The sequence below is a fragment of the Physella acuta genome, unplaced genomic scaffold (genome assembly GCF_028476545.2).
Source record: "Physella acuta isolate Inbredline_101_S28 unplaced genomic scaffold, ASM2847654v3 ptg000466l, whole genome shotgun sequence".
NCBI lineage: Eukaryota > Metazoa > Mollusca > Gastropoda > Physidae > Physella > Physella acuta.
In genome coordinates this window covers 479,875-550,566 of record NW_026731985.1, presented here as the reverse complement: position 1 = coordinate 550,566, position 70,692 = coordinate 479,875, and the positions used below count along the sequence as shown (strand labels likewise).

General features: G+C 43.7%; 1 protein-coding gene across 1 annotated transcript; it reads right to left on the bottom strand.

The window, feature by feature from the left end:
• Positions 1 to 10,519: 10,519 nt before the first annotated feature.
• Positions 10,520 to 48,367, bottom strand: LOC131943755 (acetylcholine receptor subunit beta-like 1). The gene is made up of 6 exons (XM_059304011.1): positions 48,162 to 48,367; positions 25,313 to 25,446; positions 22,663 to 22,707; positions 16,234 to 16,343; positions 12,938 to 13,967; positions 10,520 to 12,448 (listed from the first exon to the last, which is right to left on the bottom strand). Exons 1-6 carry the CDS (start codon positions 48,268 to 48,270, stop codon positions 12,257 to 12,259), a joined length of 1,620 nt encoding a protein of 539 aa, XP_059159994.1. The 5' UTR covers positions 48,271 to 48,367; the 3' UTR covers positions 10,520 to 12,256.
• Between the last annotated feature and the right edge of the window lie 22,325 nt (positions 48,368 to 70,692).

Here is a 70,692-nt window from a genome sequence, read left to right as displayed (position 1 = left end):
AAAACTGGGATTTAAAAACAAGCAGCGCGAAATAGCGAAACAAATCCGATAATAAGGACGTATTCGGATTGGGTTTTAGGTGAACTAAACACACACACACACACAAACACACACTCCCACTCTTACACACACACACATGCAAACTTAATTTTAGCCTTAAACCTGATAGCCAGATTGGATTGAGTTTTTTTTATCTCTAGGGTTGTGAGCAGTTGGATTGTGTTGCCAAACTATGGAATTTTTACAATCCTTAGCAACCAGTAAACAAACAATTATTTCAATCATTTATCAGCATAATGTAACCACATAATGTAACCAAACATGTAACCACATAATGTAACGATACAGTCTAACCACATATTATAACCACATGTAACTGTACAATACAAACCTTCAATGTAACCACAATGTAACCACACAATGTAACCACACAATATGACAAACACAATGTAACCACACAATATAACAAACACAATGTAATTACACAATGTAATTACACAATACAACCTCACAGCGTAGCCACACATGTAACCACATAATGTAACGAAAGAGTCTAACCACATATTATAACCACATGTAACTATACAATACAAACCTTCAATGTAACCACAATGTAACTACACAATGTAACCACACAATATAAAAAACACAATGTAATTACATAATACAACCACACAATGTAACCACAATTTAACCACACACATCTAACCAAACCAATGAAACCGCACAATGTAACAAACACAATGTAACAATACACGATACAACCAAACCAATGTAGCTACATTGTAACCACACTGTTACCACAATGTAACCACCCATGTAACCACAATCTAACCACAATGTAACCACCCATGTAACCACATGAAACCACACAATGTAACAAACACAATGTAATTACATAATACAACCACACAATGTAACCACAATTTAACCACACACATCTAACCACACAATGAAACCACACATGTAACCACACAATGTAACTAACACAATGTAATTACACAATACAACCAAACCAATGTAACGGCACATGTAACCAGATAATGTAATCACATAATGTAACCACATAACGTACCACAGGACACTGTAGAAACTGTTTATTTCCACGTCTTGCTAGAGTACAAGACCATGTCAGCCATGTTGAACTAACTTCGATCGGCCATTTTTTTTTTCGCCAGCAGTTGTTTTGGTCTGTTTCCCAGGCACATTTTTCTACCACACAGTTCCATTTATTTTTTCCTCCAAGAATGTGTCCTGTTTCCCTCCACAGGTAACGTAGTATTTTACAACTATTTTAACCACATTCCATCGACCCCCCCCCCCCCTTTGGTAGTTAGTCACCTTCTAAGCATGAAACCAGGATAGTGAATATATTGATCGAGTTTAAATTAATTGAATCCACATCAAATCTATCCATGCGATTAATTTGATTGTGTAAACTAATTATAATTTTTTTCAAAATATAAAATCAATACATTACCAACTTACCCAAAAACTTTTAAAATGGAACAAAAAACTAATTTAGCAAGAAATTTTGTAGCAATTTTTGTTGTTTTATTCCAGAATGGGAACATCGAGGTGGAGATAGGAACCTGGGCTGATTGTTGCAGTAGATACTGAACAAATTTTTCCTGACCCAAGTTCTCAACAAATGTTTCCTGACCCAAGTTCTCAACAAATGTTTCCTGACCCCAGTTCTCAACACATTTTTTCTGACCCAAGTTCTCAACACATTTTTTCTGACCCAAGTTCTCAACACATTTTTCCTGACCCAAGTTCTTGACCCAAGTTTTCACCAAATTTTTCCTGACCCAAGTTCTCACCAATTTATTCCTGATCTAATCATTTACACGATACATACCTGTTCCGCTAAACTCTTCCACCAAACAAATTTTTGATCCACTCTTCCAAGGCAATGGTGTCAGGTATTAATTAGTGTGACAATGAAATGGTGTCATTTGTCAATGTGTGCCTTTTGACATTGTGTGACAAGGGAATGGTGTCATGTGACGTTGTGTGACGAGTGAATTGCGTCATGTCACAGTGTATGACAACGGTGTCGGCTATGCTATAGAATATACATGATAACTGGACTGTCAGAATCAGACAGCAAGTTAAAAACTAACTTTATGATCGATTCTTTTTTGTAGAAATGAAGGATAATTTAGAATTTATTTCGTAACAAACTATAAAAGTCCTTATTAAAAATAAATATCTATTCTTTGACTTTCTCTCTCTCACTCTTTCCACACTCCACTCCTCATATTACCACTATTCACTCACTCACTCTCGTCATCCTCTCCTCACTCACTACATTCTCTCCCTCTCACCATAACTCCATCATCACACACCTACCATCCACACCATCCACTCCCCAAGCACACAACCATCCATTCCCCCCACCACCCACACCATCCACTCCTCACCCTCGCACCCTCGCACCATCCACTCCCCACCCACACAACCATCCACTCCTCACCCACACAATCATCCACTCCTCACCCACACAACCATCCATTCCTCCCACCACCCACACCATCCACTCCTCACCCACCCACACCATCCACTCCTCAACCACCCACCATCCACACCATCCACTCCTCACCAACCCACTATCCACATCTCACTATCCCACCACCCATACCATACACCATCTTCAATCTTAAATACCCCACACTTCTCTTTTCATCAGACACCCCCCACCCCACCCACCCCACCACAGCAGTTGTATCCCCCACATCGATCACGTGATCTAGTTCAATAGCTTCCAGCAACACCAGCTTTGAACGGATTTGGCGGTCAGGAAGGTTCAGAGGTCAAGTCGGATTACACGCTCCAGTGGTCAGGGTACGATTTCTGTTCCGGCACCGACCAGTCGCAGGATCCAACTGGCACCAGATCGATGGATCTCAATCTACTGACGAACATGATACCAGGCCCAACAGATATGTGACCATTAGGATTGTGCATAATATTTAGCCGGAATGTCGATTTTTACCAGTGTTAAAGGAGGGTGTGTGTAGGTTAGTGTGTAGGTAAGTGTGTAGGCTAGAGGATGTGTAGACAGTGTGTAAGCCCAAGAAGACTGGCTGGCTAGGTACATGTGAATTGACCGACTGGCCGCTAGGTACACGTGAATTGACTGGACGGCTAGGTACACGTGAATTGACTGGACGGCTAGGTACACGTGAATTGACCGACTGATTGGCTAGGTACACGTGAATTGACCGACTGGCCACTAGGTACACGTGAATTGACCAACTTGCCGGCTAGGTACACGTGAATTGACTGGCCGGCTAAGTACACGTGAATTGACCGCCGCTAGGTACACGTGAATTGACCGACTGGCCACTAGGTACACGTGAATTGACCGCCGCTAGGTACACGTGAATTGACCGCCGCTAGGTACACGTGAATTGACTGACTGTCCGGCTAGGTACACGTGAATTGACTGGACGGCTAGGTACACGTGAATTGACCAACAGCCGCTAGGTACACGTGAATTGACTGGACGGCTAGGTACACGTGAATTGACTGGCCACTAGGTACACGTGAATTGACCGACTGGCCGCTAGGTACACGTGAATTGACCGACTGTCCGGCTAGGTACACGTGAATTGACTGGCCGGCTAGGTACACGTGAATTGACCGACTGGCCGCTAGGTACACGTGAATTGACCGACTGGCCGGCTAGGTACACGTGAATTGACCGACTGGCCGCTAGGTACACGTGAATTGACCGACTGGCCGGCTAGGTACACGTGAATTGACCGACTGGCCGCTAGGTACACGTGAATTGACCAACTGGCCAGCTAGGTACACGTGAATTGACCGACTGGCCGCTAGGTACACGTGAATTGACCGACTGGCCGGCTAGGTACACGTGAATTGACCGACTGGCCGCTAGGTACACGTGAATTGACCAACTGGCCAGCTAGGTACACGTGAATTGACCGACTGGCCGCTAGGTACACGTGAATTGACCGACTGGCCGGTAGGTACACGTGAATTGACCGACTGGCTGCTAGGTACACGTGACCGACTGTCCGGCTAAGTACACGTGAATTGACCGACTGGCCGCTAGGTACACGTGAATTGAACGCCGCTAGGTACACGTGAATTGACCGACTGGCCGCTAGGTATACGTGAATTGACCGACTGGCCGCTAGGTACACGTGAATTGACCGACTGGCCGCTAGGTACACGTGAATTGAACGCCGCTAGGTACACGTGAATTGACCGACTGGCCGCTAGGTACACGTGAATTGACCGACTGGCCGCTAGGTACACGTGAATTGACCGACTGGCCGCTAGGTACACGTGAATTGGCCGACTGGCCGCTAGGTACACGTGAATTGACTGGCCGCTAGGTACACGTGAATTGACCGACTGGCCGCTAGGTACACGTGAATTGGCCGACTGGCCGCTAGGTACACGTGAATTGACTGGCCGCTAGGTACACGTGAATTGACCGACTGGCCGCTAGGTACACGTGAATTGACCGACTGGCCGCTAGGTACACGTGAATTGACCGACTGGCCGCTAGGTACACGTGAATTGACCGCCGCTAGGTACACGTGAATTGACCGACTGGCCGCTAGGTACACGTGAATTGACCGACTGGCCGCTAGGTACACGTGAATTGACTGGCCGCTAGGTACACGTGAATTGACCGACTGGCCGCTAGGTACACGTGAATTGACTGGCCGCTAGGTACACGTGAATTGACCGCCGCTAGGTACACGTGAATTGACCGACTGGCCGCTAGGTACACGTGAATTGACTGGCCGCTAGGTACACGTGAATTGACCGACTGGCCGCTAGGTACACGTGAATTGACTGGCCGCTAGGTACACGTGAATTGACTGGCCGCTAGGTACACGTGAATTGACCGACTGGCCGCTAGGTACACGTGAATTGACTGGCCGCTAGGTACACGTGAATTGACCGACTGGCCAGCTAGGTACACGTGAATTGACTGGCCGCTAGGTACACGTGAATTGACTGGCCGCTAGGTACACGTGAATTGACTGGCCGCTAGGTACACGTGAATTGACCGACTGGCCGCTAGGTACACGTGAATTGACCGCCGCTAGGTACACGTGAATTGACCGACTGGCCGCTAGGTACACGTGAATTGACCGACTGGCCGCTAGGTACACGTGAATTGACCGACTCTCCGGCTAGGTACACGTGAATTGACCGGCTGTCCAGCTAAGTACACGTGAATCGACCAAGAAGACCGCTAGAGTGTTCCACTGTTGTCTGTGTGCCGGTGTGAATCAGATCGTCTTGTTAAAACAAATTTACGAGTTGTCGAGGTGTCGGCTCGGATTTCTAGCGTTGGGAAGTCCAGTTGTAATCAAATTTTATGTAGGCCTACGGACCATACAGACCATACAGACGTACAGACACACACACACATAAACACACATACACACATACATACATATATATATATATATATATATATATATATATATATATATATATATATATATATATATATATATATATATATATATATATATATATACTCGTGAGCACACATCAATCTACTCACTCGTGAGAATGCATCAATCTACTCACTCGTGAGCACATATCAATCTACTCACTCGTGAGCATGCATCAATCTACTCACTCGTGAGCATGCATCAGTGCCATCATCGTACGTCCAAGATACCAATTGTCACGTGACTCTATAGAGAAATGCAGATACAGAGCAGGAACAATCTTCTTCCCCATCAATACCGATCAATACCAATTGAATGCTGAAACTTCGGTAAACAAATTCATCGGGCGTAATTAGACAGGAAATCTCACAAAAATTTACAAGAGAAAAAATTGATTTATTTAGATTAGAATTTGTTTAACTGTAAAATATTTGATTTAGAAAACGCGTTAAAAAAATTTCAGAAAATCCTCAGGCATATATCCTAGAGTGCACCTTCGACCAAACCAATTAGCCGTTATTCTGAAGGTGGAGCCCGCTTTTTGCAACACTTTCGTCCAGTCCATAATGACCCTCAATCATTGGCCCACCCTTTTCCCTAAACGATGCTCTTTCTCCCAATCTCTTGATGTAGATGTATTTTTTTGTTCAGATCTTGTAAACCATACACAGGGAATGTGAACGTTTTTTTGTCGCCAAAATTTCCCCCGGGATAATGAGGCTAGCGTCCTACGATTTTCATCTTTAAGTAATTTTAACATGCGAGATCATTTACTCACGTTCTGGAATAATTTCACATCTGGCGCGGGGGATTCACGTGCGTTGTCTACCGTGTCGCTAAATTATGGTTTGATATTAGCCAATTAACATGGCCGAGGATAGAACAGTCGAGTTTTTGAACGATCGAAATGTCACTTTAAAACAAGACATCCCTATATGTGTTAGATATGCTGTAAAAAGGGGATGTCACATTGAAAATGACATACATATGTTCGGGATGCTGTAGAGATTTGAAATGTGACATTGAAAAATTGACATATGAATGTTCTGGATCTGTAAGTAGCTGTTGCTGAGTTGAAAGATGAGCACTTAAATGTTAACCACGTGACAAGGTCTGGCATATTAGACCTGATGAAGATTGTGTCCAGAATGGTTTACTTGTCAATTTCACACATGCCATTGACTAGACAAGATGACAAGTGGTTGACACTTTGTTCAATGTATCACACCTTCTAAACAATTACCATCATTTGTTTTATCTAATAATGCTACTAAACACACTGTCAGAAATTTTATAAATAAAATCTTGTAAAGAAAGTGCAAGGTTTTGTTCTATTGAATGAATCTTTTAAACACAAATCTTTTTTAAAAAGTGCCAGATTTTTCTCCATCTTGAAGCCAAGCCTGATGTTGATTTTAAACATTTGAACTGAAAGCTGAAACTGGCCCGTGAATACCAACGAGATCTCGAGCAGCCCCGAGACTGCGGGCACGGCAGTTAACTTGACAAAAAGACCGGACCCGGTTGCTCAAAGAGCCGGAGAAGCCATTGATTTTTTTTTCTAGTTTCTGTTTTAAATTTTTTTATGTAAAACATTTCTTTGAACGTGATTTTGAGTCGAAGTGGAAAAAACTAAAAAAATATTTGAAGGTGTTAAATATTTAACTGTCGCAAATGACCTTTCATCTCAAAGGTTTAGGATTAATTTTAAAAGGTTTAGGATTAGCAAAACATCAAACAAACAAAAAAATCCAGTTCAAATATTAGTCTATCATTTTTAATCAAGAATGTATTTTCATAAAAAATATCATTTGGACCCAATATATGTACACAACACGTCAACTAATGAATTGGTGCACAAAACACGTTCTAGTTTAGAGAAATGGAACAAAATGTTCTATGAGCTAACGTGTCACATGACATAGCTAACACAACACGGGTCACCGTGACATTTCATTCAGGTGCAACAACAAAACACCTGACATTAGGATCACCTGATTTGTGTTTACCACAGGAGTAGACACCCTACCCCTACCTCATCATTTACCACCACCCTAAAACAAATACCTCACCCTACACCCCAGTATGTGCATCCCCTCAGCTACATTCCCAATCAGACGTCCTGACGTCTTCGTTGCCACCACATCCCACCCCACATATCTCCAGCCCCAAATCCCCACCCGACCCCTACAGCCCCCTACCCCAAAGCCCTACCTCTGGCTCACCCCGACCCCTACAACCCCCTACCCCTTAATCCCCACCTCTATCACATCACTTACATTCCCCCACCCCAAGTCTCACCCCTCCAACATCCCCCACCCCTAAATCCCCACCCCTACATCCTTGCCCCTTTATCACCTCTCCTACACCTACCCTGATACCCACCCCCTACATCCCAAACGTCCCTCACCCCAAACCCACTCTTACCCTGCTGTGAGTTGAATGTCAGAAATACATTTACATATTATTTATTGATCACAAATTTTACAAGCAATAAAGTTAATTCAACAAACAAAATAGAATCAACAATAATAATAAACACAAGGAATTCACTTTGTGGATCTCGTTTTATCTGTTCTTAATTTATAACTGTGGAGATTGGGGAAGGGGGGATTTCATAACCAAGGAAAAAAACAATACCAGTCCATCACCAGTACGCCAACATCATCCTAACATATAACACAAACATCAACCAACGCAATGAACCCCAACATCACCCTAACATAATAACACAAACATCAACCAACGTAATGAACCCCAACATCGTCCTAAATTAATAACACAAACATCAACCAACGTAATGAACCCCAACATCACCCTAACATAATAACACAAACATCAACCAACGCAATGAACCCCAACATCGTCCTAAATTAATAACACAAACATCAACCAACGTAATGAACCCCAACATCGTCCTAAATTAATAACACAAACATCAACCAACGCAATGAACCCCAACATCACCCTAACATAATAACACAAACATCAACCAACGTAATGAACCCCAACATCACCCTAACATAATAACACAAACATCAACCAACGTAATGAACCCCAACATCACCCTAACATAATAACACAAACATCAACCAACGCAATGAACCCCAACATCACCCTAACATAATAACACAAACATCAACCAACGCAATGAACCCCAACATCGTCCTAAATTAATAACACAAACATCAACCAACGCAATGAACCCCAACATCACCCTAACATAATAACACAAACATCAACCAACGCAATGAACCCCAACATCACCCTAACATAATAACACAAACATCAACCAACGTAATGAACCCCAACATCGTCCTAAATTAATAACACAAACATCAACCAACGCAATGAACCCCAACATCACCCTAACATAATAACACAAACATCAACCAACGTAATGAACCCCAACATCACCCTAACATAATAACACAAACATCAACCAACGCAATGAACCCCAACATCACCCTAACATAATAACACAAACATCAACCAACGCAATGAACCCCAACATCACCCTAACATAATAACACAAACATCAACCAACGTAATGAACCCCAACATCACCCTAACATAATAACACAAACATCAACCAACGCAATGAACCCCAACATCACCCTAACATAATAACACAAACATCAACCAACGCAATGAACCCCAACATCGTCCTAAATTAATAACACAAACATCAACCAACGCAATGAACCCCAACATCACCCTAACATAATAACACAAACATCAACCAACGCAATGAACCCCAACATCACCCTAACATAATAACACAAACATCAACCAACGCAATGAACCCCAACATCACCCTAACATAATAACACAAACATCAACCAACGCAATGAACCCCAACATCACCCTAACATAATAACACAAACATCAACCAACGCAATGAACCCCAACATCGTCCTAAATTAATAACACAAACATCAACCAACGCAATGAACCCCAACATCACCCTAACATAATAACACAAACATCAACCAACGCAATGAACCCCAACATCACCCTAACATAATAACACAAACATCAACCAACGCAATGAACCCCAACATCACCCTAACATAATAACACAAACATCAACCAACGCAATGAACCCCAACATCGTCCTAAATTAATAACACAAACATCAACCAACGCAATGAACCCCAACATCGTCCTAAATTAATAACACAAACATCAACCAACGCAATGAATCCCAACATCACCCTAACATAATAACACAAACATCAACCAACGTAATGAACCCAAACATCATCCTAGTATAAACCAACACCAGTTTTCATATACTGTGATGTCCCCACTTCTAAAACCAATATTTTGACCCTAGCAGTCTAAATTCACGTAACTGCCACACAACTTTACACACTATTTCAATCGTTTATGTAATCAAGTTAATGCCAAAGGTTTTCAAGCTCCAGGCTTAGCTGTTAAAAAAATAAATCACCAAAACACGAAACGAGTTTAAAAAAACTCCATCTCGTCCACGGCGAAGATTAAAGCTGCATTCAAATGTCAAAATCAGCCACCGATAAGAATTCAGCCTTTCTTTTTGGAAGTCGCAGGCACTTCGCTGGGGGCGAGCGAGAAATTGTTTAGATGTTAAATTTAAATACCGGGCTCCCAGCGACGTAGGAGGGTTGACAAAATGTCATTTGTTTAAAGCTGGGGTCAACAGGAGAAATAAATTCCTGGGTCACGTGAGGAGGTACGCGTGCTGTTTGATGGTGTGGCCGTCGCACCGAGGGGGGGGGGGGGGGGGAGTTGATGGTGTGGCCGTCACACACAGCACAGCAACACTGGGGGGGGGGGGGTTGTTGGTGTGGCCGTCACACACAGCACAAGAGCACTGGGGGGGGGGGGGGAGTGGTTTGTTGGTGTGGCCGTCACACACAGCACAACAACGCTAGGGGGGGGGTGGTTTGTTGGTGTGGCCGTCACACTCAGCACAACAACACTAGGGGGGTGGTTTGTTTGATGGTGTGGCCGTCACACACAGCACAACAACACTGGGGGGGGGGGTGGTTTGTTGGTGTGGCCGTCACTATCATCACTGGGTGTGGGTGTGGGGGTGGCTTGTTTGATTGTGTGGCAGTCACATCACAGCACCAGTGTTTGTGGGTGTGGGGGTGGCTTGTTTGATGGTGTGGCAGTCACATCACAGCACCACTGTGGGGGTGGCTTGAAACAACACCAGCAGACAGTCTTTATACTGTTGTCTTCATAGGCCCGGGGGGAGAGGGTAATTAGAGAGCCATTCATGAGCCATTTTATTCATCCAACAGCTATGTTATACTTGCAATGTGGTTTACTACATCCAGGGGAGTTTTGAGCATTCTATTTGCTAGGAGTTATTTTGTACCCATCATATTATAGGGTAAAAAGATATGTAATGGTGTAATATTATATCTCTGACTATCCAAAGCTAGAACTTTTAAAATATTTCACACAAAATGTTTTTAAAATAAATTTCCGTTTGTGTATTTAAGGTTATTCTAGTTATAATTAAAAGGTTTTGTAGTTCTCGTTAAATCTTCCGTGTACTTACAGTTAAATAAAATGTGTAGTTAAAGAGAAATATTTTGTGTAGTTGTTGTAAAACAGTTTTTCTAGTTTCATTTAAATAGTTTCAGTAGTTATTGTTAAATAATGTTGGGTCCCATTTAAATATTCTACGTGGCTGTACTTCTATTTGGGTTTTAACGCTGAGGTCTGTAAGGTACTCACAAACAAAAATTTAGCTCTATAGATCGATCTAGCTAGAGGCGAACGAATAATATGGCCCAGAATGCAGTTTCCCGACCCCCGGGGTAGAAGCTTCTCCAACCCATGCACTAAATACTGCTGTAATAATGTGGCCCGACTACCTTCGTTTTGTCATTCAGCACATCACATCAAAGACCAATCCCTACGTCACATTACATATCAGTCTATACATCACATTACATATCAGTCTATACATCACATTATATATCAGTCTATATATCACATTATATATCAGTCTATATATCACATTATAATCACACCACAGATCAAACTATAGATCACAGCAAACATTCAATACACAACTATTCCCATATTTGCTCAAGACAATCGATCTAGATCTAGCCACATATTTATCGTCTAGCCTCTCGCCCATAAAACCTGTGGCCTAGTGTAGCAATCTTTAAGCGTACACTGTACATGACTAGCCTTAATCGTACACCATACACAGCTAGCTTTAATCGTACACTATAAACGGCTAGCTTTAATCGTACACTGTACCCCACAAGGTACACACAACCCATCACACAATATGCGACCGCTAGTTGCCAACAACCCAATGTATTCATGGAAGGAAATAAAAGCAAAGTTCATCTGAATTTATGAGGGGAATAACACAGATTGTACTTACAAAATGTCTGCCTCGAGTTGTGTGACGTAACGATATGGTACTCAATTGTTTGGATCGCTGGACATTGTCTGGGGGCATTGTTTGGTTTACTGTCTTAAGGAGTCATTGCTGACTGCGTGACTGTTGGATGACTTGGCTAGATGACTTAGTTGCATGAATTAGATGATGACTGCTGGGTGACTTAGTTGGATGACAGTTGGATGATTTAGTTGCGTGGCTGCTGAATGACAGCTGGATGACTTTGCTAGACTTTGCTGGATGACTTAGTTGGATGACTTAGTTGCATGACTTATTTGGATAATTGTGCTGGATCACAGCTATATGACTTCCCTGTATGTCTTAGCTGTATGACTTAGCTGTATGACTTAGCTGTATGACTGCTGTATGACTGCTGTATGACTTAGAATGATGACTGTTTGGCCTTCTGTATGTAGTCTAAGACCCCCTGTATGATCTTGTCCTGGTCCACGTACTCCAGGATGTGGGGGGCGTTCAGCAAGATGCCAGCCGTGCCCACCAGAGTGACCAGCAGGAACACGATCAGCAGCAGTCTGTCCAGCACACGCGCCACATACTTCCAGTCCTCCAGAATCTGGAATCAGACGGAGAGGTGTTTAAAAACTGTGACCGGAAAATACGCAACGGAAAACTGCACAAAAAAATGCGCAAGGGAATCGAGCATTTATAGACATTAGTAAGAAATAACCACATGTTTATTGAAGCATTGGGACATATTTTTCCACGAAATATGACAACATTAAAGTGTATTATTATAAGCAATTTGTATATGCGCAGTTTTCAGTTTGCGCATTTTTCTCGCTTAAAACATGGGGATATGTAGTGGCATTACAAGGTGGTGGCGTGGAGAGTTAGCCCTTGTTAGTACATGGAGGTGGGGGGGGGGGAATGAGAAACATAATTATATTTTCATCTCAATTGGGTTCGCAAAGAAAAACAAAAAATAAACAACTTTTTTTTGCATTAATTATCTGATTACATTGTCATGTTAATGCTAAGATGTATCTAAAAGGAAGAAACCCATAAGGAAAATATTCCCGTGAGAGAAAAAGTCGCGACTCACGTTCTCGTACTCCTCCTCGTGCTTGAGGTGGAGGTAGATGAACTTGACCGCCTCCACGGTCTTGTAGAGCTCCGGCGTCATGTGGAACTCTGCAGTCTCGGTGCCATCGTGCTGGACACTGGCCGGACACGTGGACACGCAGCCGTGCTCACGCTTGTCCTGGCTGGAGCCCAGGGGGTGGAGCCTACAGTTGGGGTGGTGGACCTCGGTCAGCTCCAGGAGGTCGTTGTTGTGGCCGATGCTGACGTTGACCCTCCTGACTTCCGGCGTGGAGTGGAATGACGGGGGCGGGGAGAATGTCTTTCCCTGCCACCTGTTCATGTGGTCCGGTCTTTTGATGAACAGGTACCGAGGTAACTCCCTTAAGAACACGACCTTGACCCAGTGAGGCATATGGTGAGTCCTGGGGGTACGGTAATTCCGATTTATTATTATAACAGTCGATAGAATAGCGATGAGGTTCATGATGAAGGTGAACAGTAAGTATTTAGCGATGAGGGGGATGGTCAAGGAGGGTGGGAGGATCTTGGATACAAGCAGCAGAAAGACGACCAGCGCCAGCAGAACTGAGATACACAGAGTTATCTTCTCCCCGCCGTCTGCTGGGAGAGCGAACACGCAGATGCTGACGAAAGAGATGAGGACGCAGGGGATGATGAGGTTGACGGTGTAGAACAACGTCTTCCGCCTCAGGACGAACTCAAAGACAATCTGGTCCTTCTCTTCCCCAGTCACGTTGTCTTTGATGGTGACGATCTTCCCCGGGCAGTCGATGATGTCCCAGCTCCCGCTCTTCAGGTAGTCCGTCAGGTCAAGCTTGTTCATGTTTTGGTAGAACGTGTACTTCAGGGCGTTGCCCTTGTGGGTCCAGGACCCGAACTTCATCTCACAGACCTGCTGGTCGAAGGGGAAGTACATGACGTCGATGGAGCAGGAACTGTGGTAGATGGCGGGCGGGATCCAGTTGATGTCTGAGCTGCTGTAGAGGACACAGTTGGACTTGTAGGTCACCTCGTATTTACCGTCGGCGCTGAGGGCAAACGAAAGGTCATTGAATTTTAATTAATTAAAATATCATTAATTATCTTTCATTTTAACTTTATTACTACAAGAACGTGACGTGTTATAGATTTTATAGATACACACAAAAGGAACAAATAAAAAATTATAAGAAGTATTTACAGGTCAAACTATTATAAAAAAAACAAACAAAAAAACAACGTAAATGTCATGACCACTAGTATGCACGACATATGCATTTATTTTTCAGCATGACATAGGGTCACACATACATAGAAATTCTGCATTTAAAACCCGTGTACACTTGAATGTTAGCCTTTTGTTGTCCGCACTATTGAGCAATAAAAAATGAAGTCTTGCCGTAATGTAAATACACACAATCAGGAGTCAACTGTTATCCTAAGTGAGGTATTTTGTGAGGTCATAAAGTAAATGTTACCTCATGTGAGGTCAATATGGTACCATAGGTCACACAGATAAGGGAAGTAACTATCATAAAAAAAGTCTTTGTACTTTAATCTTTACTGGCATTTTGTGGCCCGGTTTGTGTTTTACAAAGAAAGTGGGCACCGTTTGGATTAAAAGATTAACTGTTGGATTATGTGAAGCTAACTGCGGGATCTTGATCTTTGATCTGAATTACGTTTGAATTAGTGCAGTTTAGTGTGTAAGGTCGAAACAAATAATGACACCCCACCCAATACCGGACCCCGCTGGTACAGGCTTTACCCCCCCCCCATCTATTATTATAAGTTTCAACCCACTGTGCTAATAAACGATTCAACCCCACTCCTCATGTGCTAATAAAGGCTTCACCCCACCCACTCTCCATGTGCTAATAAAGACCTCACCCCCACCCACTCCTCATGTGCTAATAAAGGCTTCACCCCCACCCACTCTCCATGTGCTAATAAAGACCTCACCCCCACCCACTCCTCATGTGCTAATAAAGGCTTCACCCCCACCCACTCCCCATGTGCTAATAAAGGTTTCACCCCCTCACTCCCTATGTACCAATAAAGGCTTCAACTCCCCCCCCCCTCCATCTGTTGTTACATTCTTCCCCACCTTTTACTGTACACGTTTCACACCCCCCCCCCCCCACGCCCCATCTGCTGGTACAGATTTCACAATTGGACAAGAGCATTAACTCGTATTAAAGGGAGAGAATGGCTCAGTTTAAAAGCTTTAATTCTTTAGAGGGATTCCGCTGTGTTATGAGGGCGTTCGCAAATAGGTGGGGGAGGGGGAGGAAATATCGAATGCGGCTTTCTTTAACTGGACATTTTTAAGTTGTTTTGTAGAAAATAATATAGACAAAGCTATTGAAGGGAGGAAAATATTTAAAAAAAAAAATGGTATACCATCTCACTGTGAGAAATCAATTAAACTGAGATTCAAGCATGTTTTGAAACTTGAATTCCTTAGAGATTAATCTCGACTGTCTAATGAAGAACGCTGTCCGATTTAAAAATCTACTATTAACATTGGCTCCAATTGTTACTGGTCTAACTTAACAGCTCTTGTCATATGAGCCAGTCGTAACATATCTTGAACTCTCTACACTGACCAAATGTAGCTTATCTTTATCTTGAACTCTCTACACTAACCTAATGTAACTATCTTGAACTCTCTACACTGACCAAATGTAGCTTATCTTTATCTTGAACTCTCTACACTAACCTAATGTAACTATCTTGAACTCTCTACATTGACCTAATGTAACTTATCTTTGTCTTGAACTCTCTATACTGACCCAATGTAACTTATCTTTATCTTGAACTCTCTACCTGACCCAATGTAATTCATCCTTATCATGAACTCTGTACAGCTTAATTATTTAACTGATCAAACCGGATATAGGAAAAATTTTCATATCAAGTGTCGGGGCATCTTCTACTTGTTGTAAAAGTAAATTAGATTTTATAAAGACGATTATAAATATCAGATTGTGACTCACTTGACTGTAGTAAATATCATATTGAGACTTACATTTTTGGTGCAAATATCAGATTATAACTCACTTGTTTAATGTAAATATCATGATTCACTTGTTTTGTGTAAATATTATTGCGACTCACTTGACTGTTGTAAATATCAGATTGTGACTCACTTGACTGTTGTAAATATCAGATTGTTACTCAGTTGTTTGGTGTAAATATCAAATTGTAACTCACCACTTGACTATTGTAAATATCAGATTGTGACTCACGTGACTGTTGTAAATATCAGATTGTGACTCACGTGACTGTTGTAAATATCAGATTGTGACTCACTTGTTAAAGAGCACAAAGTCTGGCACCCAGACCTTCTCTGGTTTAATCCTGATCGAGTCGATGTTGCCGTAGAGAGCTTTATCCCACTTGAGCTGATAATCCTTCCAGTACTGAGGAGTAGAGTTTACAGGTCAGGTGGGTGTGTGGGGTGTTCGTGTGGGGTGTTCATGTGGGGTGTGGGGTGTTCGTGTGGGGTGTTCATGTGGGGTGTTCATGTGGGGTGTTCATGTGGGGTGTTCATGTGGGGTGTTCATGTGGGGTGTTCATGTGGGGTGTGGGGTGATCGTGTGGGGTGTTCATGTGGGGTGTGGGGTGTGGGGTGTTCGTGTGGGGTGTGGGGTGTTCGTGTGGGGTGTGGGGTGTTCGTGTGGGGTGTGGGGTGTTCGTGTGGGGTGTTCATTTGGAGTGTGGGGTGTTCGTGTGGGGTGTGGAGGTGTTCGTGTGGGGTGTGGGGTGTTCGTGTGGGGTGTGGGGTGTTCATTTGGAGTGTGGGGTGTTCGTGTGGGGTGTGGAGGTGTTCGTGTGGGGTGTGGGGTGTTCATGTGGGGTGTGGGGTGTTCGTGTGGGGTGTCGTGTGGGGTGTGGAGGTGTTCGTGTGGGGTGTGGGGTGTTCATGTGGGGTGTGGGGGTGTTCGTGTGGGGTGTGGGGTGTTCATGTGGGGTGTGGGGGTGTTCGTGTGGGGTGTGGAGGTGTTCGTGTGGGGTGTGGGGTGTTCATGTGGGGTGTGGGGGTGTTCGTGTGGGGTGTTCGTGTGGGGTGTGGGGTGTGGGGGTGTTTGTGTGGGGTGTGGGGTGTTCGTGTGGGGTGTTCATGTGGGGTGTGGGGTGTTCGTGTGGGGTGTGGGGTGTTCATGTGGGGTGTGGGGTGTTCGTGTGGGGTGTTCATGTGGGGTTTTGGGTGTTCATGTGGGGTGTGGGGTGTTCATGTGGGGTGTTCATGTGGGGTGTGGGGTGTTCGTGTGGGGTGTGGGGTGTTCATGTGGGGTGTTCATGTGGGGTGTGGGGTGTTCGTGTGGGGTGTTCATGTGGGGTGTGGGGTGTTCATGTGGGGTGTTCATGTGGGGTGTTCATGTGGGGTTTTCATGTGGGGTGTTCATGTGGGGTGTTCATGTGGGGTGTGGGGTGTTCGTGTGGGGTGTTCATGTGGGGTGTGGGGTGTTCATGTGGGGTGTGGGGTGTTCATGTGGGGTGTTCATGTGGGGTGTGGGGTGTTCGTGTGGGGTGTGGGGTGTTCATGTGGGGTGTTCATGTGGGGTGTTCATGTGGGGGGTGGGGTGTTCATGTGGGGGGTGGGGTGTTCGTGTGGGGTGTGGGGTGTTCATGTGGGGTGTTCATGTGGGATGTGGGGTGTTCGTGTGGGGTGTTCATGTGGGGTGTTCATGTGGGGTGTGGGGTGTTCGTGTGGGGTGTGGGGTGTTCATGTGGGGTGTGGGGTGTTCATGTGGGGTGTTCATGTAGGGTGTGGGTTGTTCGTGTGGGGTTTTCATGTGGGGTGTGGGCTGTTCTTGTGGGTAGTTCATGTGGGGTGTGGGGTGTTTATGTGGGGTGTGGGGTGTTCATGTGGGGTGTGGGGTGTTCATGTGGGGTGTGGGGTGTTCGTGTGGGGTGTTCATGTGGGGTGTTCATGTGGGGTGTGGGCTGTTCTTGTGGGTAGTTCATGTGGGGTGTTCATGTGGGGTGTGGGGTGTTCATCTGGGGTGTGGGGTGTTCATGTGGGGTGTGGGGTGTTCATGTGGGGTGTGGGGTGTTCATGTGGGGTTTTCATTTGGGGAGGTTGGAACTGTTCACGTTGAGAGTTACGTGTGTTTGAATGACTGTTACGTGGGTTTAATTTGCGTTTAAGATGTGTTTATGTTGATTTATGATTTGTTTATATTGGAAGCTTTACGTGGTTTTATAACACGCTTTGATGCGTCTGTAATTTAATTTGTATTTTGATGAGCTTTAGATTCAATGACTTTTTGGGTGCATTACATGCTGTGTTGACGATATAAAAAATAAGTTAATATGTGTTTCTATTGTGTTTCATTTGTTGCAGTTTTTGGTGAATAAATAACGACTATAATATGTGTTTAGATTATGTCCACATACGAAGCTTGTAATTTTGTTTACATGTAGTTTCATTCTCTATTTTAGTGGTGACATTTTAAATTATAATTTAAATTAACATAATTTCCGTTTAGGTAAATCGACGATAACATTCCGGTTTTTTATGTGCATTAAAGGTGCAGCAGCTGATTGTAACATATCTAGATTCAGGACTTATGTGCCTAGAGTCACGACTATGTGTCTAGAGTCACGACTATGTGTCTAGAGTCACGACTATGTGTCTCGAGTCATGACTACGTGTGTAGAGTCACGAGAATGAGTCTAGAGTCACGGGTATGTCTAACTGTACCCAAGTACCTAGCTGGTGAATTCAAAGACTTGTAAAACAGATTGGAATAATCGAACCATTTTTTTTTAGAACAGGGCGGATCAAGCTAAAACTGGACGGTCAAGATTAGTGTAAACCCAACTAAACGGAAAACCAATTGGACTTGACCGCGGCCCGGGGGTAGAGGGCTGACCCCTGACCTCCAGCAGAGCTGAGACATTGATCCCCGGCCCAGGAAGGCCTTTAACTTGAGTCAATCAGAGGGGGAAACAAGAGAATTTCAGGCCGCGTCTCTCAGCGTCCAATTTTTTAACGTTAGAGAATCTGGTTAGGGCAAACTCAATGGCATCATACAGTGTCATGGTCTAGTCATATAAGGGAATGGCATTTTAATGTTTTGTCAGTAGACAGCAAAATAGACACAAAGTGCAATGGTATTTTAATGTTATGTCAGTTAGACCAGCCATAGAAAGAAGTTTTGCATTGTTTATTAAAATTTGATTAAGGTAATGTGAATTAACTGTAATAAACTATATCGTATCCCCCCTCCCCCTCCGAACGAAATGGAATTTATATAGAAAATATATACTTTTACTAGTGTCCACCCCCCCCCCCCCCCCCTCGAAAACATCAAGTGCCCCCTCGAAGAAAAAAGTCTGAAAGAAACTCTGGTCCAAAGTCTGTCCGCTGTCCAAATGTATCCACCGTGGTAGGTCTATCAACTGTCAGGTTTATTGACTGTCACGTCCATTAATTGTCCTATGTCTACCAACTGTCATGTCTATCCCTTGTCATCTACCAACTGTCATGTCTATCCCCTGTCATCTCCCAACTGTCATGTCTATCCCCTGTCATCTACCAACTGTCATGTCTATCCCCTGTCATCTACCAACTGTCATGTCTATCCCCTGTCATCTACCAACTGTCATGTCTATCCACTGTCATCTACCAACTGTCATGTCTATCCCCTGTCATCTACCAACTGTCATGTCTATCCCCTGTCATCTACCAACTGTCATGTCTATCCCCTGTCATCTACCAACTGTCATGTCTATCCCCTGTCATCTACCAACTGTCATGTCTATCCCCTGTCATCTACCAACTGTCATGTCTATCCCCTGTCATCTACCAACTGTCATGTCTATCCCCTGTCATCTACCAAATGTCATGTCTATCCCCTGTCATCTACCAACTGTTAAGTCTACCAACTGTCATCTATCAGTTGTCAAACATCTACCAACTGTCATCTACCAACTGTCATACATCTACCAACTGTCATCTCTCAGCTGTCATACATCTACCAACTGTCATCTATCATCTGTCATACATCTACCAACTGTCATCTATCATCTGTCATACATCTACCAACAGTCCCATGCCCCCAGACAACATCCGAGTTCCGAGTTCCGAGTCTCGAGGCTTCCAGCTGCGGTATTTAGGGCTCATCTTCCCACTTGATACGGGGACAATGAGGCGTATGAGGGAGGTAATCGCGCATGTCACGACACTCGTTGGCGAGTTACCGTCCCTTGACTCTGAGAACCTTGCCAGAAGCCACCTCCTCAAGTACAAAAATTATTCGGCATTTTCACATTTTTGTTTCCATTTCCATTTTCAAATTTTGTCGTAAGTGTCATTACATAGCCGGTCAAATTCTTGTAACGTTACAGCAAAAATATCCGTAGTCGCTATTTTTACCTTTCAAGTTTTGTTATAAGTGTCATTATATGACCGTCCTCATTTTTGGAACGTTACAGTAAAAATATCCTTAGTCGCTATTTTTATCTTTAAAGTTCGTTTTTTTAAAACACAGTAAGCACTCTAATCTCGGGGATTATAGGATGGAGAAACGTCCTAAGCCAAAGCTCATAATTAACGATAATCTGATGGATGATTACTGTGGTTGTGGTAGAGAAGTGTGTTTGGTGGGGTGGGGGTGGGAGGTGTGGAGGGGGGGGGGGGTGATCGGTAGAGGTGTAGGATAAGACCATCGTTTAGGGTGAAAATGAGGGGCAACTGGGAGGATCTAGTTAGGTGGGTTATGGGGAGGAGGTATTGAGTTTAGCATTTACATGCGGCGGGGGGGGGGGGGATTTTTTCAAGGTGGTAATGGACAGGGGGTAATTGATGAGTGAAGACAGGGGTGGTATGACCACGGAGGGAGGGTGATTGACCTACGTGTCTGTTTGTGTGTGTGTGTGTCGGGGGGGGGGGGGTAATTAATGAGTGAAGACAGCGGTGGTATGACCACGGAGGGAGGGTGATTGACCTACGTGTCTGTGGGGGGGGGGGGGGGGTAATTGACCAATGGTTAAGTCCTATACACAAAGTGTGTCAATAGGTCAACCCTATACATACTGTCGACAAACTTTTGCTAAGATGAAAGAGAACTAGTTTCAACCAATGCAAAACGTAGTACACACTGTCATGTAGTAATAAAGTACTGTAAAATCAATGTTTGTGTACAGAGGGGGGTTCAGCCGTCCTTAGAGTCAGTCTAGGTTATTCCATTAGTCGAACTTGATGCTGTTTTGTGGCAGCTTAGGTCTTTAGTGTCAGTTCTATTTTTGAGGGTGGGGTTGTTAGGGTCAGGTGTCAATACTACTTTTGATGGGTAGGGCTGAGTCAGTTCTACTTCATAGTGGTGGGGATGACAAAACCATGACATGGTGTCATGCTACTGCCAGCTACCGTGATCATGTGAGGTGGGGGTGGAGAAGTTTTGGGGGGGCGAGGGGGAGTATGAGGTTCACTTGCACCATATAACCTCTTCTCTTTCAATCAAAGCCTCCCAACTTCACAGGAACACAACAAATCATGACGTCATCATTATCTGGGTTAACTTTTTTTCTGTTTCATTTCGCTGGGCACAATTTTTTCCACCATCAAAAAAATTACGTCGAGATTTCGAGTAAATTTTCGACAAATCCTCCCCAAATGTTTCCATCTGTTTTGTCCGGCTGAAATAAATTCAGAAACGCGTGAAAAAAAAACTGTTTTTTTTTATCCCCTAAAATTTTCATTTTGCAGAAAATTCGATGAATGATGTCAGACCAGGATGCTCAGTCCGGCGTTATTTCTGACAAGGGGAATTAATTGCTCGCGCAGCTTTTTGCATCCGGGCATCAAAACTCACACGCAGCGGTCACGTGTTCACGCTAAACGTCATCAGTTCCTGCTGTGATTGTGTGACATTTGTAGCAGGGTAAGAAAGTGTTGATGTTCAACAGACTTGGTATGATCAAAGGTTTGAGGTTATAGATGGGGCTAGTCGTCTAGTTGGTGGTGAGGCTATGGTAGAATGTACCATCTAGACGTGCGGAGAGGCGTATGTCAATCTATATGCGATTTTACAACTTAAAATTTCAATTTATTAGAAGATCTAATTATCCACGATGATTTGCGAGTCACGCAATGTTACTGTACGATTATATGTCATGATGTTAAAAGAGTTTAAATCCCGTAAATACAACTATTTTAATAGGCGGTAGTTAGATGGGGGAAGGGTTGGGGTAGTTACACAAAGACGTTAGTTACTGAGGTAGTTACACCAGGCGTATATAAGTCTCAGTTCTGATTCTGAGGGAGAGATAGGTCTGAAATGTGTTGAGGAATAGAAACAGTATTTTAAACTAAACTGTTCATCAATCCTGCGTGGTTAAGTGTGCGTGTGATGTGTGATGTGTCTTGTTTTCAAAGTGTTGTTTCTGTGTGTCGCTTTGTGTGTTGTTTTACACGTTATCGTATGTGTGTAAATATGTGTGTACATGAGGTTTCACTGAAACGTTGTGTGATGTCATGTGGTCACGTGTCATGATGTGTCACGTGATCAGGTGTCAGAGCGAGTGTCACGTGATCAGGTGTCAGGGCGAGTGTCACGTGGTCAGGTGTCAGGGCGAGTGTCACGTGGTCAGTTGTCAGGGCGGGTGTCACGTGATGTGTGTCAGGGCGAGTGTCACGTGATGTGTGTCAGGGCGGGTGTCACGTGATGTGTGTCAGGGCGAGTGTCACGTGATGTGTGTCGGGGCGTGTGTCACGTGACATCAACTTACAATTTGCAGCCAGACGTTTGTTTTCATCACTTGGTTGACCTCGTCCTGTTGGGGAAAGTGGAGAGAAAGTTGATTTTAGTTGGAGGGAAAGTTGATTTTAGTTGGAGGGAAAGTTGATTTTAGTTGGAGAGAAAGTTGATTTTAGTTGGAGAGAAAGTTGATTTTAGTTGGAGGGAAAGTTGATTTTAGTTGGAGAGAAAGTTGATTTTAGTTGGAGGGAAAGTTGATTTTAGTTGGAGAGAAAGTTGATTTTAGTTGGAGGGAAAGTTGATTTTAGTTGGAGAGAAAGTTGATTTTAGTTGGAGGGAAAGTTGATTTTAGTTGGAGAGAAAGTTGATTTTAGTTGGAGGGAAAGTTGGTGTGAGATGAAGTGGAGAGAAAGTTGATTTTAGTTGGAGAGAAAGTTGATTTTAGTTGGAGGGAAAGTTGATTTTAATTGGAGAGAAAGTTGATTTTAGTTGGAGAGAAAGTTGATTTTAATTGGAGAGAAAGTTGATTTTAGTTGGAGGGAAAGTTGATTTTAATTAGAGAGAAAGTTGATTTTAGTTGGAGAGAAAGTTGATTTTTAATTTTTTTTTGAGAATATTTGATTTATCTTAATTTGAGGGAAAAAAATAGTTGATTTTAATTTTAGGTTAATTCAATGTAAGAACATCTTTTAAAACTTTATAAATGCAATATTTATAACGAAAAAAACAAAGCAGTCTAAAGTTTCATTAAAAAAAACAATAGAAAATCAAATACATAAACACCATAGTAACACAGAGACTGACGGATGGTCACAACACTGACAGCCGTTAACCCAGCTAACATTGACAGCCGTTAACCCCAGCTAACATTGACAGCCGTTAACCCCAGCTAACACTGACAGCCGTAACTCCAGCTAACACTGACAGCCGTTAACCCAGCTAACATTGACAGCCGTTAACCCCAGCTAACACTGACAGCCGTAACTCCAGCTAACATTGACAGCCGTTAACCCCAGCTAACATTGACAGCCGTTAACCCCAGCTAACACTGACAGCCGTTAACCCAGCTAACACTGACAGCCGTAACTCCAGCTCTAGCTAACACTGACAGCCGTTAACTCCAGCTAACACTGACAGCCGTTAACCCCAGCTAACACTGACAGCCGTTAACCCAGCTAACATTAACAGCCGTTAACCCCAGCTAACACTGACAGCCGTTAACACAGCTAACACTGACAGCCGTAACTCCAGCTCTAGCTAACACTGACAGCCGTTAACTCCAGCTAACACTGACAGCCGTTAACCCAGCTAACACTGACAGCCGTTAACCCCAGCTAACACTGACAGCCGTTAACCCAGCTAACACTGACAGCCGTTAACCCCAGCTCTAACTAATACTGACAGCCGTTAACCCCAGCTCTAACCAAATTTCTCGACCTAATCCGATTCCATGCCGAAAACGAATCATTTGGCTGTAAAAAGCTGAATAAAAACTGGCTAAAAATTGGGCTAAACGATATGACGAGTGTCAGTCACGTGATATGACGTCATTATGATATTGTTTCTCGCTCAGCCCTAGCCGCATCTCGACACGCCATGGCTGACGTCACAAAATGGCGGAACTGACACACGACTCACGGCCTTTGGGTGGGCTGATCTTTTTTTTATGTCGCCGTGTCCATATGTTCTTTTTATAGAAATGAGGACAGGAAATGGCAGTGGAGGGTGGGGGAGGGAGGGGGAGGAGGCAGGTAAACTGATCCGGAAAACCAAATACGTGAGTGGGGGCGGGAGGGGGGGGGGGAGATGGTTGGCGACGGTTTCTGGAACACATTGGCTTGACACGTGATCGAAATTCAATGTTACGTCATCCATAGCGGACTTAAATTGAACGTTTGATGGTAACGGGCTATCACAGATCATTATCCACACGCTTATGCATTTTTAACATTACAGAACACATGTGAAAGTTTTGACCACTGCTGACCACTTATACACACTCTGATTACAACTAGCTACAATTACACACACACACCGAACATCACTGATTACATGTACACTGACCACCAATGACCACATGTGCACACACCAAAACTGACGGTACGTACGCACACTGACCACCACTGACCACATATGTACACAACCTAACCACACATGTACACACACTGACCACCACTGACGATAAGTACACACACTGACCACACATGTACATACACTGACCACCACTGACCACAGATGTACACACCCTAACCACACATGTACACACATTGACCACTACTGACCACACACGTACACACACTGACCACCACTGACCACACACGTACACACACTGACCACCACTGACCACATGTACACACACTGACCACCACTGACCACATGTACACACACTGACCACTACTGACCACACACGTACACACACTGACCACCACTGACCACATGTACACACATTGACCACCACTGACCACACACGTACACACATTGACCACTACTGACCACACACGTACACACACTGACCACCACTGACCACACACGTACACAAATTGACCACCACTGACCACACACGTACACACACTGACCACCACTGACCACACATGCACACACACCGACCACCACTGACCACAGATGTACAAACACTGACCACCACTGACCACACATGTACACACACACTGACCACCACTAACCACATTAATAATCTGACTGAGAGCCAGATTGAACTGAATGTCCAGCGTGTCGTTGCTGTTGACCACTGGCCGAATGAGGGGGTTGTAGCCGTTCTTCTCAAACAGGTCGTAGATGAGGCGTTTCTCATTTTCACCTGCAGGCAAAAGGTAGATCTGGTTATACGGTGCATCACATAGACATGACACATTCACATACACAACATCACATAGACACGACACATTCACATACACAACATCACATAGACAGGACACAATCACATACACAACATCACATAGACACGACACATTCACATACACAACATCACATAGACACGACACATTCACATACACAACATCACATAGACACGACACAATCACATACACAACATCACATAGACACGACACATTCACATACACAACATCACATAGACACGACACAATCACATACACAACATCACATAGACACGACTCAATCCCATACACAACAATACATAGACACGACACAATCACATACACAACATCACATAGACACGACTCAATCCCATACACAACATCACATAGACACGACTCATTCACATACACAACATCACATAGACACGACACAATCACATACACAACATCACATAGACACGACTCAATCCCATACAAAACATCACATAGACACGACACAATCACATACACAACATCACATAGACACGACACAATCGCATACACAACATCACATAGACACGACTCAATCCCATACACAACAGCACATAGACACGACACAGTCACATACACAACATCACATAGACACGACACAATCACATACACAACATCACATAGACACGACACAATCACATACACAGCATCACATAGACACGACTCAATCCCATACACAACATCACATAGACACGACTCAATCACATACACAACATCACATAGACACGACACATTCACATACACAACATCACATAAACATGACACATTCACATACACAACATCAAATAGACACGACACAATCGCATACACAACATCACATAGACACGACTCAATCCCATACACAACATGACATAGACAGGACACATTCTCATACACAACATCACATAGACATGACAGAATCACATATAACAGATCACATACACATGACACATTAACATACACCTTATCACATAGACCTGACACATTAACATACACTACATGACATAGACATAACAAATTCACATACACCATATCACATAGACATCAAAATCCCACGTACAACATAACATTAACAAAATCACCGTGATCGCCTTATAAATCAATGTTCATATCATCGTCTATGTGTTGTTTGGTGGGGGGGGGGGGGGTGGGGTGGGGGTAAAGTACTGTTTAGGATTTGGGGTTGTAGTGATTTAAAAAAAAAATCACTTGATGGTAAAAATAATGAAACAAAATAATACTCCAACATACATTAATTACGTAAGCTTACAAAAAAACTTGACTGACAAAATGTATTTCTAACGATGAAATTCTCTCCCTCATATGTCGAGGTCACAGAATAGGTCAACTCTACTCCATATTCAGGTCCAAACTGGGTGTCTTTAGCTTTACGTTCGCCAGATTTAACATAGCATAATGAAATCAACTACAATCAAACAATCCTGAACCCAATACACAAGTAATGTAGCCTATGTAACATCAGATAATCGTAGATCTATTTTTAGCTGTGTTAATTTTTTTGTTATTCCAATCATTCTAAACTGAAAAAATGAGTAAAAATAAGTTTGAATTGTTGTTTACTTTATATCGAGGTCAGGGTGCACTTACAAGTTAATGAAACGACAACATCAACACACACACACAAAACATGAATAAATAAAAACCACTATCATAACAAAATCATAAACCACCACACTTCACTGAAAATATACGCGGCCCCAATCATGATTTGAAAAAAAAATGTGAAGGGCGGGTGGCGGCGGTGGTGGTGGAGTGGGGGGAGGGGGCTAAGTTTATGAAATTGTCACAAAAAGTGGTAAAAATATTTTTCAAATATATATATATATATATATATATATATATATATATATATATATATATATATATATATATATAGCAGAAGAAGAAATCTATGTCGTTGACTGAAGTATCGACGTTAAGACCGAAGTACCAGCCAAGTAAATTGACTTGAAATCTCGATACAATACCAGCGATGTTGACTAGAGATTGACCGTATAAAACACGAACAAGGACTTAAAGAAACAAATGTTGGTGGCGAAATGGCTGCCTACACCCCAGACAGCAAGTTCAAATAAAGATCGAAATGTAATCAAGTCTGCCGGAAGTTGTTTCAGATGGTTTCAAACTAACGCGCATGCGTAATGATATGAACTAAATCAGAGGCTTTCCCCCCTCCCCCCGCTTGTAAAACAGTGAGCTGTATTGACCCCGTGACCTCAACCTATGTTTCTGGGCGCAGTTCGTGGGCTGGAAGACAAATCTTGGAACCAAGGGCAGATAAATGTGTCGGGGCTCTTGCTTCAGGGGGAGAGCGGAAATGATGTGCCGAGTCATGTCCACCGCGCATGACTAAAATGGATCTATCAGTGATACCCAAGTCTCTTGGTGGAATACTCAGACATGGGTTATGTGACCCCAGTGGCTGGGTCTGTATGACCCGTGTGGGTAACTGTGTGGTTGCTGTGGTGGATGTGGCAAATTTATGTGAAGTTGGGCTAAAGAATAGGTGCTGCAATATATGTGAGATGGATGTAGGGATAGACATGAAAGATTATGCAGAACGTTAAATGATTGATACATTTGAAGCAAGAATGTTGAAGAAATATACACACGTACTTGACACTAAAATACATATGTCAGGTTCACATAGAGATACATAATTATGTATGCTTGATACAAACATACATCCGGCTGATTGATGCAGAAAAATATATGTAATTGAACACACAATATAATTAAGATTTTTGTAGAGATAGATCAACACAATTATCTTAACTAGTGATCGAGTGCTATAGAATTGAACAAAAAGGGTATATATTTAAATGAAGGAAAAAAAAACCAGCCCCATCCAAAACTTCAATCCAAAATAAAATCGAATATCTCCCCCCCCCTCTCCTCCCTACCCTGGAGGGTCGAAAAAATGAACATGGAGTGGAATATTTTCTGGGATATATAGCAGGTCAATGTCTGAAAACTGGCATTAGGAATAATGGCAGCTGTGTGGTTGAGGGGGGGGGGGGTCCTGCCCTACGGCGAGGCTAGGGCGGGACGGGGGGGGTTGTTAAATAACGCCTATAAGTTGTGTGCGCCACTGGAATAAAAAGTTGTGTACAACACGATAAAAGCTTGTTAAATAAAGCACGTAAGTTATGCGCGCCCCATAAAGAAAAAAAAATGGTGCGCAACACATAAAAATGTTTTTAATTGTGCGCCAAGAAGAAAAAAAATTGTGTGCGCAACACTCCAAAAAGTTGGTTAAATATTACGCAGTTTGATGAAGTGCCCACGTGACCAATGTTTTTAAACCGAAAATTCCAGACTTCTGCACCCCCCTCCCCTCCACCTTACTTGATGGATACTAACGATCTTCTGCTGGTGCGCACGTGCTCGTCTATCACCACCCCAGGGGTACACATCGTCTGATAAAGTATAATAATCTACCCCTGCCTGTAACGTCTGCTTGTATACACCCGGTCAACACTGGCCAGCTTACCGGTGGCGCCACTCCCCTCCCGTCCCTACTGTTTGTTTTACTACAATCTCCCAACTCTAAAAATAGCTGGTCAACTTCCGTTTTCCCATCTGTGTTAGTCTGCTGATGTACCGGGGCTTATGGGAAGCCAATTACCAATTTTTTATAATCTGTTCAACTCAAGCTTTAAGTAGATGGCTCCTGAATGCGCCGCGCTAATCTATCGGACAAACTTCGACGCGAGGTAAAAGCGAGGCTAGACCCTCGCGTCTAACTCTAACGGGCTAGACCCTCGCGTCTAACTCTAACCATTACCTCGAGCTTGTACTGTATGCTTGGACGGGGAGTATTTATTGTTTAAGGAATAATTAGACGACTAGTTAGGGAAATAATGAGAGAAAAGTTAACAAACAAAGTTATGTGCGTCATGTTGCGTTAGTTGGGTCGCTGGGAAATGTTGGGCTTTGGGGAAACTTTGGGGAAACTTTAGGTTGGGGAGAGGGAAATTTGATTTTTGTATTTATCAATTGGGATAGTTGAGTTTTTTGGGATAGTTGAGTTTATTGGGATAGTTGAGTTTATTGGGATAGTTGATTTTATTGGGATAGTTGATTATATTGGGATAGGTGATGATTTTGGAATAGTTGGTGCTTAGGGGTAAAGTTGAAGATATTGGGATAGTTGATGTTATTGGGAAATTTGATGTTATTGAAATGGTAGAGGGGATGGTTGGAGTTATTGGAATAGTTGATGTTTTCGGGATAGTTGATATTATTGGAGTAGTAGATGCTATTGATAAGTTGTTGTCATTGGGATAATTGATAATTTGGAAAGTTGATGATATTGTTTATGTCATCCGAATAGTTGATGTTATTGAAATAATTGATGTGTTTTCGAAAATTGATGTTATTTATATTATTGATAGTATTGAAATAATTGATGTTTTTGGAAAAGTTGATGTTATTTGGACAGTTGATGCCATTGCGATAGTCATAGTTGATGCTATTGAAATAATTGATGTGTTTTCGAAAGTTGATGTTATTTAGATAGTTGTTGTTATTGAAAAAGTTGATATTATTGGAGTACTTGATGCTATTGAAATAATTGATGTTTGGGAAAAGTTGATGTTAGTAAGAATTATCGGGCAATTACAGGTAAATGGATGAACTAGATGGTAATCAGTGGCTAATTAGGTGGTAACCAGGCTCATTAGTGGATATCTAGGGGTTAAAAGCTTGTGAGCGGAGACAGGAATAAAACAGCTAGTAGCCTACTGGAGCCATACCGGGTTTCTTTCAGACATTTTTCTTGAGGGTGTGTGTGTGTGGGGGGGGGGGGTTAAAACTCCAGGGGGAGGGGAACTTGTCGGCTACTTGTTAAAGTACATATGAAAGTGCTATTTCGAACTTGTTGTGTCACGGGGCAGGTGAAGTAGAGCTCACCTGTTTTTGTGACCTCGGCGTATGAAGTGATAGTGTTATCACTTAGACCATCCGCCTTTACTTTCCCTTAAGCGATTCAGGTACCCATTAGAGCTGGGTGGACTTAGTGACGTTGTACACAAGCCCAGCATCCGAACTGAAAACTTTCAGGCTAGCAGTTGTACGATCTTCTACTCGACAATAAATTAATAGATTTTTATTACGTGGATTAGGGGAGTGGGGGGGGGGGGTAGTGCCCCATCTTATCCTAAGAGATTCATGGACAAACACTGCGGCCAAGGTGCTTAAACAATAAGTTGCCTACAGTTATCAAGGAGCTTAAACAGTTGCCTAGTTATCAAAGAGCTTAAACAGTTGCCTACTGTTATCAAAGAGCTTAAACAGTGGCCTACAGTTATCAAGGAGCTTAAACAGTGGCCTACAGTTATCAAGGAGCTTAAACTGTCAGTTGCCTACAGTTATCAAGGAGCTTAAACAGTGGCCTACAGTTATCAAGGAGCTTAAACAGTTGCCTACTGTTATCAAAGAGCTTAAACAGTGGCCTACAGTTATCAAGGAGCTTAAACAGTGGCCTACAGTTATCAAGGAGCTTAAACTGTCAGTTGCCTACAGTTATCAAGGAGCTTAAACAGTGGCCTACAGTTATCAAGGAGCTTAAACAGTGGCCTACAGTTATCAAGGAGCTTAAACAGTGGCCTACAGTTATCAAGGAGCTTAAACAGTGGCCTACAGTTATCAAAGAGCTTAGACAGCTGGTTGCCTACAGATACAAAGGAGCTTAAAGAGCCAGAATGTGTCTGGGACAAGTTGATTCAATCAATAGTTGTTTGGTTTTTAATGGGGTGAGGGCAGAAATATAACGGGGGGGGGGGACATATAAGGGGGTGCTGGGGGGGGGTGGGGTGGAAGAAATATAACGGGGGGGGGGGGACATATAAGGGGGTGCTGGGGGGGTGGAAGAAATATAACAGGGTGGGTGTGGGGGTAGAAATATAAGTGATTGGGATGGCGAAGGCAGAAATATAAGAGGCTGGGGGGGGGGGGGGGGAGATAAATAGAAGAGGCTGGGGGGGGGGGGGGGGAGGGGGAGAAATATAAGAGACTGGGGTGGGGACAGAAATATAAGAGGCTGGGGAGGGGGGGGCAGAAATGTAACAGGGTGTGGGGGGGGGGGGGGAGGGTGAAGGCACAAATATAACCTGTTGAGGGCGTAGAATCGTAGGATGAAGATTAGAATTTAAAACATTTTCCCGAGAAGTCAGGGGAGAAAATCCATTAAGTTAACTAATGAAATGAAAATGTATAAATGGGAGACTGTCTATAATGGGAGTTTGTGAATATTTGTCTGGCCCGCGGGTTAAACGCTTCAGCAGTCTCTAAAAGCTGACAGATGATTCTAGCTAGTATCGATACTAAATGATAACAAGTTATTCTAGCTGCTAGAGGATGAGTGCCGTTTCTGAATAGTATCGATGCTAGGATTGACTTATCTATATTAGAGGTTGATAGTAAAGATGACAGATGATTATACTTAGTATCGATACTAGAAACCGACAACTGAGTATTGATTTTAGACGCTGACAGCGTATCTTAATTTTATCGATGCTAAAGGCGGACAGCTGACTAGTTAGTATCGATTTCAAAGGCTGACAGCTAATTTAACTAGTATCGATTCTAACGGTTGACAGATGCTGTTAGTTAGGATCAGTGTTAAGGTTAGAAACACTCGGGGCGACCAACAGTTCGTCAGCTTGTAGCGGATATAGACGAACTAGGCTCGGCTGATGTTCCAACACTCGGGGCCACCAACACTCGGGGCCATCATTGATTTTCCAACACTTGGGGCCACCAACACTCGGGGCCACCAACACTCGGGGCCACCAACACTCGGGGCCATCATTGATTTTCCAACACTCGGGGCCACCAACACTCGGGGCCACCAACACTCAGGGCCACCAACACTCGGGGCCACCAACACTCAGGGCCACCAACACTCGGGGCCACCAACACTCGGGGCCACCAACACTCGGGGCCACCAACACTCGGGGCCACCAACACTCGGGGCCACCAACACTCGGGGCCATCATTGATTTTCCAACACTCGGAGCCACCAACACACGGGGCCACCAACACTCGGGGCCACCAACATTTGGGGCCACCAACACTCGGGGCCACCAACACTCGGGGCCACCAACACTCGGGGCCACCAACACTCGGGGCCACCAACACTCGGGGCCACCAACATTTGGGGTCACCAACACTCGGGGCCACCAAACCTTGGGGCCACCAACACTCGGGGCCACCATTGATGTTACAACACTCGGGGCCACCAACACTCGGGGCCACCAACACTCGGGGCCATCATTGATTTTCCAACACTCGGGGCCACCAACACTCGGGGCCACCAACACTCGGGGCTACCAACACTCAGGGCCACCAACACTCAGGGCCACCAACACTCGGGGCCATCATTGATTTTCCAACACTCGGGGCCACTAACACTCGGGGCCACCAACACTCGGGGCCACCAACATTTGGGGCCACCAACACTCGGGGCCACCAACACTCGGGGCCACCAACACTCGGGGCCACCAACACTCGGGGCCACCAACACTCGGGGCCACCAACATTTGGGGCCACCAACACTCGGGGCCACCAACACTCGGGGCCACCAACACTCGGGGCCACCAACATTTGGGGTCACCAACACTCGGGGCCACCAACACTTGGGGCCACCAACACTCGGGGCCACCATTGATGTTACAACACTCGGGGCCACCAACACTCGGGGCCACCAACACTCGGGGCCATCATTGATTTTCCAACACTCGGGGCCACCAACACTCGGGGCCACCAACACTCGGGGCCACCAACACTCGGGGCCACCAACACTCGGGGCTACCAACACTCAGGGCCACCAACACTCAGGGCCACCAACACTCGGGACCATCATTGATTTTCCAACACTCGGGGCCACTAACACTCGGGGCCACCAACACTCGGGGCCACCAACACTCGGGGCCACCAACACTCGGGGCCACCAACACTCGGGGCCACCAACACTCGGGGCCACCAACATTTGGGGTCACCAACACTCGGGGCCACCAACACTTGGGGCCACCAACACTCGGGGCCATCATTGATTTTCCAACACTAGGGGCCACCAACACTCGGGGCCACCAACACTCGGGGCCACCAACACTCGGGGCTACTAACACTCAGGGCCACCAACACTCAGGGCCACCAACACTCGGGGCCATCATTGATTTTCCAACACTCGGGGCCACTAACACTCGGGGCCACCAACACTTGGGGCCACAAACACTCGGGGCCACCAACACTCGGGGCCACCAACACTCGGGGCCACCAACACTCGGGGCCACCAACACTCGGGGCCACAAACACTCGGGGCCACCAACACTCGGGGCCACCAACACTCGGGGCCACTAACACTCGGGGTCACCAACATTCGGGGCCACCAACACTCAGGTCCACCATTGATGTTACAACACTCGGGGCCACCAACACTCGGGGCCACCAACACTCGGGGCCACCAACACTCGGGGCCACCAACACTCGGGGCCACTAACACTCGGGGCCACCAACACTCGGGGCCACAAACACTCGGGGCCACCAACACTCGGGGCCACCAACACTCGGGGCCACCAACATTTGGGGTCACCAACACTCGGGGCCACCAACACTTGGGGCCACCAACACTCGGGGCCACCATTGATGTTACAACACTCGGGGCCACCAACACTCGGGGCCACCAACACTCGGGGCCACCAACACTCGGGGCCACCAACACTCGGGGCCACCAACACTCGGGACCACCAACACTCGGGGCCACCAACACTCGGGGCCACCAACACTCGGGGCCACCATTGATGTTCCAACACTCGGGGCCACCAACACTCGGGGCCACCAACACTCGGGGCCACCAACACTCAGGGCCACCAACACTCGGGGCCACCAACACTCGGGGCCACCAACACTCGGGACCACCAACACTCGGGGCCACCAACACTCGGGGCCACCAACACTCGGGGCCACCATTGATGTTCCAACACTCGGGGCCACCAACACTCGGGGCCACCAACACTCGGGGCCACCAACACTCGGGGCCACCAACACTCGGGGCCACCAACACTCGGGGCCACCAACACTCGGGGCCACCAACACTCGGGGCCACCAACACTCGGGGCCACCAACACTCGGGGCCACCAACACTCGGGGCCACCAACACTCGGGGCCATCATTGATTTTCCAACACTCGGAGCCACCAACACACGGGGCCACCAACACTCGGGGCCACCAACATTTGGGGCCACCAACACTCGGGGCCACCAACACTCGGGGCCACCAACACTCGGGGCCACCAACACTCGGGGCCACCAACATTTGGGGTCACCAACACTCGGGGCCACCAACACTTGGGGCCACCAACACTCGGGGCCACCATTGATGTTACAACACTCGGGGCCACCAACACTCGGGGCCACCAACACTCGGGGCCATCATTGATTTTCCAACACTCGGGGCCACCAACACTCGGGGCCACCAACACTCGGGGCTACCAACACTCAGGGCCACCAACACTCAGGGCCACCAACACTCGGGGCCATCATTGATTTTCCAACACTCGGGGCCACTAACACTCGGGGCCACCAACACTCGGGGCCAGCAACATTTGGGGCCACCAACACTCGGGGCCACCAACACTCGGGGCCACCAACACTCGGGGCCACCAACACTCGGGGCCACCAACACTCGGGGCCACCAACATTTGGGGCCACCAACACTTGGGGCCACCAACACTCGGGGCCACCATTGATGTTACAACACTCGGGGCCACCAACACTCGGGGCCACCAACACTCGGGGCCATCATTGATTTTCCAACACTCGGGGCCACCAACACTCGGGGCCACCAACACTCGGGGCCACCAACACTCGGGGCCACCAACACTCGGGGCTACCAACACTCAGGGCCACCAACACTCAGGGCCACCAACACTCGGGACCATCATTGATTTTCCAACACTCGGGGCCACTAACACTCGGGGCCACCAACACTCGGGGCCACCAACACTCGGGGCCACCAACACTCGGGGCCACCAACACTCGGGGCCACCAACACTCGGGGCCACCAACACTCGGGGCCACCAACATTTGGGGTCACCAACACTCGGGGCCACCAACACTTGGGGCCACCAACACTCGGGGCCATCATTGATTTTCCAACACTAGGGGCCACCAACACTCGGGGCTACTAACACTCAGGGCCACCAACACTCAGGGCCACCAACACTCGGGGCCATCATTGATTTTCCAACACTCGGGGCCACTAACACTCGGGGCCACCAACACTTGGGGCCACAAACACTCGGGGCCACCAACACTCGGGGCCACCAACACTCGGGGCCACCAACACTCGGGGCCACCAACACTCGGGGCCACAAACACTCGGGGCCACCAACACTCGGGGCCACCAACACTCGGGGCCACTAACACTCGGGGTCACCAACATTCGGGGCCACCAACACTCAGGTCCACCATTGATGTTACAACACTCGGGGCCACCAACACTCGGGGCCACCAACACTCGGGGCCACCAACACTCGGGGCCACCAACACTCGGGGCCACTAACACTCGGGGCCACCAACACTCGGGGCCACAAACACTCGGGGCCACCAACACTCGGGGCCACCAACACTCGGGGCCACCAACATTCGGGGTCACCAACACTCGGGGCCACCAACACTTGGGGCCACCAACACTAGGGGCCACCATTGATGTTACAACACTCGGGGCCACCAACACTCGGGGCCACCAACACTCGGGGCCACCAACACTCGGGGCCACCAACACTCGGGGCCACCAACACTCGGGACCACCAACACTCGGGGCCACCAACACTCGGGGCCACCAACACTCGGGGCCACCATTGATGTTCCAACACTCGGGGCCACCAACACTCGGGGCCACCAACACTCGGGGCCACCAACACTCGGGGCCACCAACACTCGGGGCCACCAACACTCGGGGCCACCAACACTCGGGACCACCAACACTCGGGGCCACCAACACTCGGGGCCACCAACACTCGGGGCCACCATTGATGTTCCAACACTCGGGGCCACCAACACTCGGGGCCACCAACACTCGGGGCCACCAACACTCGGGGCCACCAACACTCGGGGCCACCAACACTCGGGGCCACCAACACTCGGGGCCACCAACACTCGGGGCCACCAACACTCGGGGCCACCAACACTCGGGGCCACCAACACTCGGGGCCACCAACACTCGGGGCCACTAACACTCGGGGCCACCAACACTCGGGGCCACAAACACTCGGGGCCACCAACACTCGGGGCCACCAACACTCGGGGCCACCAACATTCGGGGTCACCAACACTCGGGGCCACCAACACTTGGGGCCACCAACACTCGGGGCCACCATTGATGTTACAACACTCGGGGCCACCAACACTCGGGGCCACCAACACTCGGGGCCACCAACACTCGGGGCCACCAACACTCGGGGCCACCAACACTCGGGACCACCAACACTCGGGGCCACCAACACTCGGGGCCACCAACACTCGGGGCCACCATTGATGTTCCAACACTCGGGGCCACCAACACTCGGGGCCACCAACACTCGGGGCCACCAACACTCGGGGCCACCAACACTCGGGGCCACCAACACTCGGGGCCACCAACACTCGGGACCACCAACACTCGGGGCCACCAACACTCGGGGCCACCAACACTCGGGGCCACCATTGATGTTCCAACACTCGGGGCCACCAACACTCGGGGCCACCAACACTCGGGGCCACCAACACTCGGGGCCACCAACACTCGGGGCCACCAACACTCGGGGCCACCAACACTCGGGGCCACCAACACTCGGGGCCACCAACACTCGGGGCCACCATTGATGTTCCAACACTCGGGGGCACCAACACTCGGGGCCACCAACACTCGGGGCCACCAACACTCAGGGCCACCAACACTCGGGGCCACCAACACTCGGGGCCACCAACACTCGGGGCCACCAACACTCGGGGCCACCAACACTCGGGGCCACCAGCACTCGGGGCCACCAACACTCGGGGCCACCAACACTCGGGGCCACCTACACTCGGGGCCACCAACACTCGGGGCCACCAACACTAGGGACCACCAACACTCGGGACCACCAACACTTGGGACCACCAACACTCGGGGCCACCAACACTCGGGGCCACCAACACTCGGGGCCACCAACACTAGGGGCCACCATTTAACCCCACAGGCCGTCAGACCCTCGTTAGTGCTAATACTATTTGAAGTGCCGGCGACATTTGAAAATCGACATCTCGAAGTTTGATTAGCGTCTGGTTCTTTGATTGGCACCACGGGAGTCTAGTAACTAGCCTTGTTTTGTTTCTCAGACAACCAGACATCTGCCAACCTGTGACAACCAGACATCTGCCAACCCGTGACAACCAGACATCTGCCAACCCGTGACAACCAGACATCTGCCAACCTGTGACAACCAGACATCTGCCAACATGTGACAACCAGACATCTGCCAACCCGTGACAACCAGACATCTGCCAACCCGTGACAACCAGACATCTGCCAACCCATGCCAACCAGCTACTAACTCTACAGCATTTGATAAATCAGACATTTATCTCCAACCCCTGACAACCATATTCTGCCTTGTCAAGCTCTGACAATCAACTTAGAAAACCAGTAACTCACTAGCCAACCCCAGACAACCAACCAACCACCTGCCAACCCCAAGCAATCAGAAACTCACATGTACACCCCAGACAACCAGTCACAAGCCTGTCAACCCCGAGATAACTAACCACTAACCTGCCAACCCTATGCGGCCAATAACTCACCTGACAACCTCAGAAAATCAACCACTCACCTACCAACCCATACAACCAACCATTCACTTGACAGCTCACAGACAACCAACCACTCACCTGCCAACCCTTGACAGACACGCACCAACCCGGCACCACTAACAAATCTATACAACTATTGTCCCTTTCATCGACGGGTCGTGTTACTAGTACAAGCTTCCCATTCACCCACGGGCCAATGATAGTGCCATGTCAGTCGTCTTCCCAACAAAATTCCGCCCCAGGAAAAACTGATTGAATAATCTCTGTCTACAGGCAATTGATTACTCAGGACCTAATTAGTTCGCTACTTATCGTTCTAGTAAAAAATCAATTTGGAAAGGTTTCAAGTAAATTTTTATCGCCAGATTCTTGAACTATATTCGTCTAGAGATTTTTCGGTTAATCACAAACTTGGTTTATAACGTGTTCTTTAAGGCAGTTGAAAGTAGAGAGTAAATAATAGACAAACATCTAGATTATCCATGTTTTTATACACAGTTAATTCGGAAAAGTACTTAAATTTTTTAAGGATTGATACAAAACCAATATATTGGTAAGAATACAAAAAGGTATGAGATATATAAGGGGGAATAGAAAAAAATATACACATATATATTTTAAGCCTGAATAAATGGGCCGAGATGACGTCACTATTTCCTTACTGATTAATTGCACGTGCCAGACAAGCCAGACCAACAGTTCCAGAACTCTCGTGCGGCCAGTCGTCCATCAGACCACGTGAGACACGGTCCAGTGACTTTGTCTATCTAAATCATTTGTCGTCAGATGTACGCAATCAATGGCTGTATCCATTTAAATAGTTTGTCTTTAGGTCTACTTAATTAATGACCATCTCCTTCTTAAGTCTTTAAGTTTACTTCATGAATGAGTATAGCTTTAGTGTCTTCAAGTTAACTTATTTATAACGTATTGTTTCCTCGTATATTGAGCATCTCAGTTCGCTCTCTGTACCATGTACAAACAGCCTATTTCAGCTTCCTTGTGACGTTTTGTAGGGGAGGTGACTCTAATCACGACTAGAGAAGTGAATGATCGGGTGTGTTGTGAAATCTAAATCATACTCTCCCTTAGGATGTTGATTATTTTCACTCAGAAGTGTAGTTAGTAGCTTACAAATTTTAGATGTGTAATGGTGTGTATGTGTGTGTGTGTGCGTGCGTGTGTGTGTGTGTGTGTGTGTGTGTCAGATCAAGAGAAAGATGGTAGTTGGATGTCAAAGACGTGACATTTTTTACTCTATGCACATGCCAGACATGAAAGACGTGTTTGTTAGACTGACAGTGTAGAAGATCGGCAATGTTTTTCTATCAAAAACTGTCGGGAACGGTGTCAGAACTGACAGAAATTAACATACAGAATGTGACAGACAGATTATGTAAATCGATGTGAAAACTCCGAAACCAGAAAGTGACATTTGTCAGATGAAATTGTTACCGTATACGATTGTCCCTCGTAAATGATGTACAGCCGTTTTAAATCGTGGCGTAAAATCGTCCTTGTGTCAAATTGTCCCCGCGTAAAATTGTCACCTGATAAAAATGTCCCCGCTACTTCTTTTTTCCCGGCTCTATCAAATAGAACATGTTCCAAGATGGCCGCTATTGGCGGAGAAAAAACGACCACTTCCGGTTGGGATGTATTGCTCCATTGAGTAATGCTTGCAGCGAAAATGGCGACTTTGCTTTTAAAATGGTGAGCGTGATGTCTGGGCGTGTTCTTAGGACAAGACGTTTTGTTAGAGGATGCTGGCACGTGGGGGGGGGGGGGGGAATTGGGGGAGAGGGGATTGTGGAGTGTGGGGATTGTGGAGTGTGGGGATTTGGAAATGTAGGGATTGGGGAAGTGTAGGGATTGGGGAGTGTGAGAATTGGGGAGTGTGGGGATTGGGGAGTGTGTGGATTGGGGGAGTTTGGGGATTGGGGTAATGAGGGGATTGGTGGAGTGTGGGGATTGGGGGAGTGTGGGGGATTGGGGGAGTATGGGGGATTGGAAGTGTGGGGATTGGGGGAGTGTGGGAATTGGGGGAGTGTGGGGATTGGGGAGTGTAGGGATTGGGGAGTGTGGGGATTGGGGGCTGGTTCAATCACAATAAAAGATTGTTAGATGATTGTTAAAATCCTAACTTTCAGATAATTGGTACAATTCCAATAACAGGTGTAAGAGGATTGTTTTAACCCTAACAGGCGTAACACGATAGATCAAATGCTTAGATTTGAAAGAGGATTGATACATTCCACAATCACAGTACATTTGTAAGAGGATTGTAAGCAAGAGACGACAATCAATCCCAGATTGTAGGGAAAATGAACACAATTTTACTTTAATTCATTCTGGAAAAGATTTTGTCAATCGCCAAAATTTGAAACAAATATGCATGTTGACATTATTTATGCACTAGCTTTGCAACAATTGCTCAACTGTCGCCCTTGTTGCTATTAATAAATGTCTTTGTGAAATGTCGTTTATATTTAAATTTCTGGATGAGGATATAGCTATGGACACCCCCCCCCCCTCTTGACTGGATACACAATATTGGATGTGAATACAGCAATGGCCCGATCTCATCCCCCTCCCCCATTGATCGGATTAAAATTTCCGCCAGTTGATATAATAATGTAACACATGGCTAATTATAGCCGCTGGGCATTTTAGGCAGAGGGCAGCGGGCACAAGGCAGCAGTTGGAAGGGTACAGTGCAGAAGACAGAAGGGTTCATAATCACATACAGGAGGGCACAGGGCAGAAGGGTTCATGGTCCCATACAAAAGGGCACTGGGCACAGGGCAGAAGGGTTCATGGTCACATACAGAAGGGCACAGGGCAGAAGACAGAAGGGCACTTGGCACCAGACGGCATAAAGAAGACCCACTAATCAGGCAATAACTATTCAGAAACATTTCCTTTCGTGTTCCCTTACTGTATCAGCAGAAATGAGACCGGTCTGCCGGTCGTCTGCCGGCCGTCTGCCGACTACACTGTCATCTCGCGCCTCCATATTTCATCCATCGTTTCCTCCCTCCCATCCAATCTATCTCTTTCAGTTTTCATTCATCTCTTCATCCATGTCTTACAACTTTCATTCATCGCTCGCCATCATCTATTATTCTGTCTATTATATTTCATGCCTACATTATCATGGCTTACATTATCCTGGTTTTCATAGCTCCTTTCATACAAAACCACTGAATTTGTGTTTCATACATTGCTTCATACCTCCCTTAAACTATCTGCCTTTCATATTTCATACATCGTTACTACCTCCCTTAAAATCCATGACTTTTATGGTTCATACCTACCGTAAAATCTATACCTTTTATATTTCTTACACCACGCTTCTCATATTTCATACATTTCCTCCCTTAAAACATAAGCCTCTCATATTTCATACATTACCTCCCTTAAAATCCATGCCCTTTATATTTCATACATTACCTCCCTTAAAATCCATGCCCTTTATATTTCATACATTACCTCCCTTAAAATCCATGGCTTTTATGGTTCATACCTACCGTAAAATCTATACCTTTTATATTTCTTACATCACGCTTCTCATATTTCATACATTACCTCCCTTAAAACATAAGCCTCTCATATTTCATACATTACCTCCCTTAAAATCCATGCCCTTTATATTTCATACATTACCTCCCCTTAAAACCCATGCCTCTCATATTTCATACATCACTTGATAGTTCCCGGAAAATCTGTATGTCTTAGCAAGTTTAGATTGGTATTTGCATCTAAAGCTCTACCGTTTGTTACGCGTGGGGGGTGGGGCGCCGAGTTTTTGACATCACTCCCTGGACTCCCAAATACCAGCTCTGATGGCACCCGTCTGGGCTATGAAGGGTGGGAAGGGCAGGGGGCATCGCTCACACATCACGCACATCCCCACACCGGGGTGAGCTTTGGTCCCGTATTGCCATCACTTGAGCAGGGGGTGGGGTGGAGGGTGAGGGGGGGGGGGTAAACCTGACATTCCAGCCTCGACTGAGGTCAGAGTTCCACCTGTGACATTTCTCTGGGCAGACGTCGAACTCACCTGCCCAGAAGTCTGCCACGTATTACCTCCATCCCCGTGTGAGTGTGGGTAATTTCTCGAATGTTCGTCAGGCCCTATGTGATGTTTTGTTTTGTTAAGAAAATAATTGGATGAAATAATACAGAGAGCATCGTATTTATTTTATTCCTCTCAGCGGTGACTTGGGTAACTCGAGTCAGATTAGGTCAATCAGAGTTATTGCTCCTTAGGTTTCGAGAGAGGGGGCAGGGTGGAAGGGGGGATGTAATTTACAATTGTTGGTAAGCGATCAAGGGGAGGTTTTGTGACGGACTTGACAAATGGGAATGTCAAGTTTTTTTGACGATCAGATGAATTTTTTTTCTTGCATGAAGCACGTGACGTAGCAAGTTATGTGTGAGTAGGGTTTGTGCGGTAAACACGGTGTGGTTGTGTGGTGACACGGTTTGGTTGTGTGGTGACACGGTTTGGTTGTGTGGTGAGATAGTGTGGCTGTATTTCAACACAGTGTGGTTGTGAGGTGACATGGTGTGGATGTGTGGTGTCACACTGTGGCTGTGTGATGGCTCAATGTGGTAGTGTAGTAACACAGTATGGTTGTGTGGTGATACCGTGTGGTTGTGTGGTAACAAACTGTGGTTGTCTGATGACTCGATGTGGTTTCGTGGACACAGTTTGGTTACATGGTGACACAGTTAGGTATTGTGGTGACACAGTTAGGTATTGTGGTGACATAGTTTGGAATTGTGGTGACACAGTTTGGTATTGTGGTGACACAGTTTGGAATTGTGGTGACACAGTTTGTGGTGATACAGTTAGGTATTGTGGTGATACAGTTTGGTATTGTGGTGACACAGTTAGGTATTGTGGTGACACAGTTTGGTATTGTGGTGACACAGTTAGGTATTGTGGTGATACAGTTTGTGGTGATACAGTTTGGTATTGTGGTGACACAGTTAGGTATTGTGGTGACACAGTTAGGTATTGTGGTGATACAGTTTGTGGTGATACAGTTAGGTATTGTGGTGACACAGTTAGGTATTGTGGTGACACAGTTAGGTATTGTGGTGACACAGTTAGGTATTGTGGTGATACAGTTTGGTATTGTGGTGACACAGTTTGTGGTGACACAGTTAGGTATTGTGGTGACACACTGTGGTTGTGGGGTGTGGTTGTCTAATGACTACTATGGGTTGCTTATTGAATAAAAAAAAGAAGATCTAGACACATTGGTATTGACGGGAGAGCAGATCTAGACACTATGGTGTTGAAAGGAGAGCAGATCTAGACACAATGGTGTTGACAGGAGAGCAGATCTAGACACAATGGTGTTGACAGGAGAGCAGATCTAGACACAATGGTATTGACAGGAGAGCAGATCTAGACACTATTGACAGGAGAGCAGATCTAGACACTATTGACAGGAGAGCAGATCTAGACACTATTGACAGGAGAGCAGATCTAGACACAATGGTGTTGACAGGAGAGCAAATCTAGACACAATGGTGTTGACAGGAGAGCAGATCTAGACACAATGGTATTGACAGGAGAGCAGATCTAGACACTATTGACAGGAGAGCAGATCTAGACACTATTGACAGGAGAGCAGATCTAGACACTATTGACAGAAGAGCAGATCTAGACACGATGGTGTTGACAGGAGAGCAGATCTAGTCACAATGGTGTTGACAGGAGAGCAGATCTAGACACAATGGTGTTGACAGGAGAGCAGATCTAGACACAATGGTGTTGACAGGAGAGCAGATCTAGACACAATGGTGTTGACAGGAGAGCAGATCTAGACACAATGGTGTTGACAGGAGAGCAGATCTAGCAAATGAGCAGGAAATGACAGCAGACGATTGATTGAACTGGACAAAAATGTCCTCGACAAGAGTCAGTGATTGACATCAGAACTGGGGAGGAGAATGTCGTCTTTAGAATGTCCTCAGGGAATGTCCTCTCAAATGTCGCGAGCAGATCAGAGATCATATCAGCCCTCGTTGTCTACATGCCCTGCCCGTCACGAGTGACGTTACGTGACGATTGTTCGCGAGATCTTTGTTCAGATTTTTTAGGAGATTTTTTAGATCTAACGTTTTAAATTAAAGTTGTCCTGTTTTGTCCAGCATGGAAGGGCAACTCAGGCGATTTCATTGTGGGGGCGTGGTCTGAATTGATCTCCCCGCACAGAAGTGTTGAAGTGAATGTTGGCTTTAAGCCTAGTCCAACACTCTCATGAGAGAACTGGTATGTTGTAAGCTGTACTTCAATACTAATACTACAATAGAGTAACCATCTACTCGAGTGTGTGTTGTATAATTGTACTACATTACAACCATACTCTTCTATGTTCTGCTCCAAAATACTACAATACTATACTATACTGCAGCACTTCTTTAATATGCACTGAAGTATCGCTACTGTGCTATATACTAAAACATCATCACACAGTACTATACACCAATGGCTCCCTACCATATTACTATAGTACTGCCATTCGAAGTTGTATTTTATTATTACATGTTGTACTCAAGTACTGAAGTACTTAATTGTACTATAGAATTACATCCCTGTGATGCACTCTTCTGGTACCCCATGGACACCTCTACTAAACAGTTAGATAATATTAGACAGCGTCCTAGGATCGTGTTTAAAACTCCAGCAAAGAACGAAAAGCTGTATCAGTACTACAATAAAGTTATTGATAGTTCAGTAGGTTATTCATAAAGACATTGGTCTATAAAATAGTGCAGCAGTAACAGGGGGAATACGGTTTATTCCGTTTTATGGTGGAGAGATGATGCATAATGTTTATAAACCAACGTCTCTTTGTAAAGAAGGTCATGCGACATTAGATAGCGATCCCCTGGGGTGGGGCAGTCAAAGATGAAATAAAACCTCAGGGTGGGGTGGAGGTTAATAGACGACGACCTCCTGATTACAGGAAATATAAGTTGGAGAATTGTTTAATTAGAAAATAATCAATTCTGGATCAACTAATCACTTACAAAACCATCATTCAGACAGCAATTATTCAGACAAACCTTTAGGCCCCAAATAACCATCATTTAGACAACCATCATTTAGACAACCATCATTTAGACAACCATCATTTAAACAACCATCATTTAGACAACCATCATTTAGACAACCATCATTTAGACAACCATCATTTAAACAATCATCATTTAGACAACCATCATTTAGAAAACCATCATTTAGACAACCATCATTTAAACAACCATCATTTAAACAACCATCATTTAGACAACCATCATTTAGATAACCATCATTTAGACAACCATCATTTAAACAATCATCATTTAGACAACCATCATTTAGACAACCATCATTTAGACAACCATCATTTAAACAACCATCATTTAGACAACCATCATTTAGACAACCATCATTCAGCACTTCAACACCAAACACTCACCGTATAAAAGCCACAATTCACCAACGAACCACCATTCAAACCTCCAACATGAATCGCTCATCACAAAAAACCCCACCATTCACCAAAAACCACTTCCCTCCTGCCCCTATTCCCCCGCACATGCGCAAAGCCCCCTCAACTTCCGCCATGTTTATTCAAATATAGGTTCTGTTATTTTAGTCACGTGTCTTGCAGGTAAACACCGGCTTGGGGGCTGACGTCCATCGAGCAGAATTCTCTAGAAGCCCGGCTCCCAGAGCTGTGTTTACCCAACAACGCGGTGTTTGGCTTGTGGGGGTACAGCTGCGCGCCGAGTCTAAAACCAGAGAGTCATTGCGCATCAGTGTCAAACAATGACGTCAGGATATAGTGCCCTCTGTTGGACGACTGTATTGACGAAGAGATGCCAGTCTATTTTTAGGGGAGGTAGTATTGGAAGTATCTACATAGAGGGAGGTAATATTAGAACTATATACAGGGAGGTAATATTAGAAATATATGAGGAGAGGTAATATTACAAATATATATATAAGGGGAGGTCATATTAGAAATTATAATTATATGAAAGGAATATGTTAGAAATTAGGAAGTTAGAAACATTAGGAATAGTTATAAAGGATGTGATATAAGAAATATAAAAGGGGAGTTAATATTAGACATTTTTGTATATATATATATATATATATATATATATATATATATATATATATATATATATATATATATATATATATATATATATATATATATATATATATATATATATATATATAGGTAGGTAACATTAGATATGTGTAGGTAGTGGAAATAAAATTAGATCCATCTATCTAAAAGGGGTGTATTGCTAAAGCAAACTGGTCGTCCACTCAATGGTAGCAGAGTTAATTAAACAATCGAGAACAGATAATCAATCGTTGTATTTTCTCATTCTATTAATGCCCCTGTCAATACATAAATTCGTGTTAGTGTCAAGTTTAGTGCTCAAGTAATTGGCAAGATAGATTAAAGTAAAGATAAAGTAAATCACCATCTGTGGTTATTGGTATGGCACAGCAAATTGAGCTGGTTGAATTTTAATCATATTGTGGTAACACACATTTATGACATATGTTGAATGGTTAGACACACATGTGTGACAGATGTTGGATGGTAAGACACACATGTGTGACAGATGTTGGATGGTAAGACACACATGTGTGACAGATGTTGGATGGTAACACACGCATGTATGACATATGTTAGATGGTAATACAAGTATGATATATGTTGGTTGGTAATTTTGTGATTAAGTAGTGCAGCAAGCTTAAGATAGAAGAACAAAATGGAAAAATGACAAATGACAAATGACATTTGCGATTTGACGTTTAAATATGAAATTTCAAATATGATGCAAGAAAAAAACATTGATGTAGGATGTGAACATTGATGTTTGTATGAACTGTGTAGCGTGTACATTAATGTATGTGTGATGTGAACAGTGATATGGTAGTGATGTGTGTGATGTGTATTGTGTATATATTGTGTGTATATTGATGCATGTGATGTTAAAATTGGTGTGTGTGATATGAAGTGTACATTGATGTGTGTGATGTGAACATTATTTGAACTTTTAAATGGAAGAGATGTTTGTTTACTGGGTTCACACTTTAGTGTGAAGTTTACATTGACAGAGAAGTGAACGTTAATTTGTGAATGATGTGTACATTAATGAGTGATGTGTTCATTGATGAGTGATGTGGACATTAATGAGTGATGTGTACATTAATGAGTGATGTGTTCATTAATGAGTGATATGTACATTGATGAGTGGTGTGTACATTGATGAGTGATATGTACATTGATGAGTGATGTGTACATTGATTAGTGGTGTGTTCATTGATGAGTGATGTGTGCAACGATGAGTGATGTGTTTATTGATGAGTGATGTGTTCATTGATGAGTGATGTATACATTGATGAGTGATGTGTACATTAATGAGTGATGTGTACATTGATGAGTGAGGTGTACATTGATGAGTGAGGTGTATATTGATGAATGATGTGTACATTAGTGAGTGATGTGTACATTAGTGAGTGATGTGTTCATTGGTGAGTGATGTGTTCATTGGTGAGTAATGTGTTCATTGATGAGTGATGTGTTCATTGGTGAGTGATGTGTTCATTGGTGAGTAATGTGTTCATTGATGCGTGATGTGTTCATTGATGAGTGATGTGTTCATTGATTAGTAATGTGTACATTAATGTGTACATTCACGTATGTTTACATAGGTTTGTAAGTGATGTGTGAAATATACGTAAACTGATAATTGAATGATACAAACATTGATGTGTAAACAATGTGAGCTATATTTACCTCTCTCGTCCAAAACTCCTTGAACTCTCGACACCACAGTACAGAAAACCCCACAGAATAAAATCACAATAACTTTTCGGGTAACTGAAGTGAGCCTGTCTCTCTGCATGACGTAACCCGCTCCACTCACTGCCCGTAGCAAAAACAAACGAGCACAAATTCACAGATAAAACGTTCATTACAAATTCACGCGCGTCTGAAAGCACGTGAAACAAAACCGGATGCTCTCTCCAAGTTTAGATCCAGCAGGCACACAGCGGCCGAGAAAGTTATTGACTGCGCATGTCGTGTCGATGTACTTCCTGTTAAATATGAAATAGATAAGGTGTTGGTACCGGGACGCAAGTTGCACACATAAACATGCATGGGTTACCACAGGCAGGTGGACGGTGCTTAAGTCTCGTCTGCTGAGACGTGTAGGGCTTGTTCTCACGTCTGCCCAGTGACGTCACTGGCCACCAGCGCTGGGAACTGGGGTGGGGGAGAAAGAAGGCGAGGGGTGTAGTGAGAAGTAGAGTAGAGGCACTATCTTTACATCAGTTGAGTTGAGAGAGAATCGAAAGTCCTTAGAGATGGGGGGAAAGGGGATGAAGGTAAGAAATAAACAATTAAAATTCTTGACTAATTGTTTTGATTGGGGAGGGGATATTTATTTGTGTTGGCTGGATTAAGTCAGCGTGCACGGCAGAGTCCCGTGGGTGGGGCGGGGGGGGGGGGGTCTGTTCAAAGATCGTCGTCATTGATCAAGTTGAGATTAATGGCGCGGAAAGGGCAAAAGATGTTTCATGGAATGGGAGAAATTTTTTGGGCGAGGAGTGAATGATGAAAGGTGGGGTCGGAGGTCAAACAGGATGGAGTGCGTGAAGTCGGGTGGATTTGGTGTGAGTGGCGTGGGGGGGGGGGAGTTGTGGTGAGTGGTAGGGTGGAAAAATAAAACAAGTAACGGTCAGTTAGAGTTGGATCATTACAAAGTGGGGAAAACGATCAAATATCAAATAAGGAGCTTATCAAAAATCAAAAGTCGGTTGGATGCCATCGGGAGAGGTGGCATAAGTTGGCTCATTCGATGGTGTGGTGTTGGCTCCTATGATGTTGGCCCTAATGATGTTGTGATGTTGGCTCAAATGATGTTGTGAAATTGGCTCAAATGATGTTGTGAAGTTGGCTCATTCGATGGTGTGGTGTTGGCTCCTATGATGTTGGCCCTAATGATGTTGTGATGTTGGCTCAAATGATGTTGTGATTTCGCTCATATGATGTTGTGAAATTGGCTCAAAATATGTTGTGATTTTGGCCCCTAAGATGTTGGCTCAAATGATGTTGTGAAGTTGGCTCATTCGATGGTGTGGTGTTGGCCCCTATGATGTTGGCTCTAATGATGTTGTGATGTTGGCTCAAATGATGTTGTGATTTTGCTCATATGGTGTTGTGAAATTGGCTCAAAATATGTTGTGATTTTGGCACCTAAGATGTTGGCTCAAATGATGTTGTGGAATTGACTCAAATGATGTTGTGAAGTTGGCTCATTCGATGGTGTGGTGTTGGCCCCTATGATGTTGGCTCTAATGATGTTGTGATGTTGGCTCAAATGATGTTGTGATTTTGCTCATATGGTGTTGTGAAATTGGCTCAAAATATGTTGTGATTTTGGCACCTAAGATGTTGGCTCAAATGATGTTGTGGAATTGGCTCAAATGATGTTGTGATGCTGGCCCCTATGATGTTGGCTCAAATGATGTTGTGAAATTGGCTCAAATGATGTTGAGATGTTGGCTCCTATTATATGGGCTCAAATGATGTTGTGAAGTTGGCTCATATGATGTTGTGATGTTGGCTCATATGTTGTACTATGTGTTTGCTTTCATTGTGTACAATCAATTTTTCGTATAACATATTGTATCATATTACATTTGTATTTTATATTTGTCTGCAGGTCGCTATATTCTGGATGTTGTGGAGCAGAACATCCACATGTAGAAAGTCACGTGATATTCTCTTAGGCTTGAGAAAAGTTGGGGTAGAGTTTAAAAAAAACGTATAGCACACAGGGAAGACTTAAAACCTACAGAGCTTATGATAGTTCCAGTACAGAAGTATAGCGCACAGGCTGCTAGACCGAAAGTCTCGAGTTTAAATCCTGGACCGTACAACAACACAGAGTTCACCCAGCTCTAATGGGTACCTAACGTTGAGGAAATCAAGTGTGAACTGACCACCCTATCCCACCCATTCACAAGCCGCGGTGACAAAAACTCTACTTCATCTGTCAAGTTGATACCAGTGTTTGAAACAGAAGAAGATTTGGGACAGGGGGCAGATTAAGGGCATCTTGTTGACTCACGAGGCAGATTATAGGCAGATTTGGGATTCTATATGTTGCTAGAGTTTTAGCTTAAAAAAACAATTCTTTGATCTTGTGAAGTAATCTGATTTTTTGGGGATGAAGATGACATCCAAATATGACGTGAAATAAGATAGCAATATAAAATGACATCTTCTGAGGCAAGATGACAAAATTAACATCTAAAGACGTAAACTTATATCTAGAGACACGACATGACATTTTAAAAGTAACATGACATCCCGAACCTAACATGACATCCCGAACGTAACATGACACCTAGAGGTGTTTTCGTTGAAAGAATTTTTTTTAATTAACGTTACTTTTTTATGCGACACAATTTTACGGCAGGTTAAAAAATATATGGCATTATTTGATTTTTTATCTCAATCAAACGACTTGTCTTTTTATTTCAATTAAATGACTTGAATTTTTTTTTATTGCGATGAGATTTCGGTCAACGACAGGGGCTAGACATAAGGGGCTAGACATAAGGGGCTAGACATTAAGGGCTAGACATTAGGGGCTAGACATTAGGGGCTAGACATTAGGAGCTAGACATTAGGGGCTAGACATTAAGGGCTAGACATTAGGGGCTAGACATTAGGGGCTAGACATTAGGGGCTAGACATTAGGGGCTAGACATTAGGGGCTAGCCATTAGGGGCTAGACATTAGGAGCTAGACATTAGGGACTAGACATAAGGGGCTAGCCATTAGGGGCTAGACATTAGGGGCTAGACATTAGGGGCTAGACATTAAGGGCTAGACATTAGGGGCTAGACATTAGGGGCTAGACATTAGGGGCTAGACATTAGGGGCTAGACATTAGGGGCTAGCCATTAGGGGCTAGACATTAGGAGCTAGACATTAGGGACTAGACATAAGGGGCTAGACATTAGGAGCTAGACATTAGGGGCTAGACATTAGGAGCTAGACATTAGGAGCTAGACATTAGGGGCTAGACATTAGGGGCTAGACATTAGGGGCTAGACATTAGGGGCTAGACATTAGGGGCTAGACATTAGGGGCTAGACATTAGGGGCTAGACATTAGGGGCTAGACATCAGGGGCTAGACATTAGGGGCTAGACATTAGGGGCTAGACATTAGGGGCTAGCCATTAGGGGCTAGACATTAGGAGCTAGACATTAGGGACTAGACATAAGGGGCTAGACATTAGGGGCTAGCCATTAGGGGCTAGACATTAGGGGCTAGCCATTAGGGGCTAGACATTAGGAGCTAGACATTAGGGACTAGACATAAGGGGCTAGACATTAGGAGCTAGACATTAGGGGCTAGACATTAGGAGCTAGACATTAGGAGCTAGACATTAGGGGCTAGACATTAGGGGCTAGACATTAGGGGCTAGACATTAAGGGCTAGACATTAGGGGCTAGACATTAGGGGCTAGACATTAGATCGACACATTAGGGACTAGACATTAGGGGCTAGACATTAGGGGCTAGACATTAGGGGCTAGACATTAGGGGCTAGACATTAGGGGCTAGACATTAAGGGCTAGACATTAGGGGCTAGACATTAGGGGCTAGACATTAGGAGCTAGACATTAGGGGCTAGACATTAGGGGCTAGACATAAGGGGCTAGACATTAGGGGCTAGCCATTAGGGGCTAGACATTAGGAGCTAGACATTAGGGACTAGACATAAGGGGCTAGACATTAGGAGCTAGACATTAGGGGCTAGACATTAGGAGCTAGACATTAGGAGCTAGACATTAGGGACTAGACATTAGGGGCTAGACATTAGGGGCTAGACATTAGGGGCTAGACATTAGGGGCTAGACATTAAGGGCTACACATTAGGGGCTAGACATTAGGGGCTAGACATTAGGGGCTAGCCATTAGGGGCTAGACATTAGGGGCTAGACATTAGGGGCTAGACAGGAGCTAGACATTAGGGGCTAGACATTAGGAGCTAGACATTAGGGGCTAGACATTAGGGGCTAGACATTAGGAGCTAGACATTAGGAGCTAGACATTAGGGGCTAGACATTAGGGGCTAGACATTAGGAGCTAGACATTAGGAGCTAGACATTAGGGGCTAGACATTAGGGGCTAGACATTAGGGGCTAGACAGGAGCTAGACATTAGGGGCTAGACATTAGGGGCTGGACATTAGGGGCTAGACATTAGGGGCTAGACATTAGGGGCTAGACATTAGGGGCTAGACATTAGGGGCTAGACATTAGGAGCTAGACATTAGGGGCTAGACATTAGGGGCTAGACAGGAGCTAGACATTAGGGGCTAGACATTAGGGGCTAGACATTAGGGGCTAGACATTAGGGGCTAGACAGGAGCTAGACATTAGGGGCTAGACATTAGGGGCTAGACATTAGGGGCTAGACATCAGGAGCTAGACATTAGGGGCTAGACATTAGGGGCTAGACATTAGGGGCTAGACATCAGGAGCTAGACATTAGGGGCTAGACATCAGGGGATAGACATGGCTAGACATTAGGGGCTAGACAGGAGCTAGACATTAGGGGCTAGACATTAGGGGCTAGACATTAGGGGCTAGACATCAGGAGCTAGACATTAGGGGCTAGACATTAGGGGCTAGACATTAGGGGCTAGACATTAGGGGCTAGACATTAGGGGATAGACATTAGGGGCTAGACAGAAAAACAGCTGTTTAACTGTCAAAGGGCTAGACCAACCCAAAAACATGTGGCACACGAAAGTACTAGGACTACATGAAGAAAAACGTATTTCCCTAATAACGATGGCCAATTTGTGTAAAAGACGATTTTAAAAAGAAAAAAAATGGACACAATGTTCCAACTGTGGATTCAGCTTTACTCGTCTAACCGCCCAGATGTCGTTTACAAAAATGTCGTGTGCGAGAAATGTCGTTTGCTAGATATTGCCTTACCTAAAGCGACCACTCACACGTGAGATGGCCCAGCCAGTGGCACCTACCGGGTGGCCAAGCTGCCATCAGTGGGTGGCCAGCCTGCGATCAATAAAGTGCTGCGCGCTCATGTTGGAATCTTGGACGCCATTGGGTAGATGCGCTCCTACCTCGTGCTAGGTCTTACACAACAGTGCCGTGTGCAAAACCAGGAACCTTGCCCGTGACACAGGGAATATCAGTTGACTCAAGTCAGGCAAAGTTGACTGATGTTGCAGTCAGGCAGGCTTGACTGATGTAGTAGACAGATGTGGTTGACTGACTTAACGGTCACATACACCGACAATAAATCAAACTCGCTTTAACTAGAACTGACAGATCTACACAAATAAACGACATACATATACATACATTCATGTCTTTTAGACCCACCGAAATAAACCAAATAGGATATATATATATATATATATATATATATATATATATATATATATATATATATATATATATATATGCGCAAATAAATAAAATAAATTGTTGAGGGTGTAACGTGAGTTATGTTCTGACTTAGTGAAGACCTTTTCACTTGAATATATAAGTACAGGGAAACGCGAATAGTGAAACTTCACTCAGATTTCTAGGAGGTAGTTGATAGTGAAGCGTACGTAGAACCAATCGAAAAGTTTGAACTAGCCCTGAGAGCACCCTCGTCACCAAATCTCGTCCCCTGCTGGCACCGCACGCGACTAGTATCGATTCCCGACTTATCCAGTATCGTCGAGGTCAGCTTGCCGACTCTTCAACCAAATTACGTCATTAGTCCATTTTTTTTTAGCTATAGATTTGTTAACTAGGTTTCCACTGAGGAATTTTCTTTTTCCTGAGTTGTAATTTAAAAGTATTTAGATTTGTAGCTAAAGAACTACGTGAGTTGTTATTTGTTTGCGTGTAAAAGTGTGCAGAACTGACAAAAATCTTTAAAGATTTCACTTCCATGGTTAACAGTTATATCTGATGAAACAATTTAATTTATTTTTATTTTAATTAACATAATGATAATTAGTTTAAGCTAATGCCAAAATACAATAGACTCGATGTGTTTAACAAGCTACGACGTGATGTTTGAACACATACATATTGATGTAGTTCTGGTGTGTTTCAATATATCACCGTGTCTTTGATAGCTTAAAACACACACTATCTAGATGCCAATAGCGTCCATTACATTCAGTCCAAATGTTCCTATTCACATTACATCCAGTTCATATGTTCCTATTCACATTACATCCAGTTCATATGTTCCTATTCACATTACATCCAGTTCAAATGTTCCTATTCAATACGTCTCCTCTGATCATTGGAACTCACCCATCCCCATTTTTAACTTCTCACCATCTATCTTTTTTAATCATACCCCCACCCCTCCAGAGTTTCTTCCAGGCATCTCTTCGGGGGGGGGGGGGGGCGAAGCCCCCCCGAAATTTTTTTACCGCCCCCCCGAACGAAATGAAATTTATATAATTTATATAGAAAATATATACTTTTAACAGTGTCCGCCCCCCCCGAAGAAAGTTTACCGCCCCCCCGAAGATTTCAAGTGCCCCCCCCGGAGAAAAAAGTCTGGAAGAAACACTGCACCCCTCGTCCTATATCCTCCCCCACCCCTCGACTTTTAGCTTCTCCCACACCTCTCGTTTGTTACCTCCCCCACCCCCTCCTATAACCTCCCCCACCCCTCATCCTATAACCTCCCCCACCCCTCGTCCTATAACCTCCCCCACCCCTCGTCCTATGACCTCCCCACCCCTCATCTTTTAACCTTTAAACCTCCCACCCCCTGTAACCTCTTACGCACCCCTCCACCACCCCACCTCCCCTCATGTGTTAATCTTCCCTCATCCAACATTTCTCATCTCCAATCGTCTCCTTGTCGCTATACCTACTTTTTTTTTTACAATTCTGGTCTTAAAAAATCGATGCGTTTTAGAGGTTCTAGAAAGTTCTGGTAGATTCCCATCTTTCCCCTCTGTGTAGATAACCTTTTGTTTCTCCCTGTGGGGTGGGTGAGGGGGTGGGGGGGGGGGATATGCCTCAACATGCGTTGCGAAACCCGACACTTGAGTGCGTGAGTGGTTTGGCTAGGGTGGTGGGGGGGGGGGGGTAGGAGAGGTAGGGGAATTGTAAAAAGCGTTAGATAAATACTTGAATGAAAATTCCAGCCATATTATATTTTCCAATGTCATCTGTTAAGTTCCAAAATCATCATTGATGTTTGAAGTCTACCTTGATGTATAAATTCATGTCTGATGTTTAAAGTCATTCGTAATGTATAAAGTCATTTGCGCTTTTCAATGCCTTATTACTGGATTGCCAAGCATGATAGTATTTGATTTGACTAAAGTTTTTTTTTCTGGCTTGATTAGGCTCGAGCGTTTATACCCCTCATTAAATTTAAATGTGTTGGTTCTACTGTTTTTTTAACAGAGTGTGTAAATGTCAGTGTATGTTGCCTCATAAATCATTATGTCTCACCACATTGAGTGCTAATTTTATATGGCAAAGTAACCTGTATACTGAGACTTTCTTTCAATTTTCTACTGCCTACTTTCAGGGGGGGGGGTTGGGTGAGTTACGTGGGGATGGGGTGTCTGACGTTTGACTGAAAGACATTTAAACATTTGTGCCATTTGGTCAAACGTCCATTTGGTCAAACGTCTATTTGGTCAAAGGTCAATTTAGTCAAACGTCCATTAGGTCAAACGTTCATTAGGTCAAACGTCCATTAGGTCAAACGTCCATTTGGTCAAACGACAATCTGGTCAAACGTCCATTTGGTCAAACGTCCATTAGGTCAAACGTTCATTAGGTCAAACGTCCATTTGGTCAAACGTCCATTAGATCAAACGTCCATTAGGTCAAAGGTCAATTTAGTCAAACGTCCATTAGGTCAAACGTTCATTAGGTCAAACGTCCATTAGGTCAAACGTCCATTTTGTCAAATGTCCATTAGGTCAAACGTCCATTAAGTCAAACGTCCATTAGGTCAAACGTCCATTAGGTCAAACGTCCATTAGGTCAAACGTCCATTAGGTCAAACGTCCATTAGGTCAAACGTCCATTAGGTCAAAGGTCTATTTGGTCAAACGTCCATTTGGTCAAACGTCCATTAGGTCAAACGTCCATTAAGTCAAACGTCCATTAGGTCAAACGTCCATTAGGTCAAACGTCCACGTCCATTAGATCAAACGTATATTTTGTCAAACGTCCATTTGGTCAAACGTCCATTTGGTCAAACGTCCATTAGGTCAAACGTCCATTAGGTCAAACGTCCATTAGGTCAAACGTCCATTAGGTCAAACGTCCATTAGGTCAAACGTCCACGTCCATTAGATCAAACGTATATTTTGTCAAACATCCATTTGGTCAAACGTCCATTTGGTCAAACGTCCATTAGGTCAAACGTCCATTTGGTCAAACGTCCATTTGGTCAAACGTCCATTAGGTCAAACGTCCATTAGGTCAAACGTCCATTAGGTCAAACGTCCATTTGGTCAAACGTCCATTTGGTCAAACGTCCATTAGGTCAAACGTCCATTAGATCAAACGTCCATTAGGTCAAACGTCCATTAGATCAAACGTATATTTTGTCAAACGTCCATTTGGTCAAACGTCCATTTGGTCAAACGACCATTTGGTCAAACGTCCATTAGGTCAAACGTCCATTAGGTCAAACGTCCATTAGGTCAAACGTCCATTCTGGAAAACTTCCAGTCTTGCTGTAGATAAAAGAGGTACCACTAATCTCTAGCTGGAGAGTCTATAAAGTTGTAACTTTTTCAGTCTCTCTCTCTCTCCCTCTCTCTTTCTCTACCCCCCCCCCCCCCCCCCTCCATTCTCTCTCTCTCTCTCTCTCTCCCTCCCACGTATAAGATCATTACCGGCTCAAGCTATTTAGCCAGACAGACTGGCACATGTTTAATAACCAAGAACTTGTCTCACCCATGACACCAGTTCCTAGACCCGTGGGTTCCCGCCTTGTTTTCTAATCTCTCCCCGGTGGGCCACACCGTCTGGGTTTGGTCATGAGGGACAGCTCAGTCAGAGAACTACCTACTTTCTTGACCCCTGGGTCAGTACTCTGGTCAGGGAACTACCTACTTTCTTGACCCCTGGGTCCATACTCTGGTCAGGGAACTACCTACTTTCTTGACCCCTGGGTCCATACTCTGGTCAGGGAACTACCTACTGTATGGACCCCTGGGTCAGTACTCTGGTCAGGGAACTACCCACTGTCTTGACCCATGGGTCCATACTCTGGTCAGGGAACTACCTACTGTCTTGACCCGTGGGTCCATACTCTGGTCAGGGAACTACCTACTGTCTTGACCCATGGGTCCATACTCTGGTCAGGGAACTACCCACTGTCTTGACCCCTGGGTCCGTACTTTGGTCAGGGAACTACCCACTGTCTTGATCCCTGGGTCCCTATGGTCAGGGAAGTACCCACTGTCTTGACCCCTGGGTCAGTACTCTGGTCAGGGAACTACCCACTGTCTTGACCCCTGGGTCCCTATGGTCAGGGAACTACCCACTGTCTTGACCCCTGGGTCAGTACTCTGGTCAGGGAACTACCCACTGTCTTGACCCCTGGGTCAGTACTCTGGTCAGGGAACTACCCACTGTCTTGACCCCTGGGTCAGTACTCTGGTCAGGGAACTACCCACTGTCTTGACCCATGGGTCCATACTCTGGCCAGGGAACTACCCACTGTCTTGACCCCTGGGTCCATACTCTGGTCAGGGAACTACCCACAGTCTTGACCCCTGGGTACGTACTCTGGTCAGGGAACTACCCACTGTCTTGACCCCTGGGACCGTACTCTGAAGTTTCGGCTTACAGGCAACAATGTATTCAACCAGAAGAGGAAAACAATTTTAACTGGACACCTGGTGTTTTAAAAGACGCGCAGATTTGTGTAGTGTTTGTTTAATGGCTGTCGTCCTCACACATGACTTAATTCATTAATCCTGACTGTAGGGTCATTAATCTCTCAGAATTGATGACTTAATCCATTAATCCTGACTGTAGTGTCATTAATCTTCAGAATACATGACTTAATCCAATTTCGCTACACAACACCTAGTCTGTAGTCAGATCTCGTAACAATGTGGTTTACTACCCCATTGTCACACAGCAATCCCATCATTACCATGGTTGTTTCATTTCTTTAGAGAAAAGACGCTTCAGTTATGACTTAACAAATGAACTGGCAATGTGTATAAACTATAACATTACATTACCGCTTTTTTAAAAAATGGATACCAGCCTGTAGCAAAACTAAGATATACACAATTTGACACACATGCTCTTCCACACACGTGAAATCTCAAACACGCACTCTCACACACATTCAATAAATGCCCCCATTCACTTCACTTCACACCCCCCACACAACACCACCACGTACCAACTTTGATTACCTCTCTTCCTCGCTATACTTTGTATAGTTTACATTAATTTTTTGAAGACAAAAATATTGGGAATTCCCGTTTACAATACATTTTACACATCAGGGCGGAACCTTCAGAAGCTATGATTCGTCGAAACACCTTTTAAGTGTCGGTAACTCAGGAGAGTGGGGGGGGGGGGGAGCAATTTATTTTTCTGTTAAGTGCTTGCATTCAACATATCGTTATCCGTTAGGTAACACGGGTCATCTAGTATACTATTAAAAGTCATTGCACAGCATCAGACTTTTTAAATTGTTACAGTAATATAAAGCAATTATTAAAAAGGCAAAAAAGATACTAAATTATAACGCTTAAAATATAATTAAATTTATGAATAGAATCTATCACCATAAAGCTATACCGTTTGCCACTAAGCATAAAAAAAAAAGAAAAATCGGTTAAAGTGTTTTAAAACTAGGATAAAGCATTTAGAAAAAAATCTGTTTTGATTTGCTTTGTGAAACAATTTTAAAACAAAACAAGCTGATGTGTGTTGTTCCAGCTGACTGCATTTCTTTTTTCATATCTTATTCTAGATTCAGCAATTCATATGCAGATAACAAACAATTCTTTCTATCTTGACACCGTTAAAAGGTTGCTAGGAACTGACATAAAACTTGTCATTGAAAACATAAAACTTGTCATTAAAAACATAAAACTTGTCAGTGAAAACATAAAACTTGTCATTGAAAACATAAAACTTGTCATTAAAAACATAAAACTTGTCAGTGAAAACATAAAACTTGTAATTGAAAACATAAAACTTGTCATTAAACACATAAGACTTGTCATTGAAAACATAAAACTTGTCATTAAAAACATAAAACTTGTCAGTGAAAACATAAAACTTGTCATTAAAAACATAACACTTGTCAGTGAAAACATAAAACTTGTCATTAAAAACATAAAACTTGTCATTGAAAACATAAAACTTGTTATTGAAAACATAAAACTTGTCAGTGAAAACATAAAACTTGTCATTAAAAACATAAAACTTGTCATTGAAAACATAAAACTTGTCATTAAAAACATAAAAATTGTCATTGAAAACATAAAACTTGTTATTGAAAACATAAAACTTGTCATTAAAAACATAAAACTTGTTATTGAAAACATAAAACTTGTCATTAAAAACATAAAACTTGTCATTGAAAACATAAAACTTGTTATTGAAAACATAAAACTTGTCATTAAAAACATAAAACTTGTCATTGAAAACATAAAACTTGTCATTGAAAACATAAAACTTGTCATTGAAAACAAAACTTGTCATTGAAAACATAACTTGTCATTGAAAACATAAAACATGTTATTGAACCAGTATTTAGATGTAAGTTTGGAGAGAAGTATTTCTTGTGGGAAACATAATCGTCCGAAGTGGGGGTCAAAATGGTAATTTTTTCTGACATTAAATCCATGTTCACATGTCATTGTATAATGTAGAAATATGGCAAATATATTCATTAAAATTTGAGAATACTGAGAGTTCTTTTAATTGGATACCCATCTCAAGCCTTTGCTATAACTGTACAACTGAAGAGAGCTGACTGCAATATTTAGCAGCTGTGTTCAATCGTGGCATGTCCATCAAGGTTAATGACCGCTTGTGTATTTCATGACACATTGGGTCACGTCATGACAAATGTCAGGTGTCACTGGCTAATGCCATGTCATAGGTTATGTAATTATGTAACGAATGTTATAATTACTTGATTGCTGTGGATAGAGCTCGTGAAATATTTGCTTACTTTTCTCGAATTTTCGAATGTCGAGGTAAGCTTTCAACATCGCCTAGTCCGACCAAATATTTGAAATTACAGTCCAAGGGAAGCAATTCAATAAATATTTATAAAATAATTTATCTTATGGCTACTTCCCCTGATTAAATGAACACAAAACACACACACTGACGTCTTGTCATTTTAAACGATTTTTATTATGTGAAAAAAAAATGAATTTATTATTCCTTATTTGTCAAATAGTCGATCTATAAATAGCCGTTGCTACTATTCTGTTTTCTTTGTCTAGTCGTGTTAATTAAGTTAAATGAAAGTGTGATTGCTTTGTTTGTAGTGGCTGTTTGATTAGTGGTTTTTGATACTTTCGCAAGTGTTTGTTTTGCTTTTTGTACTAATATACAATCTAAATAAATGTGTTTCTCAGTTTCTTGTACATTTTGTTTACACGTTTGACATATTATTTTAACGTTCTGATTTGACTTTGTATTTCGTGAAACTGGAGTTGTATTAAATATCAATCTGTATGCTACTTCCCTTTCTTTTGGTGTAATGCGTTTATTATGTAGGTTTCTAAATGTATCTTTAATGTCTATTATATTGTGTTCCCTGGCCCAACTAATTCTTGTGTAAACGGGTGTCGCTTGTTGTTTGATTAGGATGTCGTATATTTTGTGTGTGTCTTCCCCAATAATGCTTTTGTTTCCTTGGAATGTTGCTAGCGTTTCTTTATAAAAGCTGCCTATGTAAATTCCCCCATAGTGTGGTGTTATGTAGTCTTGTGCTAATGGATGATAATGTGGTTCTATCCTTATTCTATCCAGATGTTTGAATCGAAACGTGTTTATTTTAGTATGAATGTCGTGTAGCCCTATACCTCCATTTAATTTGTTTTGTATTAAGGTTTTGTGGCTAATGTTTCTAATCGTGTTTTTGAAAATGAACTCTCTAATGTGTTTGTTTGTTTTTTAAATAAATGAGTTGGGTATTGTAGAGTTCGTCGCTAGGAAAATTATTTTTGGAATGATATATCTGTTTACTAATGCAGCTCTGTCAAAAATGGTTGTATTGCAGTATTGGTATTTTTCCAGATTGTGATTTATTTTATTTTTCAGTGGCCCAAGTTTCTTTGTCGTCTTTTGTGGGATCGCTGGTATAGGTTATTCCATAAATTCTGCGTTTGTCTGTTATTATGACGTCTATGTGATAATTATCTTTACCTTATCTTTACCTTTCCATTTACCTATACCCATTACATTTGATTTTTCTGCGTTTATTTTTCCCCCGCTTCCTTTCCCAAAGTTGTTGAATTTTTCTATTGCTATTTTTCTATTTTTCTACTTCTGTATTGCTTTTTCTGTTTGTACTAAGAAAGTAGTGTCGTCTGCGTATGCAAGTATTTTCTTGCCTACCGTGTTTGGAGTGTACAGTCCTTTAATCGAGTTGTCCTGTCTAATGTTTTCTAGTAGGGGTTCTAAGCTAAGGGTCTATAGTAGGGGAGATAAAGGACAACCTCGTCTAACTGATTTCTGTATGTGAAATGCTCTTGTAACACTTTTGTTTATTAATAGTATTAGTGATAAAACAGATAGTGTTTGTTACCTCACAAGTTAAAGAAAGTTACAAGTACTATGGACGTTTCGACCCAAGGTCTTCGTCAGCACACAACAGTGTGGTTACAGATTAGACAAATAAAGACAAACAGTATCACATTTTTTGACTTAGCTCGACAGTGAAAACACGTCTTGTCTGCTAGCCACGATATCCAAAAGAAAAGACGCGTGAGAAGGACGCTTGGACACCGTATAGGGGTGGGGTTGGGGGCGTGGTGTATGCGTGAGGGGGGGGGGGGGTTGTTAGGTGAAAGATATCTGTTCATTCAAGCCATCGGGTGCCCGTGTACCAAATTTAAGTATTAGTCGCGTTTCAGTGCTAAGGCGATTTTTAAAATTGTGGCAAAACCGAACGGCAGTTACACAAAAGTCCTTTTCTATGTCATGCCCACTCTTGTTAAAGTGTTTGGCCACAGGAAGACCGTCTACGTTGTTGATTGAACGCAGGTGTTGGCTAACCCTGTCAGACAATCGTTTCCCCGTTTGTCCAATATAAAAGATGTTGCATCGCCTACACTGGATGACATAAACTACGTTACGGGACTCATAGTTGAAGTGATTTTTAATTTTGAGGGTTCCCTACGGCAGCTGGAGCGATTCAACCTGAAGGGTGAAATGACAGGTATTTGCATTTATATTGCAAATCTGGTGGTGGTAGTGGGTGGCAGGCGGCTGCGAACTAAAAGGTCTCTAAACTAAGATTGCGTTCCCTTCTATACACAACCAAAGGATTCTGTTGAAATAAATGGCCTAAATGGGGGTCTGACTTGAGGATAGAATAATTTTTTATAATGATATTTTTAGCCAAAACCGAATGAGGATGGTAGGGTAAGATGAGTTTAGTTCTATCTGACTTTTGTTTTGGAAATTGTTGAAGGGAGGCTTGGTGGTCAACAGTTGTTATGCGGTGTAGTGCGGACTGGAGTATATGCTCAGGTATGACCGGAGTCGGAAGAACTGTAATAGCTCATGGGCCTTGATCCAAAAGTCGTCATCATCTTGACAAATAAGTCGTAGTCTTAATAATTGTGAGAATGGTATAGAATTTTTGCAGGCCGGGGGGTGTGACGAAGAGTAAAGCAGATATGAATGTGAGTCGGTTGGTTTGTAGAATACAGTCGTCCCAACGTTGGTTGTGTTAAGCGATATTGTCATATCCAGGAAGTTAGCCGAGCTGCCTGAAATTTTAGAGGTAAATTTAATGTTTGGGTGGTAGTTGTTGCAGAATGATATGAAATCTTGCAGTTCTTCTTCTGCCACCTCTGTGATACCTAACCCATCATCAATGTACCGCCGATAAAAACCTGGAATTCTGCCAGTGTATTTTACCTGGATTTGACCCTCCAGGTAACCCATGAAGAGACACGCATAACTAGGACCCATTTTAGTTCCCATAGCTACCCCACTTATTTGGTCAAAGAACTGCCCATCGAACTCGAACGAGTTGAAGTTGAGAACTAACTCGGTTAATCTAAGTATGGTATTACTGTCAATAGAGGGATGGGGGTTCACACTAAAGAAGTGTTTAATTGCTAGTAGACCGTCTTTGTGGGGTATCGAGGTGTATAACGACACCGCGTCTAATAAGAAAATTAATCTCGGTTTATTGCTAGTGAATTTTAAAGATTCTAAAGTTAAAATCGCATGGTTGATATCTTTGAGGTACGATGGTAGTGCCTCAACTCTGGGTTTGAAAACACTGTCCAGAAAGGATGATATAGTTTCAGTAGGACAGGCGCATGCTGATATAATGGGTCTACCTGGGCAACCAGATTTATGAATTTTGGGTAGTAAATAGAATGAAGGTCTTCCCAATTTACTGTCGAAAATGCGTAGGCTAGATGCTGTTTTAGGGAGTTTCTTAGATGATATTAATGTGTTTATAGTTTTGGTAACAACTGTGTTATTAGTTAAGATCCCATCCTTAGGACGCGTTAAGTAGAATGTACTGTCAGAGAGTTGTTTATATGCCTCTTTTGTGTACAGGTCTTTATCCCATACAACGATAGCCCCGCCTTTGTCAGCAGTGTTTCTTCCAGACTTTTTTCTCCGGGGGGGGGGGGGGGGACACTTGAAATTTTCGGGGGCGGGGGGGGCGGTAGACTTTCTCCGGGGGGGGGGGGGCGGACACTGTTAAAAGTATATATTTTCTATATAAATTATATAAATTTCATTTCGTTCGGGGGGGGGGGGGGGGTGGGGCGGTAAAAAAATTTCGGGGGGGGGGGGGTTCGCCCCCCCCCCCCCCCCCCCAAAGAGATGCCTGGAAGAAACTCTGTTTGTCAGCCGGTTTAATTGCAATGTCCGTGCGGGTCCTCAAACATGCGAGCGCACGCGATTCCCCGGCTGTGAGGTTGGAGTGTTTTAATGGGGCCGGTTTAAAGTTATTTAGTTCGTATTCGGTATGGTGGATAAACAGCTTGTTTATTAGTAAATGACTATGTGCATTGCTATATATCCATGTTTTAAAATAGTGTCCTAGGTTGTAAGCATCTATTGTTTTCATTAACCATGTATGATCTACGGCATTCTACGGTATCGAAAGCTTTCTGTTGGTCGATGCTAAGAATTGCTAGATTGTGTCTTTCTGCGTGCTATAATGTATGATGTCTCTGATTAATTGCGTGTGGTTGTGTATGTTTCTACCTGGTATGCTATATTTTTTTTTCTACCTGGTATGCTATATTTCTGTTTATTTTATGTTTTTTTTTTGTTTTTTTTTTTTTTGTTTTTTTTTTTTTTGTTTATTATATTTTATGTTAGGATAATTATTAGAGATATTTAAGCTAGAAACGGATTAAAATACCAGCAGTCTTGTTTCAATAAAAATAATTTGCGATTCATAAAGCGAATGAGTTTTTCTATACTATTGTCAAAAGATATTTTTTAATTCCTGGAAGTGTAAAGAGCATGTTCATGTCTTATCGAAATTGTAACGTTTTTTTTTTTGTTAAAAATAAAATACATTACATTTTAAATTGTTTAAAAAATAAGAAATTTCTGTAGTTTTTACATTTTTTAATACATAGTGATGAGTTGTCTCCCATAAACATATTAAAATTTGTACATGGAAAGGAACTTTGAATGCTTTTAAACTTTCTTTTTTAGCGCAATTTCCATACGGACAATTGCCATTATTAACTCGTCATTTCTGGATGGATGGATGGAAGGATGGATGGGTGGGTGGATGGATGGATGGATGGATGGATGGATGGATGGATGGATGGATGGATGGATGGATGGATGGATGGATGGATGGATGGATGGATGGATGGATGGATGGATGGATGGATGGATGGATGGATGGATGGATGGATGGATGGATGGATGGATGGATGGATGGATGGATGGATGGATGGATGGATGGATGGATGGATGGATGGATGGATGGATGGATGGATGGATGGATGGATGGATGGATGGATGGATGGATGGATGGATGGATGGATGGATGGATGGATGGATGGATGGATGGATGGATGGATGGATGGATGGATGGATGGATGGATGGATGGATGGATGGATGGATGGATGGATGGTTGGATGGATGGATGGATGGATGGGTGGATGGGTGGATGGGTGGATGGGTGGATGGGTGGATGGGTGGATGGGTGGATGGGTGGATGGGTGGATGGGTGGATGGGTGGATGGGTGGGTGGATGGATGGATGGATGGATGGATGGGTGGATGGGTGGATGGGTGGATGGGTGGATGGGTGGATGGGTGGATGGGTGGATGGGTGGATGGGTGGATGGGTGGATGGATGGATGGATGGATGGATGGATGGATGGATGGATGGATGGATGGATGGATGGATGGATGGATGGATGGATGGATGGATGGATGGATGGATGGATGGATGGATGGATGGATGGATGGATGGATGGATGGATGGATGGATGGATGGATGGATGGATGGATGGATGGATGGATGGATGTGTGTCCGCAGCTTTAAGTCGTATCTCCTCCTCAACATCGAGGACTAGTTCCAAAAGCAAAAATGTTAAGCAAGTTCCAAGGATGATTGTGGGCCAAAAAAATTCCCGGAATTCCTATCTGGATTTCCCGGAAAAGCCAAAAAACCTCGAACAAATGCAGTGTTTGCTCCATATCTCGGTATCCAGACCACTTAGCGACTTGAAACATTTACCAATCGATTCCTGCCATAATTTAGACCAATATTGCCGAAGAAAGTTTTAAAAAATATCCTTTCGTTCGGTCACAAAAAATTAATTAAGAACATTTAAACTGAGCGTCGTGTAGGTTTTTAGCGCAAAGCTGAGGTTCGAAAGGATTTTACCATAGCGAATGAGCGGAGGTTCGAAAGGATTATTTTTTTCGACTGATACGGGAGGCTAGCCTATCGCGACGTGGGATCGTTCGCGTCACTGCGCGCGGCAAGAGAGAGAGAGGCGTCGCTCGTTTTTTTTTTTTTTTACGTGATTTAAAATTGTTATGGATAACATAAGGAAATTGCGCTTAAATTGTCACTAGACTTTTTAATAACTTGTTTTACGTTCTCGTTGTAGTTCTGTCAGAGGCGTAGCGACGGGGGGGGGGGGGGACAGGGGGGGGGACATATGTCCCCGGACGCCGAACTTAGGGGGCGCCAAAATGGGTTGGAAAAATAAATTGAAAAGTTGAGGGGGATGCAAATCAAAAGTTTGAGGGGGGGGGGGGGGGGGGGTTGCAAATCGAAAGTTTGTCCCCGGGCGCCGGGAAGGGTCGCTACGCCTCTGAGTTCTGTATCAACTTTCCAGCGATTTCCTGTAAACGGAAGTGAAATTCAATCTAGTTTAGGTTTTTCAAAAGCCTATAACTTGAGTAGTGTTTCAGATAGATAAACAAAATTTCACATTTAAGTAAATAATCTAATTTTCTGCCTTCTGTCAAATTTGGAGTAATTTCCATGTATCGGAAGTAGTAATTGGCGCTAATTCCGATTTCTCAATAAATTCATATTATTTTTTAAAGTACTAATATTCCTCACTATTATACACACATTGTTTGCTGTTCACTTGGTGCGCAATTCTTTTTTTTTTCTACGAGATTCTATTCTATTTTAAAAAGTTTCGTTAAAAAAAATGATTAAAAATCATGTCTACACCCCGAGTGGCTGCGATCGCAGAAGAAACAAAAAAAAAAGGACACTAGTTATGATGACATTTAATTGCAGCCGATGATGTCTTTTATACACGTGACCTAACGTTCTGTCCACCCCTCACCTCTCCCTATCGTTGTTCTAATAACAGATGAATCAGATGAAAAAAAAAACACGGACCTCATGGGTGAGGTGGAGCTCACGTCGACATCCCAGGTGTGAGGACTGTCACACGGCTCTTGTGGGAGCCACCGGTTGAACTACCTGACCCCGCCCTATCTCTGTAGGGTAACAGATTGTAGAAGATTGTAGAAGATTGTAGAAGATTGTAGAAGATTGTAGAAGATTGTAGAAGAATGTAGAAGAGTGTAGAAAATTGTAGAAGATTGTAGAAGAATGTAGAAGAGTGTAGAAGAGTGTAGAAGAGTGTAGAAGAGTGTAGAAGAGTGTAGAAGATTGTAGAAGATTGTAGAAGATTGTAGAAGATTGAAGAAGATTGTAAAAGATTGTAGAAGATTGTAGAAGATTGCAGAAGATTGTAGAAGATTGTAGAAGAGTGTAGAAGAGTGTAGAAGAGTGTAGAAGATTGTAGAAGATTGTAGAAGATTGTAGAAGATTGTAGAAGATTTTAGAAGATTGTAGAAGAGTGTAGAAGATTGTAGAAGTCTGCCGACACCTTTGAGCAGGGCAATCCTTGAAAGAGATAGATGGGTGTGAATGGGTGTGGTCTGGGTCACATGACCCTGTGGTACAGTTTGCTGATCGCCCACTTAACTGACCCCAGGTACTTATGTAGCCACGGCGAAACGCGTGTCACCCAACAGCACACTACCACGGGGGAGCGGGGGGGGGGGCATGACATTGCATGATGCCCTTTAGAGTAGCCTGATCTCACTACATTTTCCTAATAGAATAATGGGTAATCTATCGTTTTAGGTACGTAAAATCGCCCGCGACTTGTAATGTGAAAAACAGGTGACTCCTTAAATTTTAATAATTATTTCACATTTTGAGGAGGATTTATGTTTTTTAAAATACAAAAATGTTTCCTTGTTTCATTTATGTACCTCTTTTTAAACAATTGAATTAAAGCTTTTCCGTAATAAATGAAGAATAGCGATGTTTCCAACAGATGCAACCATGCTCATTTACTATAGCAGCCATCTTGTTTAACTTTTATTTCTATAAGCTTATAGCGTGAGATTCAGGGGGAAGCCACTCTATTTTACTTGCTCTCAGACACTGCTGTTTAAAGTTAATTTCTGGCCTATATCGATATATTTAGCCATTGATTTAGGTTTATTATTCATTTATCTATAAAATTTGACTCAAACATATCACAATATACTTCTATTAAAGCCTTGACAATGAGGTAACATTTTCGTACATTAATAGCCGCGGGCGATTTTACGTACCCAAAACGATAGATTACCGAATAATGCCCTTACCGTGGCTTCGTGCCACTTATGTTTTTGTCCTTTTCGCAAAAACGTTCTTAAAAACATGATTAAACTGTACTGTTTCATGAATGGGTTTAAAAAGTAAACGTTTTTCTTTTAATACAGTTCTCTGATTCCTCGAATCTCAAAACGCGATTAGACGAACATCTGCATTACATTGCAAGCAAGTACTCATCAAATCAAGATACTGAGGACGGCCCTTCTGGATCACCAAAGAAATAAAATCGTTCACGATGTCGATGTATTGAATACATTAAATATTTAAAATTGTATTGTATCTGTATACGTTTATCTTTTACCTACTCCATTAGCACTACTGTATCTGTAGGTTTTTTTTACCTACTCCATTAGCACTACTGTATCTGTAGGTTTTAGATCTAAATCTCCTTATAGGTCTAAGCGAGATAATTCATTAAACATTATTAAGTATTAAATAATTTTGATTTACTTCCCGTGAATTTATTTCCCTGTTTTTTTTTGTGTGGTTATTTCCCTTTAAGTATTTACGAAAGATAACACATTAAAATCGTAAAAAAAATTGCATACAAGAAATCGTGTTCGTGGACTGCAGATTTAAATAACAGCTGAGATATTGATATAAAAGTGACACCGTTTTATGTCACAGACTGACATAATTGTGACATACCAGTTATGTAGCACTGACTGACATAATTGTGACATACCAGTTATGTAGCACTGAATGACATAATTGTGACATACCAGTTATGTAGCACTGACTGACATCATAATGACACTCCAGTTATGTAATATTGTCTGGCATCATAATGCCACATAGGCTATGGAACACTGACTGATATTACAGTGACACACCATACTGGCACACGTACGCAGAGATCAAATCACAAGTTGCCTTAAACTGCTCTTTACATGATTATGCACTACACAGCTTTTAGACCTCTGGGTACATTGGAATATTAGTTCTTACTTTAAATGAGACTTTAAATTCTTACTTCAAATGAAACTTTAAGTTCTTACTTTAAATTCTTTCTTTAAATTCTTTCTTTAAATTCTTACTTTAAATGAGACTTTAAATTCTTACTTTAAACTTTAAAATGAGACTTTAAATTTCTGTTTTGATAATTTATATAAACAGGTTGCAGATCTAGAAACGCCCACCGAAACGATGCATCACACGATTTCTGGGGTTCAAATAAAATTCCTTACAATTTCATGCTTTGTTTTTTAAATTCAATTTGTGATCCGCTGTGCTGTCTCTACATCAATGAATGTAAAAAGAAAAACCAAAACATTTTCTGTACAAACTTCAATGCTGCTTCATAGGGCTACCCCACACTCCACAGCTGGCTACCTGGTGGGCTACCTCAAGCACAGCAGTTGGCTACCGGCTGGGCATGCGCACGCGAGCTAATTCGACAACATCCGGCCGACACCTGTACGTGTAAACACTAACAGAAACAATTTGAAAAACCAGATGTAGGTCTGATTCTATGGAGTCATGGCGTCGACAGATATGATTCTGTGGAGTCATGGCGTCGACAGGTCTGATTCTGTGGAGTCATGGACTCATGACGTCGACAGATATGATTCTGTGGAGTCATGGCGTCGACAGATATGATTCTGTGGAGTCATGGCGTCGACAGATATGATTCTGTGGAGTCATGGCGTCGACAGATATGATTCTGTGGAGTCATGGCGTCAACAGGTCTGATTCTGTGGAGTCATGGCGTCGACAGATATGATTCTGTGGAGTCATGGCGTCGACAGGTCTGATTCTGTGGAGTCATGGACTCATGACGTCGACAGATATGATTCTGTGGAGTCATGGCGTCGACAGGTCTGATTCTGTGGAGTCATGGCGTCGACAGATATGATTCTGTGGAGTCAAGGCGTCGACAGATATGATTCTGTGGAGTCA

Coding starts and splice junctions, on each gene's coding strand:
- LOC131943755 (XM_059304011.1), bottom strand. CDS start 48,270: ATGCAGAGAGACAGGCTCACTTCAGTTACCCGAAAAGTTATTGTGATT. Junction 16,344..22,662: donor CAAACGTCTGGCTGCAAATT/GTAAGTTGATGT, acceptor TCTACTCCTCAG/TACTGGAAGGATTATCAGCT. Junction 13,968..16,233: donor GACTTTGTGCTCTTTAACAA/GTGAGTCACAAT, acceptor GTTTGCCCTCAG/CGCCGACGGTAAATACGAGG.